This window comes from Panthera leo, chromosome E1 (genome assembly GCF_018350215.1).
Source record: "Panthera leo isolate Ple1 chromosome E1, P.leo_Ple1_pat1.1, whole genome shotgun sequence".
In the NCBI taxonomy this organism is placed as follows: Eukaryota; Metazoa; Chordata; class Mammalia; order Carnivora; family Felidae; genus Panthera; species Panthera leo.
In genome coordinates this window covers 44,434,408-44,506,105 of record NC_056692.1, presented here as the reverse complement: position 1 = coordinate 44,506,105, position 71,698 = coordinate 44,434,408, and the positions used below count along the sequence as shown (strand labels likewise).

Genomic DNA, 71,698 nt, shown 5'->3' with positions numbered 1-71,698 from the left:
CTCGAGTCTTTCAATCCTATGATACATATATGAACTTGCAAGGACAAACCAAGAGAAATGAACTTGTATTTCTCTTGTCCAATCTATCCGTTCGTCTCTCCATCCATGAATTCAACACATATATACTGCATGCTTACTATGTACTAAGCTCTCCTCCAGGCTGAAAACAGAGACAACAGGGATATAGCAGTGAAAAAACAGGAAAAAATAAATCCTGTTTATTTATTCGGCTCCTCATGGAGCTTACATCCTAGTCAAGGAGTATGTTATCTGTGATAAGTACTAAAGGGGAAAAAAATGTAAAGTAGGGAAAAAAGTGAAGTACGATGTTAAGGAAGAGAAGCAGGGAACAGATAGGGTAGCCAAGAAAGACCTTACTGAGAGGGAGACTTGTGCATACAGATCTGAAGGAATGAAAGTAGGAAGCCAATGAATATCTTAGGGGACAGCACTTCAGCCAGAGAAAAGCAAGTACCTAGGCTCAGAAGTAAGAAGCAGCTTCATTGTTCAAGGAACAGTGGGAAAGCCCATAAAGCTGAAGCAGAAAAAGCAAAGTGAAAGAAGTGGGAATCAGAGGGGTCAAGGAAGGGGGGCAGAAATAGAGGGCCCTTAAATCATTGTAAAAACTTTGGTTTGTGCTCTGAGATGGGAAGCCATGAGAGCGTTTTGAGAAGGGAGATGACATGATGTAAAGTCCTTTCTGAAAGGATCACTCTAGTCGTCACAAAGAGGAAAATCAGCTGGGGCTAGATTCCTAAAAGCCAAGTGGAAAAAAGTACTCCAAAAGAAGAATGAGTAATTGCCTGGGTGGCTCAGTTGGTTAAGGGTCTGACTCTTGATTTCAGCTCAGGTCATGATCTCAAGGTTCATGAGGTCCAGCCCCTCATCAGGCTCTGCACTGACAGTGCAGAGCCTGCTTGGGATTCTCTCTTTCCCTCTCTCTCTGCCCCTACCCTGCCCGCGCTCTCTCTCTCTCTCTCTCTCAAAATAAATTTCAAAAAAAAGAAGAATGAGTAATCAGCTGTGACAAATGCTGCCAACAGGTGAAGTGAGAGGAGTACTGAATGGCTGATTAGGTTTTCCAACATGGAGGACACCAACGACCCTAAGAGGAGCCATTTGGGTAGTATGGTAAGGAAATAATGTCCTTGGAGTGAGTTCAAGAGAGAACGGAGGAGAGAAAACAGAGACAAACAGAAGAGAGGACTCTTTCAAAGAGTATGCTTTAAAGGGGAAAAGAAATGAGGTAGCAGCTCAGGGGCAAAGGGGTTACGAGGGTTGAAGATGGGGGAAAATAAAGGCATGTTCATATGCTGATTAGAATAATCTAGTAGAGAAGCAAAAATTGATCACACTGGAGGGGAGAATTACTGAAACAATATTCTCAAGTAGGATAAAGGAGATGAGATTTAGGGCACAAGGGCAGGGTCTGTCCTTAGCTGAGAATATACTTACAATGATAGGAGACATGACAGAGTAATTGGGCTTAATTACATGAAGACCAAGTAAGTAGATGTGGTTGTAGAGGCTTGTGAAAATCATCTGATTGCTGTGAGTTTTCTTTTATTATTTAATATCTATATTATATATATAAACTTTTATTTTAAGATGGAAATCATCTGATTGCTGAGTTCTCTTTTATTATTTGATATATAGATAAGCTTTTATTATTTCATATATATATATATATATATATATATATATATATATATGCTTTTAAGTAGGCTCCACAACCCTGCAATCAAGACTCATATGCTTTACTGACTGAGCCAGCCAGCTGCTCTCGATTGCTTTAGTTTTCTTAGTGAAGCAGGAAGCAGCATACTCAACTGAGAACAAGGATGTGAGAGAAGATGCTAGAGGTTTGAGGACAAAGGTATTGTTATAGAACAGTCATCTAGGAGAATGGGAGAATTAATAGCCCAGGGGTACCTGATAAAGTTGTTGGGCAGCCTCAAGGGTCCCTTGAGGAAAGGACAGTGAATTTAAAGTGAAACCAGGAAGCATGGTTGTGGTTTTTTTCTCTAGCTGTGTTCAATGCAGAGATCTAGATTTAATCTAAGATTATGATTTAGCCAAGAAAGTAAAATGAACTGAAAATGTGATAAGGAAACTGGGGGGAAATGCAAGGGAATGGTTTTAATTATCGACCATGTAACAAACGGAGTAGGTGGGTGGGAAATAAGTATGAGAGACGGTGAGTGACCATCTAAAAAAAAAAAAAAAAAAAAGGTAGACTGAAGATCCTGGTGGGGTCCAAGGATTATTAGAGTCAGAGTGAGCCTGAAAGACAGGAATGTGATGGTTGGAGAATGGCACACACAGTATTCCCCCACCTTATGCATGGAGACCTGTTCACAGACCCCCGATGGAAGCCTCAAACTACAGAGTACCAAACCCAGTATATATTGTTTTTACCTAAACACAAATGCCTACAATAAAGTTTAATTTCCAAATAAGGCACAGTAAGAAATTAGCAATAATTAATAAATTAATTGAGAATTAATTTTTCATACTGAGAATACGAAAAAGGGAACAAGTGACTGAGGAAAGGTTAAATAATTGTAGGAAGACAGGAACTGAGAGATCAGAGTACTGGAAGGATCATCTACATGAATGCTAAAGTCACAAGAATCATGACAGGAGTACAGTTAGAGCAGCAGAAAGCCAGGAGCTGAAACTTAACTAAAGCAACAAGGAGTGGCAGTGGGTGGTATAATCTGATAACGCGAGATGCAAAACTGAGCATTTTGAAAATGGAACGAAGAAATGTCTGGAAGCACCTATGAGAATCAAGAAGGGGTCATCTACTCACCCTCTAGTCCCGGTAGTACTAGGAGAGCGAGAGAGAAAACCACCACCACCAGCCATACGTATGTTCTGCCCACCACATTCCCAGATACACAGTCTTTCCTCATTTTCCCTTACATCTTGGTGGTCACTATCTGATTCATCAAAAACTCCCAAAAAGAAGGAAATTCAAAACCGTCTGATACATCACAAGTATTTTTTAAAGTATCATGACTGATTCAGTCCCCATGTAGATCAAGCTATCATATTATTATTAAAGGGTTTTCCATTCCTTGGCAGAGTATAGAATTTTCAAAATTTTATAATTTAATACATACATTAAAATTAGGGGAGGAAGACATACAGATGGCCAACAGACACATGAAAAGATGCTCAACATCACTCATCATCAGGGAAATACAGATCAAAAGCACAATGAGCTATCACATCACACCTGTCAGAATGGCTAAATTCAAAAACACAAGAAACAAATGTTAGTGAGGATATAGAGAAAAAGGAATCATTGTGCACTGTTGGTGGGAATGCAAGTTGGCGCAGCCACGATGGAAAACAGTATGGAGGTTCCTTAAGAAGTTAAAAATAGAATTACTATATGATCCAGTATCAGACGATTGGATATTTACCGAAAGAATACAAAAACAGTAATTCAAAAAGATATATGGGGGTACCTGGGCGGCTCAGTCAGTTAAGCAACCAATTTGGTTCAGGTCATGGTCTCGTGGTTTGTGGGTTCAAGCTCCACATTGATTGGTCTCTGTACTGACAGCTCAGACCCTGGAGCCTGCTTCAGATTCTGTGTCTCCCTTTCTCTCTGCCCCTCCCCTGCTTGTGCTCAGTCTCTGTCTCTCAAAAATAAACATTAAATTTTTTTAAAAACTATATGCACCCCTATGTTTACTGCAGCATTATCTACAATAGCCGAATTTTGGAAGCAGCTCAAGTGTTAGCAGCCCATCTATCCATTGATAGATGAATGGATAAAGAGGTGGTATACATATACACACACACACAAGCACACACACTGGAATATTACTCAGCCATAAAAAAGAATGAATAATCTTGCCATTTGCAACAGCACGGATGGAGCCAGACAGTATAATGCTAAGTGAAATGTGTCAGAAAAGACAAATACCACAAGATTTCACTCATATGTTATGAAACAAAGGGAAAAAAAGGGACAAACCAAGAAACACTCTTAACTATAGAAAATAAACTAATGGTTACAAGAGGGGAGGTGGGTGGAGAATGGGTCAAATAGCTGAAGGGATTAAGAGTACACTTATGATGAGCACTAAGTAATGTATACAATTGCTGAATATTGTACACCTAAAACTAACACTTTATGTTAACTATATTGAAATTTAAATAAACAAACTTTAAAAGCCGTAAATGAAGTCGGGGAGGAGTGCTTATTGTTACATGAAATCATAGAATCCACAACAGAGCTAGGATGATTTCAGAAATCTTTCTGGTCAGGGGTGCCTGAGTGGCTCAGTGGGTTAAGCTTCTGACTTCAGCTCAGCTCATGATCTTACGGGGCGGGGGGTTTCGAGCCCCACATCGGGCTCTGTGCTGACAATTCAGAGTCTGGGGGCTGCTGCAGATTCTGTGTCTTCCTCTCTCTCTGCCCCTGCCGCACTTGTACTCTCTCTCTCAAAAATAAACATTTAAAAAAAAAGAAATCTTTCTGGTCCAATACCTTAGTTATATATAAGGAAGCTGATACACAGAAAGATTGTGATTTGCTCACACAACGTACACAAAATAGTAGCAAAATTCAGGTCCCTGACTCCCAAATCCAGGGATACTTTCACTAAATTTACACTGCTGCTTAGTAAACCCAGAGGCACAGCTAGGCAGAAATATGGAGAATCTAACTTTATTTTGTTTTTAGCGCTCTGATGTTTGCACTGCGCTTTCACAACTGCACTTTCTCACTTGCTGAGTTACCACCACCTCCACATCTGCTTCCCTCCCATCACCCACCACTTCTGCAAAGTACTTTCTACTCTTTCCATTTGGGTTCCCTTCCAAACCGCCCCTCACTTCCTCCCTCACTTCCCTTGCAGCGATGACCGCAAACGTCCATTAACAGCAACTGCAGACACCTCTTCACCGCACCTGTTGCCCTTAACGTTCACACATGACCGGCACCACCCCCAACTACCACCTTTAACAATACTGACTGAACTTCCACTTCATGGAAGAACCTGTGCTGTGGAACATTCCAACAGGCCCTGCTCGTTTAGCCTTCTGGCGAAGAAAGTGAGTAGACCTGTGAACACGTTAAACCACTCACCAGATGAAAACAAGTGCTCTACTAGAGGTCTGAGGGTTTGCTCAAGAAGCAGGGAAGCGTCCCAGCCACCATGACCTCCACCCTTCTAGAACCACCACCATTTCCGAGGCACCACGGGATCCAGCCGCGTCTGCCCCTTTAGTGCCCGGCCCGCCCAGTCACATCGCTGCCCCTTCTGGAACCTTCGTCCATCTCCGTAATTGTTCTACTTTGTCCCTCGCACCGGGTGGCACGCTCCTCGGCAAGTCTTGCCTCTCCACCTGTGTCCCCCCGGGGGGGGGGGGGGGGGCTCCCAAGGGTGTCCCCGTCCTCCCGCCTCACGGGCCGAGGCCCTAGCCCAACGGGATCCGAAGGTCCTAGCTGCAGGCCGCTCAGCCCCCCGCGTGGCCCGGCGCTCTCGCTGCGCCGCCTTCCCGGGCTCCCACGCGACGAAGCCCCGCCCCCAGGTCACCTGACCGAGGCCGACGCTCCGCCCACTGAGAGGCCCGCGCTGGAAGAGCGCGGGACCCAGGGCACGGCCACCGCCACCGCCTCCGCCACCGCGCAGGGGCTCCGGGGCAGCCGGGAGCGGCTGAGCTCGCCGCCGCCTCCGCGCCGACTGGACGGCGCTGCGGCCCCGCGGCTCCACCCCACCTCACAAGGGCCTGCGACCTCACCTGGCCCCGCTCGGCGGCCCAGACGCGAGCTCCTCCCCGCGCGCTGTCCTCCCGGCACCTGGATTTCGCCGTCCATCCCGCACTCCCTACCCTTCCTGCAGCTGTCTTCGTTCCCTGGTGCAGTGTCCCGCCCCAGTCTGACATCTTTTCAGGATTATCCTGTATCCATCCTTTGAATACTTCCCGCCCTGCCTTCGAAAACATTCCATCCTTCTTGGTTTCTACCGCTCTGTACCGGACAACAGCGCAGAGCTCTTTGTCCCGACACTTTGCTGAAATCTGTTCCAGGCTGCCCTTCAGAGGACTAACGCTCTCTTTGGCAAGAGATGCTTTGTGTTTCTTCGAAGATCAATTTCTTGTGTGTGTGCGTGCTGCAGATGAAATGTTACTGGTAAAAGACAACAAAGCGATTTTTCACGGCTTGCCCCAAATATTATGTCGCTAAAACGTTGTACGAATCCAAGACAGTGAAATTAATCATTTTTAAGGTTTTTGCTACACTAGAGTCGTAATGTTCTGTCAAGCGGAGAGCGTTTTGCAAATATTTTCCCTCTAAAGCTCATGATTTGAGGTGTAAAGGTAAATTTTCAAAAAGGTAAAATTCACATTGATTGAGCCAACCTGAGCTCTCCGTTGTTAACATTGTGGTGAGCAGCGTGGGCTTTAGAGCTGGATCTATGCAAATTCAATTATTGAGTCAATTATCCTAATTATTTACTGTATGCAGTGGGGCAAACTAAGCTCTCTAAGCCTCAGTTTTCTCATTCGTTCAGAATTGTGATAATTCAAAAATGTTTATGCAGTGCTCAAAAAATGTTAAAACATTTAATTACTTCAGAGATACTTGTGCCCATTTATATCTCAAATCCTGTTGTGTAGGCATTCTTTAGTATTCTTTAGTATTTTTAGTATTCTTTAGTATTTTAACATGTATGTGTTTTATCTCCCTAAACAGTCTGTAAGTAATGAGTGCTGAGACCATGTCTTTTATTTTTGTAAACACCCCACCCTCCATTCCCTACTTCCCCACCTACCCACACACACTGTTTACAGTCCACCTCTATTAATGAGCTGAGCCCATTTTCCATCTATTCATAAGACATCAACTTCTAACGTGTAAGGATTATAATGGTTTCAGTCTGTCTGATCACCAGATTGTGGACGCTTCACAATCTTGAGCACTTGTAGTTTGTTAGTACTGAGTCTATTGATGAGTTAGTTACTGTATTAGTCAGTTTCAGAGACGCTCACCAAATAGCACCAAGAGTATAGTAGTTAGGATTAGATTCTTTCACCTAACAGAAAATCCCTAAATAACAGTGGCCTAAGCAAGATAGAATTTTATTTCTCACATTCAAGAGGTTCAGAGATGGTCACTCAAGGGTGAATATTGCTAACCATAGTTGCAAGGACACAGTCTTCTATTTTACTGCTCCACTGGCATTTTTTCCAGTGGTGGCTTAAGGGAGATATCACAGGCAAAAAAGACTCTCAAAAGATTTTAAGGTTATGCTTCTTGGATCCTCTCATTCAAATAATATGGCTTCTAAGAAGCTTAAGGCTTTTGTCCTTCTGCAGAAGCCCGAGGTAGCAAAAGATTTAGCTCAAAGATATTTATGGGTAGGGCTTTTATTTTATGGGACTGAAACCCAATTAAGATTTGCAGGAGATTCATAATTTTTTTAAAAGAGTATTGTAATTGTCAGAAACACTGCCAGCTTGGGCTGAAGGAGTCAGAGCATGAAAAGGAAAGAGGTCTTTGGACCCTCAAGCTCTATAAGCAGGAAGCAGGCTGAGAAAACTATTTCCATGTAAATATATGCTACCTTTAATGGAATAAAGATGGCTTAAAGGGTAAAACCAAAAGCCTAGAAGATAGAATGAAAATCCATGGAGAATTATTCCCAGGCCTTTCATATGGAACTGCCAGCCTATACCCAAGTGACTTTCAGAACTGCTATGGACTGGGGGCTTCTGCAAACCTGTTTTCTGCCCCTTGAAACTGGAATGTCTATAACAGTTACCCTATCTGTCCTGCCATTTTAATTGGTTGTTGCAGGAAGAGAGCATTATAGCTTTTTCCTTTAGTTCACAGGACTTCAGATTAAGAGGCACTATACTCAAGTAGCCAAATGTAAGGAACTATATCCAAGAAGACTCCTCTGCCCCAGGACCTATTTAGAGGACAAGACTCTGGACTTTGAGTGAATGCTATAATGAGATAAGACCCGGGGTCCTTGGGAAGGGGGAGCACTTGTTGCAAGTGAGGGAACTAGGAATAAGTAGTGACCAGAGGGTGGACTGTGGCAGTTTTGAACTATGTCCACAAGTTCTTTGGTGTATTAGTTTCTTGTTACTGTAACAACTTACCACAAACTTCAACAACAATGTATTACATTTCTGGAGGTCAGAAGTCCAAAATTGGCCTTACAAAGGCTGCATTTCTGGAGGCTCTAAAGGAAAATCTACTCCTTCCCTTTTCCCGCTTCTAGAGGCTTCTGCATCCCTTGACTCGTGGCAACCTCACACTGACCTGTTTCCATCATTACATTTCCTATTCTCACTCTGACCCCCTTATGATTGTATTAAGGCTATCCACATAATCCATGAAATTTCCCTGTTTCTGCCCTTAATTACATCAGCAAAATTCTTCATTCCATGCCAGGTAACATATCCGCTGGTTCTGGGGATTAGAACATGGGTGCCTTTGGGAGAGGGGGATGGGCAGGGGCAACAATTTTATCTACCAGGGCGCTCATACCTTCAAGAAGTGGCATCTAGGTTCATGAGTTCTAGCCCCGCGTCAGGCTCTGTGCTGACAGCTCAGAGCCTGGAGCCTGCTTCAGATTCTGTGTCTCCCTCTCTCTCTTTCTGCCCCTTCCCCACTCATACTCTGTCTCTGTCTCTCTCTCTCTCAAAGCGTAAACATTTAAAACAATTAAAAAAAAAAAAGTGGCATCTGGTCCACGCTTCTTGCATGTGGACTAGTTGTAGCGGGCTGCTTAACAACGAATAGAGTATGGTGGAAATGCTGACGTGACACGTACAAAACTACGTCACAAGAGATATTGCAGCTTCCTCCTGGCTCTCTCTTGGCTTCCGCACTTTGGGAGAAGCCAGCTAACATGCCGCAAAAACTGCAAGATCGCGTTTGTGGTTTTAAGCTGCTAAATCGTGGGGTAATTTATTATGCAGCAATAGATAACTACCACAATCCCTCAGGTCCCATCCTGTTCCGTGAGGTCTGCTTAAGTTCTAGCTATTGTCTCTACAGTCGGCCTACCTGAAGGAGGAAGGGGAGAGGGGAGGCATGCTCCCTTCTTAAATGGCACGCGATGGAAGTGGTATGAACCTCTTCCATTCACATCTGTCTACAAGATGGACAGGGCAGCCTAGGAGAAGCTTGGAGACATAGTATCTATTCCAGGCAGCCATGTGTCCAACGGGAAATTAGGAGTTCTGACTATGTGAGAAGAGGAAAACACATATGGGGGCACAATTAGCAACCTCTGTCACAATGGGGGATTATAAGGGTCAGGAGAAGCAAAGTTGAGCATAGATCCATTAACATTTTTCCTAACCAATCTCTTCATTGGCCACCGAATGATATTTACACACCCAGCACTGTGATCTCTCCAAAGAAATCATGCCAATTGTATGAGTCACAGGAAAACCCAACTAATAGAAAAAAAAAAAAAAACAACCCACAATGAATTGCGAAATTTTTTTTTCTTACAAAGCTCTTTTCAGGGACACTGATAAAGAATTTACTGTGGAGATTTTGCCTGAAGGCTGTTAAATCTCCTAAATGTTGCTTTCTAAATGCTTCTATTCTGTGAGCATTCTCCCGTGTATTGTCAGAAAATACACAGCTGATGGAAAATGTCTTCTCTGTGCAAAAGTTTAGAGAGACAGCACTATGGCAGCAATCGCAAGGAACACAATCATGTTAACTGACCTATAATTTTCTTTTCACATGCTAACTATTCTTGGATAGTCTCATTAAGTGGATTTTTAAAAAAAATTTTTAAGTTTATTTTTGTGAAAGAGACAGAGCAAGTGGGGGAGGGGCAGAGAGAGGGAGAGAGAGAGAATCCCAAGCAGGCTCTGCACCATCAGCACAGAGCCCAATGTGGGGCTCAAACTCACAAACTGTGAGATCATGACCTAAGCCAAAACCGAGTCGGACACTTAACCGACTGGGCCATCCAGGCGCCCCTTAAAATTTAACAATATAGATAACCCCAATCACAAGCATTTAAAACTGCCTGTGTGCTTTAGTCAAACTACAAACTATCAGAAATAGATATTTCAAGAAATATGTTACAAAACCAAATAGAAATTATTTTTCAACAAGCATTAAATGGTTTTCTTGCACAGCATATGTTACTGTTTCCTTACATCAGTGTGAAAAATGAAAATTATAGTTGCACTATAATTCCAAGGCAACTTGCTTGTAATTGATCCCAGTGGTCATTACATGGCTGTCACTATAGAGTTCAGACTACACAGGCCAAGAGTTAGGGGATTACAAATATGATTTGATATATAGCTTTTCATTTCATTTTCACATAAAGTCCTCCATTTTACCCAGATATGTAGTCATCAGTTACCATGAAGTAAATAAAACACAGTGTACCTACAAAATTTCACCATAAAAGGTCTCAGTGTGTGTTCACATAATCCTTTTATGACGTCATGCACCGTCATGTTTTTTAAAAATGCACGTTATTTAAGGAATGGAAGACCCAAAGGCAAAGATGATGAGTGTGCCATAAAGTACTTCAACCCCACACTGTCAATGCTCAATACATTTTAAATAGCAAAAAGTGAAGTTGCAAATTCTAGAGTCTTACCCTATAAAGTGATAATGCTAATAATTTCGATATTCATCCCATCTCCTGTGAATTAAAGGTTTTCTTAGATGCCTGCCAAGTATCCTGTTAGTTGGGTTTCTTTCCCTGTGATTTTGATCTAGTACTTCTTTTAGTTTTTCATGGGAATTTGTGGCTGTGAGGGAACCAGAAGCCTCTGATCACTTAATTGGGAAAATGGATCAAAAGTGGATTTTCATTTTGTGTGGGTAGATATTTGGTTCTCTTAATATACCCGCCAAGCTGTATTCATAATCTTTTAGTAACTGAGATGATTTAACTGCAAACTTAGTAAGCCAGAAGGACAGGTAAGTGACTTCTTAAGTCAGTGGTTCTCAAACTTGAGTAAGCAGCAGAATCACAGGGAGGGCTTTGCTGACACAGAACACCGGGCCCGGCCCCATCTCAGATTTTCTGAGTTAGTAGCCCTGGGGCGTGGCCTGTGCATTTTTATTCCTAACAACTTCCCAGGTGATATGGAGGCTGCTGGTCCTCAAACCACATTTTGAGACCCAATTCCTTAAATAAAAGTTGGGCATTTTTCCCCCTAAAGCTGGGCATTTAAATGATCCTGTCAATAATCTGCCATCAAGCCTTTATTGTACTGATTTATGCCTCCTGCAAACAAAACCTAGGCCAAACTGACAGTCTGTTCTATTGAGATTGCACAAGTTCCTAAAAAATCCCCAATTAAAAGACAAAAAACTCCAACTCTTAGAACAGCAATAACCTACTCAGTTTGAAAACATTATGAAAGTCTAAAGAAACGCTCTGGGTTCTGGAGTAAACTTCAGTCCCCGTGGTGGTCATCATTTGGTTACATTTGGAAACAGGCTTGTTCTAAAATAATCATTTTTGAGGCGATGACATTTACTCTTTTCACCCAAAGAAAACAGAAATAACAACACAGGAAGAACTGGGCAGCCTTAGGTCAATTCTTTTTGGAAAGCACATTTAATTTACTGTTGCACAATTCAAACAGAGGGGGTGGTTAGGAAGTCAGGAAGGCACTTAAGTCATTTCAACCAGGAATACCTAACAAAGAGAGGGATCTTGAAATCATGGATGGTCTAGGAATATCTGAGAGAGAAAGAAGGGATTCGTTATGTGACAACTTGTCAGGAGCATCCCAAGCTTCCCATTACTATCCACACACCCTGAGACTGAACATAAATTCTCTCCAGATGAGCTGAGCACAAATAAATAACTTCTTTGGGCTGTGCTGATACCAAAATACTATTTAGATGTTCACCCTACGTGATGCCCAAACTGACTGCCATTTGCTGTCTTGCGAACGCAGCTACAGGTTCTCCCCGCATACAAAGAGTATTGGTCTTTTTTTTTTTTTTAATCTTTATTTATTTTTGAGAGAGCGTGAACAGAGAAGGAACAGAGAGAGAGGGAGACACAGAATCCGAAGCAGGCTCCAGGCTCTGAGCTGTCAGCACAGAGACTGATGTGGGGCTGGAACTCACGAAATGTGAGTTCATGACCTCAGCCAAAGTCAAACACCTAACTGAACCACCCGGCGCCTTTTTAAAGCCTAGGAGTCTCTTTCCAGAAGCTCAAAGAGTCCTACTGATTTTTTCATCCTTTAAATATATGTTCTTCCTCCTTTGATATAGTGTCTTCATATAAACCATCTTATCTAAAGAAAAGGTCCAACTACTGCTTTAATGGACTCTTGTCTCAGTAGCCAAAGGGTATAGTTAGGTTCTAAACTTCTTGGATTCATTATCGACCCTCCCCTCCCCCATTTACCCCTCTACTGTACTACCATCCCTTTCAGTAAAGAGTAATCCATGGGTGAGACAAGGCTCAGTCATTTGCCCTACTCCTAATTCCAAGGCTTATTCTCAGTGTTAACACACGAATACAGAATACACATTTCAGCTACTTCTTAATGGATTCCTCTCCCTTATATGTGGATGCAAACGTGTGCAAAGTGAGCTAAGGAATAATAAACTAAGTGGAGCTTAAGTGCTACATTAGGAAATGTGACTGCTAACAAACATTGGAGAAGGGGCTCTAAGAGAGGACAGAATGAGGCTTTTTCATTGAGAAAGGTGATGTGGAATGACATCTGCTCTTGCAAAAGCTGGTCTCTCAGATCTCCCAACTTAACAAAAAAAGTAGTATCAACATCTCATGGAATCTTGACTGTATGTCTGATGCCACAGTAAATCCCAGCATCTCAGATTATCAATATTGAAAGACACCTTCCAGACTGGCTGGTCCAAACTATCATTTTTCAAACTAGAAAACTGAGCCCCGAAGGGAAGGAAGAGAGGCTTGCCTTAATTAAGGGTAAAACTTCCTCAGCTGCAACAATGAGGCCAGGACTTACATTTTCTGATCGTCAGACCACTGTCTATAGCTCTTTCCTTTTTCTTGATGAATGGGGGGTGAGGGTGGTTGTTAATGTTTAGACCAATGTGAACACCAAGGAAGCAACTGCTAGGAGAAAAGAACCACTTGTACCCCTCCTGCTCAGAATGGCCCAGCATGCCCGTGGGGCCATCCCCACAGGCTCCCAGGATGAGAGAGCCCCTACAGATCCAGCAAATGGGCAGCAACTCCCTATGAATGATGCCAAGTGGGAGGGTCTGTATCCATCCCAAGTCTATGTGGGGTTGTTTGTTTGTTTTTAAATATGCTCCTTCCTCCTCAAATAAAACTACAAAATATAATGCAAATGTGTTTCTGTACATGTTCCTTTAGATTAAGCAAGCCTCATCATGGTTTCAGGTGACCCAATGAGAAAAATAAAATAAAATTGCACTTGTGGCCTCTCAGATTAAAGACTGAGTTAAAATGAGGTTGCCCAGCCCGTAGGAGAATAGGCCACACACGCTGATACAACTGGCCCATCATTCTAAATGTGGCACATATGCCCAGCAGACTCAGAGACCCATGGGAATGATTCCTTCACAAGACAGCCAAGAGGTAGATAAGTGCAATCAGCCCCATGGATGGATGTAGCACACAGAAGCACCAGATTGGGTGTAGGGGCGGGGGGGTGCCTTGGACAAGGGGCAGAGGGCCTGAAGGGTGGGGCCAGATCTCTGGCTCTCATCACAGCACTCTCCCTGGGAGGAAAAGCGTCCGGTCATGAAAGAAATTCCCAGTATGTAGCAAATGTCTACAGCAGTGAGAGTGTAGACGTAGCAGGTAAAGAGGTGATGCTGGTCTAAGGGTAACACGCGTCCTCCAATCGAACTTCTAGGGTGGGGTGCCAAGGAGACAAATGTGAAGGGTGATGATTATGAACTGGGGGACTCTGGCACATTCATCCAGGCCATGCATGACCCCTGAGTGGCCTTCCCATCCTCACTCCCAACAGAATTGCTGGCAAGGGCTCCCCTTGTGAGAGAACCATACTGGATTGAGGGGACAGCAAAAGACATAGGCAACTCCGATGGCTGCTCTTGCTTCTGATTTCTCCGTCAGCCTGAGGGAAGGCAAAGGAGATCAAAGTCCAGATGACACGACAAGGCTGCGGAGCCCAGCATTTGCTATCAGAGCTGCTGAGCGTCGGACCCAAGAACCGTCAACTCAAGGCAGAGTCAAGGCCCCTTCCTCTGGAACGAGAGGCTCAGCCCTGCCCTTCTCTTCGGGAGAAATGGCCGGAAAAGGAAAGCTGGCTTCTCAGTGAGGTAATGAACAGTACCTGCTCAGCTACGTGGGTCACCCTAAGGTTAAGCAGGAAGGATCCCTGAAGGAGGCATTCTGCGGACAAAGGCTGAGGAGCTCCACGTGTCTGGACACACCTCAAGTTTTAAATTACACACTCCCCCACATGCAGCACACTCACGCGCACACACGCACAGAGACCCACACCTCCACATACTGACATTCTTGTAACCCACCCCACTCCCAGCCCCCGATCCTGCCCCACGGATTTCGTTCCCTGTAAACATGACAGCAGATGTGTCCACAATTCTGGGACAGCCTGACAGTGAACTGAGGATGACTGCTTGTCATTAAGTGCCCCGGTAGGTGATGTTGGTGAAGGTGGATGTGGCCTCTTTATACAGTGGGTTGTTGGCCTGCGGAGAGAACAGAAATGTGTCTTACAGTGAATTCCTCAATTCTTCCCTGCCCTCAATGATTACATTTCGCCTGAAGAGTTTACCCAAGACACCTTTCTCCGGGCTACACCATCCATGAATCGCTTAATGCTCATTGTAACCCCATATTCGCTCCTGAGATGGGAGTGGGTAGGAAATAAGAGGAGAGAGAAAGTGGAATGCCATTGTGCTGCTGTTTCGAAGGGGTTGAATTCAACCCATTACTTTTTGGTGATCCCCAAACACCTCAGTACCACTTGTAGCCAGTATCTATTTCCTGCTTCTCTCCTGAACTCTCTCTTTTGCCCTTCTCCAATTTTTTTTTCTTTTGTTGTGACTATGCTGGCGGATGCGGGCAGAGACGAGAAATGTAGCAGGTGGTAGCTGAAACAGAGAGGATAGCTTTCACTCAAAATAATTTTAATTTGTTCTCATCTCATCCTTCCAAGCGCTACCCACTGTCATGTTAGCAGGAAAAAATAAGACCCTCACTGGGTTGCCCAAATTATTTTCTAACAAAAAGTGATAAATCCCATAAGATCTGGCCGTCTTTAGGAGTCCCATTTCAAGAAATACAACACATTCTCATGTGCCGCTGAGATTCCAGATTTCTACACTGTACGAACAGAAACATCTCAAGTTTCTTGGGACCCTTGAGTACCAAGGCCTGAGGTGACCATCAAATGAGAACAAACTTTCAGCCTCCCGCTTGACATTCATGGACTCAAACAGCCATTTTGGAAGGTCCAGAAAAAAAAGTCAGAATGTGGAAGATGAGCCAAAGGAGAACAGAGCAAAATTAAGTATATAGAAAGTTCTCAATAGATGCTTGATTGAATGCAATCAGAATAAATTGCAGAGAGGATATGTTTTAAGAGGCTGGCCCAAAGAGTCATTTCTATCATAACTTGATTCTCTCCCACAATTGGGCAAGCTGTTGAACGTCTCTGTGCTCAGTTTTCTTATCTACAAACTGGCAATAATAACGTTCCCCACCCCCCATCATTTGTCCTGTCTTCCTCAATTAGAGAATATGTTTCCTTTTGATTATGTCAGTGTCCAGAGCAGAGCTGGGCCCTACCTGTACTCAGTCAGTTCTCACCTATGGGACCTATGGTCACTGTGTGGCAGTGAGAGACTCAGGTGGTTTTCAGGAATAATAAAGACAACAGGACCATCTCCCAATTTCCACAACAGAGACTAACTGGGAAATTATGGTGCTGGCTGAACCTGGCTCCCCTAAGTACCTACTATTTCCAGTTGAGGCTCTCAAACCAATGACTTAAGAAAATGCCCAGCCCCGACTCTTACTGTGTCCCATTTTGCTCTGGCTCGCTCTTCCTCAAATTTAGCAAACTCCTTCCGGTCATGGATGGTGATGAGGAGCTTCCAGATGAGCAGAGTAGCAAGGCCGATGAGCAAAATGGCCCCCATCACTGAGAGTAGGACCACCAGGATGTCAGGACCCTTGGGACACTCTGTCAGGAGAGAGCACAGAGCAGGGACGTTGTAAAGGCAACCTGACCAAGTAAGAAATTACTAGAAATCTCTCTGAGGGAAACAGGGCTTACAAAATAAATCAAAATTTTTAAAGGGGGGGGGAGCACCAATATTTAAGACAGCAATAATCTGTCCTGAGTAGTTTAAATTAGAGGTCATAAGCAGGTCACCCCCGGTAGAATCTAACCTACTCAAGTGTTTATTAAAAAGTTGATTTTATGTTAACTCTACTGGATTTAAAACAAAAGCTTGACTAAATTTTTATTTTGTTGGCAGCATGGAATAATCAGGAGATTATCCCCCTAAAACTTCAGATTCTTCTTCTTCCCTTTAAAAACATGAATAAATAGAGGCGCCTGGGTGGCTCAGTCGGTTGAGCGTCTGACTTCGGCTCAGGTCATGATCTCACACTTTGTGGGTTCGAGCCCCGCATCAGGCTCTGTGCTGACTGCTTGCTCAGAGGCTGGAGCCTGCTTCAGATTCTGTGTCTCCTTCTCTCTCTGCCCCTCCCCTGCTCACGCTTTGTCTCACTCTGTTTCTCAAAAATAAATAAAAGTGAAAAAAAATTTTTTAAACATAAATAAAAAGGTCTGGAAACACTGCACCCACAGGGCAGCTCTGGTTAGATGTGAGTAGCTGCTGTCCCCTTTAGATGGGACACATTTTCTAGTTTGCCAGACTTGTCACCACCCTCTTTTCTCCACTAAACAGAGGCAACATGTTAACTTGTCATGGAGGCTGTGCTACTGTGGGTTCTGGAGCTAGACCGCCAGGGTTCGAATCCTGGCTGACAACTTACTTTGCTATGTGACCTTTGATAAACTATTTAACCTTTCTGGGTGTCTGTTTCCTATCTCTCCATGTTTAAAATGGAGAAAGTAATAGCACTGAATTCCAAAACTTATGAAGCATAGTTAAGTTAAATATATACTTTTAAAAATTGTTTTTAACGTTTATTTATTTTTGAGAGAGACAGAGCATGTATGGGGGAGGGGCAGAGAGACAGGGAGACACAGAATCCGAAGCAGGCTCCGGACTCCGAGCTGCCAGCACAGAGCCCAACGCGGGGCTCGATCTCACGAACTGTGAGATCATGACCTGAGCTGAAGTCGAACACCCACTGCGCCACCCAGGCACCCCAACTTATTTATTTTTTTAAGGATTATTTCTTTTTTAGAGAGAGAGAGAGAGAGTGCGCATGAGTGGGGGAGGAGCAGAGAGAGAGGGAGACACAGAATTTGAAGCAGGATCCAGGCTCTGAGCTGTCAGCACAGAGCCCAATAGGGGCTTGAACCCACGAACTGCAAGGTCGTGAGCTGAGCTGAAGTAGGACGCCTAACCAACTGAGCCACCCAGGCATCGGGCTCCATGCTGATCATGAAGCCTGCTTGGGATTCTCTCTCCCTCTCTCTCTGCCCCTCTCCCCAACTCGTGCATTCCCTCTCTCTCTCTCTCTCTCTCTCTCTCTCTCTCTCTCTCCCACAAAATAAATATTTAAAAAAAAAGAAACCTGTAAAAATAAACAAATAAGTTAAATATATTTAAAGAACTCAGAACACTGCCTAGCACAGACTCAGTGCTCAATAACTATCAGCTACCATTATTACTCGTGTTCTTGTTACACCTGTTTTCACTAATTTATTTACCTAGCTCCTTAGGCATTTGTATTTGTTTCTCTGGTTTGGATATGTACATCTCTGAGGGCTGGGAACCTAATGTCCTTGTTAGCACAGAGACCAGGAAGCCTGCCAACCCAGACAATATTTTGGGTTCCTTCCCAAAATATTTCGTCATCTTTAATCCTAACCCTATTGAAAGCCGACTTCCTGTTCAACCCTAGTCAACAACCAACACAGACAGAGGTGCATCACCCCTCTGAAGACCAAGCTGACTGTGCTCTGCAGAGCTCTGCTTCCCATAAACCACAGGTGTCTGATGGGTGACCTCACTCCAGTAACTTCTCAGGTGTTATGTAATTAGGTGTTTGAATATACGGGTATTGATGGGTCTGGAGAGGTGGTCATGCCTACTTTCCACACTGTCTCCCACCTTCTTCTCTAAACATACACCCTATGCTCACCACACATGACCCAAAAACAACCACCGATGCAGACCCAAGCTGGCTATTTCCCAAGCTACCAAATTATAACCTGTCTATAATTAAAGGAGCATCTGGAGAGAGGCTGTGAGGTTCCAGTGTCTGAGTTCCCAGGAGTGAAGGGCACCAGCTCTTCCGGGAACAACAATTATGAATTCTTGGGAAGAGAGGGCTGACCCTCAAACCTCAGAGTGAAATCTCTTCAATTCTGCATGTCAGTATGGGCAGGACAAGTAGAATGTCAAGAGGTCTTCAGGCAAAAACATCTATTAAGCATTTGTCCTGAAAGGAGTAGATGGCAGGATTCCCGGAAGAAGATGATGAGATCAGCTAGTCTCTAGAGAGCTCTCTCAGCCACGGTGATGAGGACCCATCGTGGAGACCCAAGGTCAGGAAAGACTGGGCAGGGCTGGCAGGTTTGACAAAAGCACAGGAAATCCAGTTAAACTTGAATTTCAGATAAACAATAATTTTTCAGCCTAAGTAGGTACTAAATGTTGAATGGGACATATTGTATTCGACGAGGCAACTCTATCTGGGAGTGATAAGGACCCAGCTCAGCGGAGCCCACTCCACATAGTAGGCTGAACACCACCCAGTCAAGGCCAAGCCCTTTGGCAGTGCTGTCTCTACTGCCTTGCAGTGGCCCAGCCCTTCAGGGAGACCATCCGCAAAGGCATGAGTTGGGGAAGAGAATGAGAATAATCCCCTCCTATGCTCTGGGACCTCAGATGACACATTCTGCACAAAGCCAGAACCCCTGAAAATAGTTGGGGGCGGTAGGTGAGAAGAGAGGTCAAATTCAGAATTCCAGGGCAACAAGATAGGGAATATGGGTCTGGGGTCCCATCTCCTCATGTGGAGGATGGAATCTACATCGGAAAAGCTACTCCACCCCCCACCCTGGGGGGTTATTTGTACCAGCTCAGGTTATCACCATCTTTCTGCCCCATAATTCCAAGTAGTGGATTCCATCTAAGAATATCAAGCCAAAAGATTTTGGTGTTACAGCAGAAGCACCTGCAAGGATTGTTATAGCAGAGATGAAGTAACGTTAAACCCCAAAGCAAGAACGTACTGCCCTTCAAAAATGAGAAAGCACAAAGGTGCAAATAGGGCGGGTGTGGAAAAATCCATGAAACGTGTTAACACAGGTGGGCGGGAAAGTGTGAGGGGTCATGGCCAAATAATCCACATGTGCTCCCCCACAGATACATACCCAGACTCTGCCCTCTCCCCTTCCCATGTCAGCTTTCCCTTGAGTCGCTAAATAAAATTAAGGTCATACCCTTTCCTTTACCTTCCTTCTCCCTTCTGAAGGGTGAGAGCCCTGGGAAAGGCAGGTGAACAATATCACGGTAGGGGGCGCCATGCTCTCCGGTACCCATGCAGCCAGCAACACCCTGGCTGACCCGGATGTAGTAGAGCTTCTTTCCACTGTCACCCGCTTCCTTCTCCAAGCAGCCAAAGTTCTCCGAGCAGGTTATCAACATGTATGCAAGCCTGCCTGTCAACTCGAATAATCAGTCCTAGTAACTCATTCAAAACCCGTTTACTAAGTATCTTCTCTGTAGATGACTGAGCCAAGTATGGAGATATAACGATAGATAAGACAGATGGTTCGTGTGTTCGTGGGGCACGTGATCTACTGAGGGAGATGGGTGATTAAAGAAGCAAGTTAATGGTGGAATGAAGGCCCATCTAAGGGAAACACAGCTGCTCTGGGACTCAAACAGGAGCACCCAACCGAATCAGAAGAAAGGATGATGGAGGAGGTCTGAGAAGGCTCACTAGGGGAAGTGATGTGTCCAAAGCAGAGGCACTCAAATATTGGGGCGTCTCACAACTGCCAGGAGCACTATTCAAGAACACAGAGGCTGGGGACACCTGGGTGGCTCAGTCGGTTAAGTGTCTGACTTTGGCTCAGGTCATGATCTCACAGTTCATGGGTTCGAGCCCTGCGTTGGGCTCAGAGCCTGGAGCCTGCTTCGGATTCTGTGTCTCCCTCTCCCTCTGCCCCTCCCATCTTTCTCTCGACTCGTGCTCCATCTTTCTCTCAAAAAATGAATAAACATTTAAAAATGTAATAAAAAATCAAATAAAAAGAACATAGAGGCTCATGGAAGCAGCATGGGGCTCAGGACTCTCGATTTTTTAGCAAGGGGAACATAGAAAAGTTTGAGACCCACTTTCCTAAAGCAGGGGCCAGCAAGCTATTGTCTGGGAGCCCAATGTGGCTTGCCACCTGTCTTTCTAAATATACTTAGGCTTGTGCATTAAATATAGACTATGGCTGCCTTCCTGTTACAATGGCAGAGTAGTCATGGCAGAGACCACAAGGCCCACAAAGCCTAAAATATTTATTTTGAGAGAGAGAAAGCACGAGTGGGTGAGGGGCAGAGAGAGAGAGAGAGAGAGAGAGAGAGAGAGAATCCCAAGCAGGCTCCACACTGTCAGTGCGGAGCACAATGTGGGGCTCAAACCGATGAACCATGAGATCATGACCTGAGCTGAAATCAGGAGTCACACACCTAACCAACTGAGCCGCCCAGGTGCCGCCAAAGCCTAAAATATTTAACCCCTGGCCCTGAACAGAAAGTGTTTGCTGGACCCTGGTCTGAAGGAGGATTTGAAGAAATTTCTACAGCTGTAGGAATCAACTGACGAGCAACCAACTGACTTAGTCTCTGCCTTCAGACATTGTTCCTTCACTCATAGAAGCTCCTGTCTACCCCCCGCCTTGGCACAGCCCTTGTCCCTCAGCAGTATCACTATCAATTTACATGTCCCTCTCCCCCTGGCCTGTGAGTGCCACATCTGCTTGATTTATTGTTATATTCCCAGCACCTAGTCTACTGGCTGATATACAATAAGTACTCGAAAATATTTTGTAGTGATTCATCGCTTCGTCTGTTGTGTAAGAGAAAGGAAGGAGACGGGGGTGGTAAGGGGAAGAGAGCTAATCTACTACACTGGATGGCGACAAACCTGTGGTTGGTCTGTGTATGACGGATGAGCTCCTCCTGCTTCCAGAAGGCTGTGAGAGCAAGCACTATCTTTTCAGTGCTCAGAACACCTTGGCTTGGTGCCTCAAAGCCAGTACTGTGTCTCATGGTGACCCTGGTAAGGTCAACACCTCAAAGCATCAGGCCTTCCTCTGAAGCAGCGAACAGGTTGCCCTTGGCAACCACCTGACCTTAAGTGGAGCGGATGCTGAAGAGTCCCAGACTTTAAATTCCTCACTTCTTAATACTGTCACCTCAAAAAAATGCCAGGATGTATTTTGTCCCTTCGTGGGATCCATATCTACCTTCTTCCTTTCCTTACTCACCTTCTTTTTCTGCCTCCTCAATTAGCAAGTCACTTTCTCACAAAGATTGGTATTTAAATATCTCCCACCCCCAGATGACAGGCCCTAACTTACCACTTGTAAGGTAGTCTTAACTTGGCTGTTCTGTGTAAGAGGCGCAATGGGTGGAAATTGCTGCCTAACGTGGCTCTCCCTCTCCCTATAGGTGCAGTGTCAGGGGCCCTGGCGGTTCACGTACCTGGCTCCTCTACCACATAGAGAATGGACTTTCCACTGGAGTCTTCATAGTACTGGAATCTGACAACACAGTCATCTTCATTCTTGTACGTGCAGTTCGCTGCATCCTTGCCAGTATCCTCTGAGGAAGGGGAAAATATGGGAGAGTGAAAAACAAGGCAATTCCTGGAAGACGGGGCCATCCCCAAACCCCAGTCATGGGACTTCTGAGAAAGTATGCAACAGGAAACCCTATGCCTGACATTAGGCAAGATGCCTAGACTTGAGATGGCTGTTGTGCCTGGCAATTGCCTCTAGATGACCCTCGCTGCTGAATTTTGTCCCTCCCAGACCCTTTTTGGTTCGTATTCCTTCCCTTGGAAGGGACATGACAGAACACATGACACAGTGTGATTCAAAGCCTGGCTCTACCACCTGTCAGCTGCGTAATATTGGGGAAGTTACTTGACCTCATTGGCTCTTTCTTCATCTATGAAAGGAAAAGGATAACCCACCTCACAACACTGGTAGAGAACTAAATGATGTCAAGTGAACAGTACCTAATAGAGAAGGGTGTTCCCTTCCCTCTCTTTCCTTTCCCTCCTGGCTCAACTATTCTCAATAGTTTGTTGGCAAAGCCCTTACATTTCTTCCGTTTCTGCGTCTGATCCAGTGTTCCTCTCCAGAGCCAGCCTCTCTTCTCTGACTCCCATCACTTTTTTGTAGGCTTCACCCCTTCTAATTCTGAAGCCTCTTATTCTGACAGGGAAACTATAGGTGCCCCTCTATCATTTGCACCACGTCCTATAGTGATGCAACCAGACAGGTAAAACTGACACACGATGATGTTAAGCAAATGCACCAAGATCACAACACAAGTACGTGATGGAACAGAACTAAAACAGGAGTCTCAGAGCACACCAGACTTGAACTCAATGATTGTTTCTCGGCCTTTTGGCTAAGATCAAGTGTAGTATCAGACTTGAACTCAATGAGCCGCCCGAAAACTAGTGGTATAAGAGTACAGTGGAAAGAGTAAGGATTTCCAGATTCATTCTAAGCTTAACTTGTTCGGGCAAGTTATGTAGCTTTCCTGAGATTCAGTTTCCTCATCTGCAAAATGAAGATAACAACAGTACCACAGTTCTACTCTACTAGGTGGCTGAGAAAAAGACAAGATCATGTGTATGAAAAGATACTTGCCTAACTTTTATAAGTTACACAATTCCATACAAACAAGCATGTATCTTTATGATTATCATGGCACGGGGGTGGGGGTAAGAGAAATACTTTCAACTAACCTGAGATTCCCCTCTGGTCTAGGTAATAAAAACATCTCACATCTCTCTCAGCAGTCTTGCCCGCCTGAGCTAATCACAGCATACCGATTCTCCTCAGGAGGAAAAGCCGTCTCTTCAAACTCAATCCCCAAATCATGCCCCTCACCCCCCCCCCCCACCAGCCCCACTTCTGATATTAGCCAAAGGATCCAGAGAGCTGACCCTTTTCTGTAACACCCCAAGCCAGAAGCCGACTGACTGGCTGTGTCTCACTGTGGCTCTCACTGAAAACATGTTTCCTGCCTTCGTGAGAGACAGCTATCTCAGGAGAGATTGCCATCTCCCTAGACCAACCAATGCCTAGCTGACCCAGATAACATCAGATGTGCTGACAGCAACAAAGATTATCCCCTTTTTGGTCAAGGTGAAATTCAAACTACAATGACTGCAGGCAAGAGTTTTGCTCACCACTGTATTTTTATCTGTCTTATTCTAGGAAGGGCTCCAGAGAGCCAAAAAAGGCTACAGCATTATGATTTTAGCTAAAATCCATAAGGGTGAAGGTTTCCCTCCAAACCAGCAGAGCAGTATGCCTGGGCATTGCTGAACACTCTCAGTTAAGTAAACTCAGTAAATGGTTACTAGCCTCCTAAACTGACATCACCTAGCCTAGGTTTCTTCATCCGTAAAATGGGATGCATTGTCTTCCTCTCCCTGGGGAGGTCAAGTTAGGGTTGATTTCTACATACTTTAAAAGTTATCTGTAGGGTCTTGCTGAGTCTGTGGGTGCCGGGAAGCAGCAGAATGGGGAGGGACTGTGGAACAAATTAGCAGAGGGCACAAGAGGACTCAGGGAAGCTGGCCTTTATTAAGTGCCTAGTGTGCATCAGGTCTGTACAACATGCCTTTGAGGCAGGGATTACTCTTCCATTTTACTGATGAGACATAGACACGTTTTGGGATCAACTGAAAACTTCAGCAGCCGCATATGTGCACAATTCTAAGACATGCTGAACTTACTGAGCTCCTTCACAGGCTCAATCTCATCACGACAGTAACGGCTGCAGGTATTTTCTTTATGTAGGTCTCCTCGGTCAAATTTCTTACACTCCACACACTTCCTAAAAGAGAGACGACACAGAGATTAAGACAAGGGAGGAGAGGGACGCCTGGGTGGCTCAGTCAGTTAAGCATCCGACTTCGGCTCAGGTCATGATCTCGCCGTCTTCGAGTTCGAGCCCTGTGAGTTTGAGCCCTGCGTCAGGCTCTGCGCTGACAGCTCAGAGTCTGGAGTCTGTTTGAGATTCTATGTGTCCCTCTCTCTGCCCCTCCCCAATTGCACTCTGTCTCTCTCTCTCTCTCTCAAAAATAAACAAACAAAAAAGACGAGAGAGGAGCAAACCTACGTGTGTGTCAGTCCAGCTCTGACATCCACACACCAGAAAGCTGCCCCACCTTGGAAAACAAACACCGAAACAAAAACCCCTGTAAGACAATTCTGGGGGACCCAGAGGGTCGGGTCTGGAGTTCAGGGGTGGGAGTTCCTCCTCACCCAGAGGCAGGGCCTGGCAGGCAGAAGGCCCCAGTCCCCTCATTAAACTTCTTCATGTCCCATCCGAGAGTGTGACAGGAGGTAAGGCGTGTGCCACTTCGAGGAGCCTTAAAGGCAGAACCGGTCATGTAATCTGGGGACCCAGCACAAAAGAAGATGTCAGGCCCCTTGTTCAAAAATCCCTAAGCATTACAAGACAGTGCCAGCAGAGCGGTAAACCAAGCATGGGGCCCTTCTAAGCACAGGGCTCTGTACAAATGCACAGGTTGCATGCCTATGAGCCCAGCCCTGCTGAAAGTGGCAAGAGAAATGGCAGGAGCTTCCCCTGACCCCAGATGAGTGGAGTTTGTACTAGCGAACATCTCCTGTTTCACAGAATCCTTCATAACTCCAGCCCAACTCTCCCACACGATCGGAACATGAGAACGTTCCCCAGAAGTTCCCTGGTTTAGCCTTCCTCCCAACTCAGGGATTCAGGATGCCATCCCAGGAGAGGGGTTTCTCCAACTGGAGTCCAGCGGGTGCTACTTTGGCCCCTGCATGGTTGGCTCTCCCTCCCTCTTTGCCCAAACTTTTCCGTGGGAAGAGGAAAGCTAGCCTCTTAGCTGCAGCGGACGCCTCCTCCTGAAGCTTTGGTGAGTAAGAACCTGGAGGGTTGGGGATTCTAGCCTGGGGGACCCCCTCCCTCCTTCTAGCACCCGACTGGCTCCAACTCACTTCTCTGCCCACTCACTTCTTAAAGGTGCAGGCGTCAGGGCAGGTGGGGCACTTCTCACAGGTGTCCCCGTAGGAGCCGGGCTGGATGCACTTGCAGCTGCCGCACTTACACTCGCCCCGGCCGCTGCACAGCAGCCCGTTGCTGGACATGCAGGTGTCGGTGCGCGCGGTGCAGTTGCAGTAGAAGCCGGTCCAGTCGGAGTCACACAGACAGTCCCCACAGCTGCACTGGCCGTGACCTGAAAGCACACAGCCCGAGGGGGCGGGCAGCAGGTGAGGGGCCCCAACCCGTGGCTCAGCCTGCTCTCCAGCTTTACCCTCATCCACCCTCCTCCCACGGCCACTCATTAACACCCCACGGAAGCGTCACCACCTTCTATCCTTCTAGCCTCACGCTGCTAGCTCTGCCTTGACGCCCTTTCGTCCTGTGATCGCTACCAAACTCCCACTTACCTTTCGAAGCTCAACTCAAAAGTTCCTTCCCCTCCATAACCTTTTCTGACCTCCCCGGAGCAAATTGTCTACTACGTGTTCTCCCAGCACTTACATATGCCTCTATTTTAACCCTCATGACCAGCCCATTTGCTTGCCTATCTGTTTCTCTTTCTAGATTTTGAGCTCCACAGTGAGAGAGGACATATCAATTTGTCCGTCGGCAGGGATTAGCGTAACGTCTGAAATACAGTAGGCATGCAATTAATGTTTCTTTATCCATTTATGCAACAAATATTTATTGAGCTCACACTGGGCACTGGAGATTCGGCAGTGAATGAGACAGGAAAGGTCCCTATTACCGTGGAGCTTATGTCCTAGTTAAGTTCCTGGGTAGGGTGCCTGGTGGCTCAGTTGGTTAAGCATCTGACTCTTGATTTCAGCTCAGGTCATGATCTCACGGTTTGGTTAGTGAGGTCAAGCCCTGCATCAGGCTCTGGGCTGACAGCCTGGAGCCTGCTTGGGATTCTCTCTCTCCCTCTCTCTCTCTCTCACACACAAAATAAGTAAATAAACATTAAAAAAGAAAAAAAAATCCTGGGAACCACACACACATTCACCAGCATGTGCCCTGTGTTGTATCATCACAGTACTGCAGAGAGCCATCAGCCCTAGTAGGAAAGACCTACTCACTTTACTGCATGAATGTAGGAATGGGAAAGAGAGATTGGGGTAGGGGGTAGATTGGTTAAATGCAGGTGTTAACTCTCAGTGCTACATCCCCCTAATCACTTAACAAGGCTTGAAAACTTGGCTCTCCCAAACTCAGAAGAAAGGGTGACTCATTCTCAAGGATTCCGAATCAGGAAGAAGTGGATGAATAATAAAAATCTGACTGTTAATCAGAGGAAAGGCAGGGAGCCAAGGGGAAGTAACCTCAACGGGTCTCAAAATCATGTCACTGTGTGAGCGGATGGGCCCCAAGATGGTGGAGGAGAGCGAGGTGCATAGGCTCAAACAGACACTAGCTGGCATCTTCTGCTCCCCAGGGACCCCAGTGGGTCTGACTAGAGGCCCTTGGTCAATGAGTCTCTCTGCCAGTGATCCTAGCACCATCCTCTATTCAAGACTCAGACACACCTTTGCTGCCTTGGAAAGAGATGTCTGCTTCTTTCTGGATGGCAAACATAAGGTCAGCTGCCCCAGCTCCAAATATCTGGAGAGTAGAGCCCGCTCCACCCGGAGGCAAAGGGAATGGTCTTGTGTAACCTTTGTCCACCAGTCATTGGCCCAGGTCTGAGGGCAAGACAGCTCCTGTCAGCTGAAGATAATTCCAAGGAAGGGGCAGCTGTGAGCCATTATCAGCAGCCCTAACAGCAGCTGGAGGGGCCCCACAGTGTCTACTACAAGCAGCTTTCAGTGATGGCTCCCGAACAGGGAAAGGCAGACGCCACAGAGGTCTGGCAGCACCCGGAGGCCTCCGCCTCCTCAGAAACCCTTGTCCCATAGTGTTTCCTTTGTGAGGCCAAACAAAGTAACCTTTGAGAAGATGGTCTGCCAGGCCAGCCACGGAGCGAGGCTGGAAGTAGAGTGGCGGGCCGGAGCCGGCAGGCCGAGCCCGAGCCCTGGCAGGGTCAGCCCTCAGAAGGAAGCTACAGTGCGGTAATGTCACAGGACTGGCATCCCTCCAGCAAAAGGGTGGCTGAGCCTGGGTTCACAGCAAAGTCAGAGGAGGAGGGTGAGAAATGAAGAGAGAGTGTAAGAAAGAGGAGGGAAATAGAAACGAAGGCAGCAGGGGAGGGGTGGAGATGAGGGAGGGGGAGGGGTAAGGGAGGAGCAAGTATTTTAGGTCAGAGGGAATGACCTCTCCCTATAGAGCGTGACTCCCAGGCCGATGTCAGCCCCACTCCTCCCTGCCTTATGAGCCGACCCTTTGTCTGACATCCTACTTCCTCCATGAAGCCACCCAGGCCTCCTCTGTTCACACTGGGTCTCTCTCCAGGAGACTCCTATAACATTCCCCAGGGACAACTCACTTCTTTTCTTTAATTTTTTAAAAATGTTTTATTTATTTTTGAGAGACAGAGTGAGAGTGGGTGGAGGGGCAGAGAGAGGGGAAGACACAGAATCGGAAGCAGGCTCCAGGCTCTGAGCTGTCAACACAGAGCCCAACGCGGGGCTCAAACTCACAAACCACGAGATCATGACCTGAGCCGAAGTTGGACGCTTAACCAACTGAGCCACCGAGGCGCCCCAAGGACGCCTCACTTCTAAGATCTGGCACGTTCTGCCTCATGTTGTGAATTATCCTCAGGTAAGTTAATTAAGGGCAAAACTGTCTTATTCATGCCTCCCTATCCCACAACACTACAGCACAGAACCTGGCTCAGGGGTGTCTGATCAATCTATGCTCATGGATGTCCCTCGGGGAGAAGGATGAGTCCCTCGGGGAGTCCCTCGGGGAGAAGGATGCACTCCCTGATGTTGCCGAAGGAAGTGCTGATAACAGATGACCACAAAAGACCATGCCTCCAGCGGGGAGGGGGAAGGCCAGAGGCTGGGGAAATGGCTAAGTCATAGCATGCCCCCCTCGTGAGCCACTGCTTGCAGCAAAGAACAGACCAGGCCAGCAGCCCAGGGAAGAGACAATGGTGAACTGGTCTACAAACTGAGTGGTCAGGAATCACGCATGCCCCCTGTTCACCCGTGTGGACTGAGCGCCTGGCACAGAACAGGTGCTCAATAAGTGTGTGTCCCTGAGCATCCGTCACTGGGGAGTGTGACGGCAGCACCACAGGATCCAGACCTGCAGCCAGTAGGCACACAACACCCGGGCTGGCAGTGGGGGAGGGAGGCCTCTGAGCTGCTGCCTGGGGTTCCCTCCTGAATTGGGTGGAGCGCATTGCTGACGAGCTGTGCTTGCACCAGTGAGAGGCAGGAAGCAGGCTGCTGAACCCGATGGCTTTGTTTCGCAGCATCGGTGGGGCCAGCAGCTGAAGGAAACACACTCTGCCCGCGGTCCCTCCCACCCTGCCTCATACCAGACCAGGAACCAGGAGGCTTGGAGGAGAAGTGGCCCTCCCTCTGTCCCTGGTGCCCCCAAGGGGCTATCTGTAGGCCTCACGTAGGACAACCCTCTTCCCCTCAGCCCCACCCTACTCCCCGTGGTCTCCCACATCAAACTTACCATTCCTTTTGGTACTCTGAATATGATGTAAGTACTATTCACTAGTAAAATGAGCTGAAATGCCTCCCTCACCCTCTAATTCAAACTGCTGTTGGGGGGTCCGTGCCTGATCTCTTTCTCCCCTAATCTCCCTGCTACCATTTTTTTCCAATCTCTGTCAAATTTTGCTGACATGAATAAAGGAAACAATGTTGTAGATAATAAAAAGAAGTCTTTTTTATGTGACTTGGGCATGTTTTAGAATGACATAGATTTATGGGGCACCTGGGTGGCTCAGTCAGTTAAGCCTCCGACTTCAGCTCAGGTCATGATCTTAAGGTTTGTGAGTTCGAGCCCCATGTCGGGCTCTGTGCTGACAGCTTAGAACCTGGAGCCCACTTCGGATTCTGTGTCTCCCTCTCTCTCTCTCTCTCTCTGCCCCTCCCTCACTCATGCTCTGTCTCTGTCTCTCTCTCTCTCTCTCTCTCTCTCTCAAGAATAAATAAACATTAAAAAAAATTTTTTAAGTTTTTTTAGAATCAAATTGTTTTTTTAACATTTCTTATTGAGAGACAGAGACAGAGCATGGGCACAGGAGGAGCAAAGAGAGAGGGAGACACAGAATCTGAAGCAGGCTCCAGGCTCTGAGCAGTCAGCACAGAGCCTGACGCAGGGCTGAAACTCACAAACTGCAAGATCATGACCCGAGCTGAAGTAGGATGCTTAACCAACTGAGCCACCAGGTGCCCCCTTTTTAATTTTTTTTTAAAAGAATGACATAGATTTACCTTTCTAATCAAGTTTTCATATACATATATATATATACATATATATATACATATATAAATTTTAAAGTTTATTTATTTGAGAGAGAGAGCGAGCTCAAGCAGGAGAGGGGCAGAGAGAGAGGGAGAGAGAATCCTAAGCAAGCTCCACAGGGTCAGGGAGGAGCCCATCGTGGGGCTTAAACTCACAAACCCTGAGATTGTGACCTGAGCCGAAATCAAGAGTCAGTTAACCATCTGAACCACACTGGCAGCCCTTTCTAATCAAGCTTTCTTAAAGGCAGATGTTAAAGTGAACATCTGGTTGGATTAGTTCGGCTCCTTTAAGCCCCATTGCAAAGGAAGCCAATCTCCGCCATAGATTTGATCACCAAAGAAGCCAATTATAATCTGTGTTAATTAACCACACAATACACCCATAAACCAATCCTAAACAACTTGCAAATGTCTTTGATCTCTCTGTCACAAGAGGAATCAAGCCTCAGAGACCATAATCCAGCGAAAACCTATCCCCAGTGCCCCAGGAACTACTCAGGCTGCCTAGTTGCCTCTGCAAGCATTGTCAGCACATACAGACGACATTCACATTCGTTCCACTTGGTCTAGCTGGGGAAGTAGCCTAGGAGCAGTCTTTAGGGCAAGGAAAGACCAGGTTGAGATTTTCCGTGGGCCTCAAGACTTTACTGAATTTTGTAATGAGAAGGACAAAAAGTATCCTGCAGGTAGAAGGAGCCAAAATCGTAACCCCCAGTTTGCAGGCTGGGCCTCTCAATGGCAATCCTTTCCCATGTCTGTGCTGTCCAGCATGCCACGAGCCACGTGGAGCTCCTGAGCAACAGAGGAAATGAATTTTTCATTTTTCATTTATTTTTTAAATTTTTTTAAGTTCATTTGAGAGAGAGGAAAAAAAAAAAAACCTCCAATGGGGGAGGGGCAGAGAGAGAGAGAGAATCCCAAGCGGGCTCTATGCAGTCAACACCCTGGCAGTGCAGTCAGAGCTTTAACCTACTGAGCCACCCAAGCGCCCCTCATTTTTCATTTAACTTAAATTTATTTAAATTTTATTTAAGTTATAATTCAATGTGACTAATTTACAAATAAATAGCCACACGGGGCTACTATATCTGACAGCACAGATCTAGAATCCAAAACGTTATAGTGCCAATAGCGATAACAAAATAGTGCCAGCGTGTAAAAAGAGCTTATGATTTTCCACTCATTGTTCCGAGTGTATTGGCTGTTAAACGTGCTCCATTGCCTTGCTTTTTTACTATTTTCCAAGTCTTGTCATGAAAAGACAAATTCATGTAAAATAATTACTACCAACTTTACTACGCATTCTGATACCATGCAGTTTCCGAATCTGTAACTACTAAACATCTAATTACCAGCAGCCAGAGATTTTTTTTTTTAACCTAAAAAGGGAGTTGTTCCGCATCCTTGAAATGATCAAGAGCCAGTGATTTAAAGTATTAGCAGGATGGCAGGTGGAAGAAAAGAAAATAACGGTCTTCACCTTCAGGCTCCCCCACTCGTTCCCATGCTCCAGGAGAGCAGAGGCTCCCTTCCGCTGTGTACCCCAGGAGCAAGGACGCGGGGAGCAGAGCGGAATTACAGAGAACCTCCTTCCTGTCTTCTGCCGTTGGAGTGGAAGGACCATCCCCTCGGCTCTGCCTGCTGGGCCTTCCTGTGCCCACCTAAGCCCCGGCCTAAGTTTCCAGAGGCTGTGGATGTGCGAGCGAGCGTGCGCGGGTACAGGGGCGGGAGGGTGTGCAGTTTCACTCACCTGAGCACATCTCCCCCTTATAGCGGACGCAGGAGAAGTCATCACACTCGCAGTACTTGCCCGTGATCTTGCCAAAGTCACTGCTGTGGCAGACGCACTGGCCACACAGGCACTCGCCCCGCTGGCTGCAGGCGGGCTGGCCCTCCCGGGGGCTGCACTCTTCCCGCTGCGAGGGGCGGTAGTCCTCTTCGGAGCACTCGCACTGGGACCCCAGCCACCCGGGCCCGCAGCGGCACACCCCACACTCAAAGGTCCCGTTGCCATTGTTGCAGCGGCGGCTGTAAGGCTCAGCATGGGCCTGGCACGCACAGTCACAGTCGAAGGTGACCTGAACGGTGAGGCTGTCTTTGAAGCCTACAGGCTTGATGGTGAAGGACTTCTCCCTCTCCTGCGGGCAGCCTCGCACCTTGGCCTCAATGCTGAAGCTCACCTGGGTGGAAAGGAAGACCGCATTCAAACACAGGCGCACCCTGTTATCACTCCAGCCCTGGAGGGAAAGAAGCCCCGCCCTGCCCCGCCCTGCCCCGCCCTGCCCCGCCCTGCCCCGCCCGGGAATATCCAAACTGGGTGTCTCATCCCCCAGCAACCTGGAGTTCCTCAGCCTCCAAATGACCAAGGTCTGCAAAGCAAAAAGAAAAGCCTGGGGACAGTTGTCCAGTTGTATCTGGTTGGGTGCACAGACATAATTTACAGTCAGGAGAGAGGTTGGTTTTGGTTTTTTTTATATATATATCTATTTTTTGGGAGACTGCAAGTGGGGGAAGGGCAGAGAGAAGGACAGAGGATCTGAAGCAGGCTCTGCGCTGACAGACTGACAGCAGTGAGCCTGAGGTGGGGCTCGAACTCACGAACTACAAGATTATGACCTGAGCTGAAGTTGGATGCTCAACCAACTGAGCCACCCAGGTGCCCCTGGATATGTGTGTGTGTGTGTGTGTGTGTGTGTTTTTAATTCCACCTGTGAAATAAGCCAGCTCAAGCAGAACAGAACCTGTGATCTTATAAAAAATTCTTCTCTGGCCAATGAAGCCAGCTGGACTGATTATACACAAGGTCAGTCAGCCAGACACACAAAGCACTATATGGCACCACACGATGCCACACAGTGACCAAAGGCTCAGGATCTACTGTTTAATTTCCATATAGTACATCATCACTTGTGCAGTCAAACACCTTTCCGGCCAATATTTCTTAGACAGGATATGTGCACATGTTCTAGAATATAGATAGGTGTACGGACAGATGGATGGACCTAGATACAGAAATGATAGAGATACAGATGATACCGGTGATAGAGATATAGCTATCCCCCTTTCTGCTTCCCTCCCTCTTCACCAACCCCTCCCCCCATCGGCAGAAGCAGAAGAGAACCAGTAAGGAAAGAAAGCCATAGAGGCCACAGAGGGACCTGAGAGGCAAAATGAACATTTGCGTTCTGGAAGTCTATGACAGTGGGTATTTGGTATTTTTGCCTGTTCCATTTGCTGTTGAATCTCCAGCAGCGAATGATGCCTGGCACAAAGTTGGCGCTCAGCAACTATCGGTAGATGTGACTGCCATTTCACATTGTAGAGGAAAGACAGGTATTACCTTAGGGGAGGCTGGAGACTGGGCCAAAGGTAAGAAATATTTTCATTTGCAATCAGCTGTGCATAAACAAACAGAGGTAAGCTAAACGCAAGTTTTTTAAAAATCTCCACGTAGCGGAGAAGTTTAGACAACAGGAGTCAGAGGAAAAGGTTGGCAGCTCCGTTATATCCAACTTGTAATGACCTTCGGGAAGAAGGTGCAGGGGAGGAATGGAAGGGTGCCCACAGACGCTCAGGGGCAAAGGCCAGGGTCAGAGCTGAAGCTTCAGCCCCTGCCCAGCCCAGCCCACCTCACCGTGTCTCCAATCTTGAGTCCGACACAAGACTTGAGCCCAGGGATGACCTCGTTGTTGAGACAGGTGGCGTTGAAGGATAGAGACAGCTCCTCGGGGAGGTCCCGCACTTCCAGCTCTACTTTAGAGCGGATTTTCTGAGCAGAAAGGGGGCAAAAGAAGGTTAAGGAGATGAGCCGAGAGGAAGTAGACAGGAACCAATTCCACCCCAAGTAAAATACCAGGTGGCCATGGACTCACCGCGGCAGTGCTGGGTGCTGGGGTTTGCTTAGAAGCTGCCAGAGGAGAGCATCCTTAGGAGCCTATTTCTTACAATATTTCCTGCCCAAGGTCTGCTCCTCTCTCTCTCTCTGTGCCCCCTGGTGTCTAGTTGAATCTGGGTAAAATCTAAACCAGCCACACCCTCCTGCAAGCCTCAGAGACATGCAAAAAGGGAGGGCTAGCACTGGTCACCTTGGATAGTAGCTTTTTTTACCTAATTTTTAACCAACCTCATCTTCCCCTTGGCTCAGCTCCCTCTTCTCTCTATTGTTGGAGCCCTATCCCTCACCCTGTCCTTCCTCATCACCACCCCCAACCTCTCTTTCCTTTCCACCTTCTCTAAGCTCTTCCACCCACTGCTCCTGACACTCCCTGGCAATTCTTTCTGAGCCATTTCCCTCTCAGAAGGCTGCATTCCTCCCAGTGCTGGCCATCAGCCAGCCTCTAGAAGAATAAGAGGAAGGCAGTGAAGGCTGCATCGTGGACTCACATCCAGGACTCCAAAATCTGCGTTCCCTCCTGGGGAATGCCGAGTGAGGTGGATTCTTAGCAGACCCAACCCCAGTGCGAGACACTTACCCCATAAGCATCAACAATGAGCTGAAGGACGTTGCTGGAATTGGCAGACAGAACCCCCACTGTCGTCCCTGGGATGAGCTCGCTATAGTTCTAGAAGGTAAGACAGAGAGATGTGCAAGGCTGACTAAATGAAGAGGGTGATCTCAAAAGCCCTCCCCAAATCAGAATGAGGGTCTTGAAACGAAGATTGAGGGAAGGATGGGATATTTTACTTGTCACTTCCAGGAACAAACCTAGCAGTTTTGCAGCCCTGAGAAAAATTATAAAGAACTTCTCACACCCCTCTCCCCCAATAAATTACTCCCCTCCAGCACCACAAACACCAACACACCCATCCCGTGAGGTTCAAGGTTGGAGGAGAGAGACCATAAAAAGGAACCATTTGCCCCTGGGAATAGGCTGGAGGAGGGGCTTTCCCGGTTGGGAAGCATGGCCCGTGCTAGTGTGCCTGGGTTCCCAGAGACGGCTCCACCCAATACAGACCCCACTCCCGAAATCCCTGAAGGCACAGTCACCTGGTAGAGACTGACTACATTTTCCGTTACAGCAAAGATCAAATTGATGTTTTTCTGGGATAGCTTCTCGGTCATCAGCCCCAGAGAGGGATAATCCTGTAAAACGGGAGGATGTGGAAGTCAGTTAAGAATTCACCTGAATTCTACACCTTAGAACTTGGCTGATTTGGGCTGTGGCCCAGACGGTGGTGGTGCTGAAACCTTTTCACGCCATGATCAGTGTGAGGCAATGGACTAAGTGGCAACACAAACCCAGTTGTGAACTCCAGGGACAGATGAAGAGGCAAAGGCTGGTCAAAGCCAAGCATCTCAGGGCACCTGGCTGGCTCAGTTGGTTGAGTGTCTGACTCTTGATTTTGGCTTAGGTCATGATCTCACAGTTCATGAGACTGATCCCCGCATCAGGCTCTGCACTGACAGCGTGGAGCCTACTTGGGATTCTCGCTCCCTCCCTCCCTCTCTGCCCCTCCCTGCACACTGCGTGTGCTCTCTCTTTCTCTCAAAATAAATAAATAAACATTAAAGAGAACCCAGGCAGCTCAGTTGGTTGACGGGGTCATGATCTCACGGTTTGTGAGTTGAAGGCCCTCATCAGGCTTGCTGCTGTCTGCACAGAGCCCACTTCTGATCCTCTGTCTCCGTCTTTCTCCCCTACCCCACCCATGCATGCGCACGTGCGCGCTCTCTCTCCCTCTCTCTCTCAAAAATAAATAAAACGTTTAAAATAAATAAGCATAGGGGTGCCTGGGTGGCTCAGTCGGTTGAGCATCCGACTTCGGCTCAGGTCATGATCTCACGGTCCGTGAGTTCGAGCCCCGCGTCGGGCTCTGTGCTGACGGCTCAGAGCCTGGAGCCTGCTTCCGATTCTGTCTCTCTCTCTCTCTCTCTGCTCCTCCCCCGCTCACACTGTCTCTCTCTCCTTCAAAAATAAATAAACATTAAAAAAAAAATTTTTTTTTTTCAACGTTTTTTATTTATTTTTGGAACAGAGAGAGAGAGACAGAGCATGAACGGGGGAGGGGCAGAGAGAGAGGGAGACACAGAATCGGAAACAGGCTCCAGGCTCCGAGCCATCAGCCCAGAGCCCGACGCGGGGCTCGAACTCACGGACCGCGAGATCGTGACCTGGCTGAAGTCGGACGCTTAACCGACTGCGCCACCCAGGCGCCCCTAAAAAAAATTTTTTTAAATAAAATAAATAAGCATAGAAAGAAAGAAAGGAAGAAAGGAAACCAAGCATCTTTCTTCCTACTGGACTTTGATGCATTCACACCAGTTAGTTGTCAGGCCTCGTTTTTTCCCCCCACTAATTCGCTTAACAAACATTTATTGAGTGATACACATATTACAGTCTCTGCTGCCAAGGAGCTCAGAGTCTAGTGCCGAAGCCAGGTACATACGACACAAAGCGAAGTGCAGAGAGGGGCATCGCAAGGGAATGTTGGGGCTCCGAGGAGAGAGGGGCGGGTGACGAGCGGGAAGGAAGGAGGGAGCTGCAAGGCAGAACTCCGAGTCTCCCTACTCTCCATCCAGCATGTGTCAAGCCCCATTTTGAAGCTTCTTCTTGTTTTGCAACTACTGACAAACGCCTCAGCCTGGCGTGTGTAATCCTCCCCAACGTGGTCTCAGCCTTCTGGTCCACACGGCATACACCTCTCTCCCTCTTCCGCTGACCACTGAGCTGCCCCCCCCCTCCCCGCCATGGACTGGCCTTCTTTCTGGTAACCCTCCTCCTTCCTTAGGACCCAGCTCAGGTCCCACCTTCTCTGGGAGTCCTTCCTTGACTATCCCAGTTCATGATGAGCTTTCCCCCTTTGAATACCTAAAGCCCTTATTGAGCGTGCTACCCCACTGCACACTAATCAATCATGCATCTTGTATTCTTGGTAGCACGTCTCCTCAACTAAACCAAAAAGGGTAGGACCTTACGTAGTCCCTTTATCCCCCTCAGCCCCTGGTAAGGTGCCTTGCGTACATTAGGTGTCAATGATTACTGACTCACCCAGTGCCCGGTCCTGCCCACTTGGACATGGCTGACACCAAAGAACCCAAGCCACAATGGGGATGCTGGTGAACTGCGAACATGTCCCTGGGATCCTAGACCTTGCAGAGAACTCATGAGATCATCCAGCTTGGGGGCGGGGGCGGGGGGGGGGGGGCGAGGAACTCCCGCCTTTACACAGGTGTACCGTTAAGCCACCTAGACAAGGAGGGGCTATACTGTCTTTAAGAGACGTAGAGTTCACACCTCCCCCCAGATGCCCAGGTATCAGTATTCTGAGGGTCTTACATTTCTTCCTGGCTTACAGCCACTTAACTCCTCTCCTGTTACTTGACCTACTAAGGCCATAGAAAACAACTTAGAAGAAGTCGTCTTCTGTATCAGCTACATCATCCTTTCACCTTCTTCCTTTTTGTCCCTTTAACCTTTCCTCACAGGAACAGATCGCCATTCTTCAGATGATCTTTGTCTCTTTTTCCTCTGTCTTCTTCCAATAATCACAAGTGAGCGCGGTATTCCAAGAAGAGGCTAATCTGTGCACAGTAGACAGGAAGGCCCGCTTCCCAGCTGGACCTGCAAAAGTCCTTTGGGTCCATTCTGGATGCCATGCTGCTGCTGCTGCTGTTGCTTCTGCTGCTGGAGGCAGGGGAGGTGGTGGCGACAATGCCACAGCCAGGACCACTTATAATGGCTGTGCAGGCCGTACCGGGGGTGAGGGTGTCCAGTTGGTATGGGGGGCAGCGGGAGGACAGGCTGAAACAAGCCTTGCACCCTGCCCAGGGGAAGTGCCGCCATTTCCACATTCACACAAAGACTCTGCCTGGGTTAGGGCAGCCTTGGCCAGAGTGAATTGGGACCATAGGTGGTACCAAGAATCTCACCATGGTAGTGGAGGCAGAGTAATGGTTGTCACTGCCAACGTGGCACTGCCCATCATTGGGCTGGACAATGCCTGCCAGCCTTCCATCCAGTGCAATATGGGTCTTGGCATCAGTGGTAAACACCAGCAAGTGGGAGGCATCATTCCTCCAGCCAATCTTCTCCTGTTAAAAAAAAAAAAAAAGCAAAAGAGAGAAAGCAACTTAAGCCACATCATTGGTAGAAAACAAAGATCCAAGGACTTCCACGCGTGAAGGGCTGAACAAGTCGTCTCGAAGAGGGGCCTCAGTCCCAGTCCTCAGAACACAAGCCAGAGCTTTTCCAAGTTGAAGGTTTCTGTCTCTTAGGAAAAGAGTCTCAGCTGATTAGTTCAGGCAGCTGAAAGACACCTACTTCAACTCCAAATATAACTTTTCCAGTGATAATCACATGGCCCATCTAGAAAGCCACCGGCAAGTACGAGCCCGGGCTGGGCTAGAGAAATCCCAACTGAACACCTGCCCGCTTTGCTAAGGTTCATCCAGCCTTGACTCTGACACCCTTCTAGAAAAGGTGGGAAGATGCTCTTCCCAGAAAACATCTGGGATCACTGAGGTTCAGAAAAACGTCTGCTCTGGCCAGGGAACGATACAAACAAAGGCTGCATAACAGGAGAAATGTGCTGCTCATACTATACAAAACTCTTTGTTCCTCTCTCTTATTTCGCACAGAAACCCCCACAGTTGGACCACCTTCTTCCCCATTTTAATCTACGCCAACCACACCCGCCACTCCCTGCCGTCCAAACTCACATCACAGACTGTAGCCTGCATGATGGCATCAAAGCCACCCTCTGGGGCATCTCGGTTCCGCGGCACACTCTGCTTCTTCACTTCCTCATTGAAGCGGGTCACCTGGTCAGTTAGTGTCAGCACATGTTTGTAGCCAAACATAGGCAAGCAGGTGTTCTTCATACTGGTGGAGGGAGGGAGATAATTGAAGCAGAAACCCTAACTGGAAAAGGCTGCATGAGGAGTAAGAGGGAGAAAGGGGGAGACAAGCATGGGTAGCACAAGGCCCAGGCCGATTCCATACAACCGCCACTACCCAGACTGTTCAGACTCCAAACCCCTCTAATGACCCAAGTCATCATGGTGGCTTTGCCTCCAGCTGGCCTCCAAGATAAGATAGTGAGCTATGGAACCAGTCTGCCTGGGTTCAAGTCCCAGCTCCTCCACTTACTAGCCATGAGACTGTCATATGATAGGTCAAAATGAGAGGGTCAAAATGATAGGTCATATCTCCTAAGAGTTATTGTGAGGCTTCCATGAGTTGACTCATGGAAAGCGCTTATATCAGAGTGAGGCTCCAGTTGTTACCATCACCTTGGACTTAACACCTCTCCAAGGTAACACTGACACAACAATAAAGCAAAAGCTCATCAACAACTTCATATCCGTGAACCACCAACAAATTGATAGATCTGCAGCAGACTAAACCAACCAACAGTTTAACTGATGGCTGACATCTTTACTGGGGAACTTAACAACCCAGACAGAAAGTCAAAAGGGTACCTCGTATAACTCTGAAAACGAAAAGGTAAATTCATCCATTGTCTGGCTCAGTAACCATCCTTTGAAATGATTACACTCCATGGATGTTCAGGGTCTTTACCAATTAAATAAGCCATTCAGTTATAAGCCAAAGTGTCAACAGAAACACACATATCAATTTTCAGACTATTAGAGAGGTCAGTAAATATCATTTCCACTCTTTTTATATTCCTCCAGGACTTAATCCCCCTTGCATATTAACTCTGTAGTACTCATAACCTTGATGATGAGGAGACAATGGAATCAATCCTTCCGAAATTATAATTCCTCTATTTATTCATCCATAAATGTCTCTCTACTTTTTTATCTCCTTTCCCTCTCGTTTTCTCTTGTCTCCTACTTCTTTGTAACAAGACCAAGAAGCTGATGAGTTTTCTTTCTGGAAATTCTCCACCCTTTCTTTTTTTTTTTTTTTTTTGAATTTTTTTTAATGTTTTATTTTTGAGAGAGAGAGAGAGACAGAGTGCGAGCCGGGGAGGGGCAGAGAGAGAGGGAGACACAGAATCCGTAGCAGGCTCCAGGCCCTGAGCTATCAGCACAGAGCCCGACACAGGACTCAGACCCACAAACTGTGAGATCATGACCTGAGCCAAAGTCGGACACTCAACCGACTGAGCCACCCAGGCGCCCCAATTCTCCACCCTTTCTAAATGCCCATCTGTCTAATCCTCTTCCCAAGAGTCACAAAGATTTTGGCAGTTACTACACTCCAAACAGCCTTGGATTCTACTGCCACAATGCTCCGGATCAACAGGCCAGCTCACTTGCCAGACAGGAAGACCAAGGTAGAAAACAGACAGGATTTGGCCAGACGGCAGCCAACGAATCTACCCCAGAGCTAGAAACAGGCAACAGGACTTGCACCTGCCTGAGACAATGGCAAGTGATGCTGCCCTGGCTTCTCGGAGAGGGACTTACTCATAGCAGGGGTTTTTGAGGGCCTCTGGTGGGGAGATATACATGTACGGTGACACAGGCTTGTCCACAAAAGCCCCAAAGCCAATCCGCAAGTTACTGGTGAGCTTGCGCATCTGGGAGGCCAGCTTGGTGCCCAGGTTCTGGATGCTCCACAGATCATCCTTCATGGAGTAAGACAGGTCCATCAAGTAGTAGATGTCCACAGGGTAATCCTCCACCTGCCGGACTTGGACGGAGAAAATCTTCGAATCATCTGGAAGGCAAGAGGATGTTTGTTTTTCTCCTTTTCCCGCTCTAAGACTTAATAAGTGGATTTGGACACAGTTGGGATTGAGTAACTTCTTGATCAAACCAGACTGGAAAGCCCTGGTCCTTTCTCTTCTCCCCCTAATTCTATTCCTCTTACAATTCTTGATCCTCTTATTTTATTAATTAATTAATTAATTTATTTATTTATTTATTTATTTAGAGAATGAGCAGGGGAGGGGCAGAGGGAGAGAGAAAGAGAGAGAGAGTGAGCGAGAGAGAGAGAGACCCAAGCAGGCTCCATGTTTCACGCTGAGCCAAACACGGGGCTTGATCCCACAACCGTGAGATCATGAGCTGTGCCAAAATCAAGAGTGGGATCCTTAACCAACTGAGCCACCCAGGCACCCCAATCCTCTTATTTTAACCTCTTTTTTTTTTTTCCACCTAAAATTCTCCACCCTTTCTAAATGCCCATCTGTCTAACCCTCTAGGTCCCAAGGGTCACAGAGGTTTTGGCAGTCACAACACTTTCAACTCTGTAAAAGGCACGAACTATGTCCCACCCTCCTCTGAACCCCCTAGCACCTAACACATGCCTTGCATGAAGAGGGTATTTGGTAAAATTCTTCTTGATGTAATTGGAGAGTCTAAATCAATGCTTCAAAAAGCCTGTCTCAGCCTAATCCTTGTCCCCCGAAAGTCTCCTGCCCCTATTTTATCTGCTGCCATGCCTTTGCCCTAATCTTACCTGGAAAGGGGGCTTACAATTACAGATTACTTTCTCATTTTGTATCTCATCGGAGCCTCAACACAAAGCTATAAGTTAGGTAAAACAAGCATTGGGAAAAGAAGAAATAAACATTTTTTCCAGTTCCTACTATCTTAGAAGAGTTAAGTAACTTGCGCAAGGTCAGATAGCTAATATATGGGGCAGTCAAGATTCAAACTCAGATCTTTCTGATTTGAAGTCCCAATACCTTTCATTTTCTTCTGTTCTCCTGCCCATACCACCCCCAACATCCTTCTCTTCCCACCCCATTTCCATTGTGAGCTACATCCCCAAGGTTCAGGCCTCCACCTTGTACCCTGTGCCCATCTGTCCGGGATCTCTCCCCAGAAAGAGCCCCATCCCTACCTGGCCGGAGCCGGAGCGCAATCCTCTGGGGGCTGACTTGAGTAATCTGGGAGCTGTCTCCAGAGCCCTTGTCGCTGAGGGGCCTGGCCTCTAAGATGCGGGCCTCACTGACGGGGAACTCGATGGACTCCAACGCACAGTCATCCTTCAGCAGATTCTCTTTCAGGTTACAGCGGGGCGAGCCCAGAGGGAGGGCCTGTAAGACAAGAGCCCAAGGTGAGGCCCTGTGGTCAGAGCCATGTGGCTCTCTGCGTCCTCCAGGCTTTGCCAACTCCCAACAGCCTAGAGTTTACCCAGCACTCCGGAGCTAAACCAGCATAAATGAACTCGGGTGGTCCCTCCTAAGAGAGCCCATTGTACAGAAGGGGAAAATTGAGGTACCGGAAATGCTGGGTGAGCGCCTGTTGGTGGATTGATAGCTAGGAAGAGGGCCAGTAGAGTAGGATGCCTGCTAGACCAGCAGTTTTCAAACAGAAATGCAACCCGCACGTGAGTCCCAGAAATCAATGTAGAGGATCTCAACCATCAATGTATTAAATAAAGTACAGAGCACAGGAGTAGACTGGCAGAGACTCTTCAGCACTGCCTCTTACTAGCTGGCTCCGAGGGCGAGTCACGGAAGCTCTCCATGCCTCGATTCCTCAGCTGTCATGTGAAGATGATAATAGCGCCCCACACAGGGATGTTATGCAGGACTAAATAAGACAATGCACATGAAACACAGAGTATAGTGCCTGCCTGAGGATAAGTGCTCAATAAAAGGTAGCTATTGTTATGAGATGCTCTATAAATAGTTCCTGGATAAGTCGGTTATAAATAAACTCCACAAGCTGGGGCGAATCCCATGATGCCAGGCACTGACCAGAGCCTCCCCTATCACTTTAAGCTTCCTCCCTTACCCTGGACACAGGGCATTGAGCGCCCTTCCAAAAACCCTGGCGTATATCCCACAGCCCTTGGAAGCTCTGTGTGTGTCTACACTGGAGTACTGAGTGGGGGGCATGCTGCACTGGAAAGAAATCAGGAAACAGGCTCAATGCTAGGTCTACCACTAATGAGCACGTGACCCCAGATAAGTCATTTCACGCCTTTGAGCCTCAGTTTCCTCACCTGTGGGACGAGGGGGTCAGGTGACATGGTGTTTTCAGTTCCTTCCTGCTCTGACGTCCAGCACATTTAGCCAGCACTAAATGTGGGCACAGATCCAGGAGGGCTCCTTGCCAGGTTGGGAGAACTGGCCGGAAAGCCGGAAAGCCCTTCCCTGGACCTATTTCACAATATTTAGGCCTTCAGGCCCTCGATCCTCACCCCCATCCCTACCCACTCCCTCTCACAACCATTTCCAGAAGTCAGCTGAACAGCCCGCACCAATATCCCAGAAAAACTGGTGTTAACATTTACTGAGAACTCACCGCATATCCCGCACAGCGACACGCACTTTATGTGGACACAGCTCTGGTTACAGTTCCCTCGTGCTGGAACTGTTGTTATTTTCTAAGTGAAAAACCTGAGGCCCGGAGGCTTCACAAATGAGGAACCCGATCTTGCAGGAAAGACATCTAAGGCTTGGAGAAGTTAAGTAACTTGCCCAAAGTTACAGAGCTAAGAATGGCAGAAGAGAGGTCTAACTAGATTATCTGACTGTAATTATCCTCTTAAAGTGATAGTTTGTATTAAATTCTGTATAGAGTGAGGAACAAGGCAGAGAAACAGGAGTGTGGAAGCGACGGTCCTGGGAAGAGTCACACATGAGAAGGCCCGGGTAGGGAACAGAATGCAGGATGGGGATGTGGCTGGTGTGGGAAGGATAGATAATGTTCTGCCTCCTTAGCCCCTGCAGGTGACTAGTAGCCATATTGCCAAGGGAGGGATGTGGCCACAAGGAACCATCCATACTCAAAAAATCAGGACTCTGTAGCCTAAAACTCCTCCTGATGCTTGAAGTCTCTCTCCCTCTCATGCCCAGCCCTTGCCTGATAGACTGAAAGTCTTCCCCATGTGGAGGGAAACATGAAACCAATAATGCTATAGACTGAATGCCTGTATCCCCCCCAGAACTCACATGTTAAACCCTAACCCCCAAGGTATTAGGAGGTTGGGCCTTGAGAGGTGATTAGGTCTTGAGGTGGAGCCCTCATGATGGGAGTAGTACCCTTAGAAAAAAGGCCCCATGGGGCACCTGGGTGGCTCTGTCAGTTAAGCATCTGACTTCGGCTCAGGTCATGGTCTCACGGTTCGTGAGTTCGAGCCCCGTGTCGGGCTCTGTGCTGACAGCTCAGAGCCTAGAGCCTGCTTCGGATTCTGTGTCTCCCTCTCTCTGTGCCCCACACACACTCTCTCTCTCTCTCAAAAATAAATAAAACATTAAAAAAAATTTTTTTTAAGAAAAAAGGTCCCAGAGAGCTCCCTGGCCCCTTCTGCCATGTCATAGCAAAAAGACAGCCACTATGGCACAAAATTTGCTGGTACCTTGATCTTGGACTTCTCAGCCTCCAGAATTATGGGAAATAAATGTTCTCAAGCCATCCAGCCTGTGGTATTTTAAGTTTATTTATTTATTTCGAGAGAGAAAGAAAGAGTTAGCATGGGGTGGGGGGCAGAGGAGCAGAGAAAGAGAGAGAGAGCCCTGATGCAGGGCTCGATCTCACAAACCGTGAGATCGTGACCTGAGCCAAAACCAAGGGACGCTTAACCGACTGAGCCACCCAGGCCCCCTATGGTATTTTTGTTATAGCTGCCTGAATAGACTAAGAGAAACGGAATGAGGACCATCCTGGCCCAGGCAAAAAGTGGAAAAAGCTTCTGGAAGTTGGCAGCTTCCTTCTTTCCCTCTCAGCTTCATGAGTATGAGGTGATTAAATGACATCAGCAGTGGGAAACAGTGCAAAGGACTTAACCTTCTTGGCCCAAAAGATTCCAACGGGGACATCACAGATCCTCCAAATCTCTGGGATAGATGAAAATGTCCTCTCCGCTCCCAGCCCTGGCCAAGGACAGATGGCGGAGTGAACTTAGGGGCACTTGGAGTTTTTGTGCCCAATCTTCTCTGGCTGCCCCTGCACATCTCTCCCAACCCCTCTCCCCCAGGAAACATCTTCCTGCTCACAGTGCTCCCTACCTTATCTCTGAGCCCAGCTACCCACAAAGCCCCAGGGAGAAAACCTTCCAAAAAAGGCAATGACTGGAGAGACCAAGATGCACGGAGGAGCTGACCCTTTCCAGTACTAAGACATTTGCCAAAGGAGAGAGCAAAGGGGAGACCAGGGAACTGAAGGAGAGCAGCAAGGCCTTCGTGGGTCTTTAAGCTACACCCTTGAAGGCGGGGTTTCTTGAGTGCCCATTTCCCAATATGACAGTGCTTATTATGAGAAGGTTTGAAGTACTAAGCCCTGCTGATAGTCCTTATGGTTTGTTATGAATTTCCTTAGAAATAGAAACACTGACAAACAAAAACTGTCTCCCTCCCTCCTTCTGCGGTCACTGACATCAGAGGTCAGGAATATAACAGGCGGGCCCTTCAGCCACGCTCTCCCAGAGAGCCTCCTGTCCCGGGAGGATACCAAGGTGGTGACCTCAACACACTTGGGCAACATTCCCTTTCTTAATAACCCAGATTAGGAAGGTAGAAGGAACGTCTCTAGGTTACTCAGAGAAAAAAACTGAAAGGAGGGAGGACGAAGGTTAAAGTTCCAGTTCCTGGTGATACCGGATGTGACACAAAAAGGACAGAAATAACCAAGACCCAGGGGAAGATCCTGAGCACAGGGGTGGGAGGTTCCAGCCCACATGCTGTGTGAGCTGAATCCCCTCCCTCTCCTGGGAGACTGATGCATGCTATTAGTCCTATTCTCCATTCATCCTGATTTGGAAACTGCAAAAGTACAGCATGAATAACTCTCATTATCCTACCTCTCTCACAGGCTTGGTCAGGGGATAAAATAAGACTGTGAGCACGAAATGCTTTCAAAATATGAAAAATCTCAACAGAAGTCAAATATACTCAAACTCTTTTGATATGATATAAACCAATAAATGCAAATAGAAGGTGACTGTTTGGGGGGCACCTGGGCGGCTCAGTTGGTTAAGCATCCAACTCTCGGCTCTGGCTCAGATCATGATCTCATAGTTTCACGAGTTTAAGCCCCACGTCAGGCTCTGCGTTGGCAGAGCAGAGCTTGCTTGGGATTTTCTCGCTCCCTACCCCTCCCCTACGCACAATGTCTCTCTCGCTCTCTTTCTCTCTCTCAAATAAAGTTAAAAAAAAAAAAAAAGAGGGTGACTCTTTTCTACCAAATGCCTCCAACCCAAATAAATTAACATTGTTTTCTTGATTGACATCCAGTGAGGACAAGAAATCGCTTGACCATACAGTGACAAAAGTGTGGAAGGGACAGAAAGAAGGAGAGGAAAAGAAAAGCACTTTAGTTTATGATTATTGGTATCCATACCCCATTGTTTATGGGAAGGGGAACACTTTCAATATTATACCTTTTATTTTTACAATAACACATTTAGCAAAACTCTCAAGATGAACATTTACCCTCCAGATTAAAAGAAAACTAGAAAGAAAAAGCAGCAGAGAAGTGAGAACAAAATTATAATGCGACTGAAAAAGAATTCAATAGTAGCCTCAAACCTTTCCCCGATAGATGCAGAGAAGAAAATAAGTCACCTCTACTGGAGTCTTCTACTTAGCTAAACCCAAACCCATTCCTCTTCTTTCATCCTCGGTTGTCAGGCTGAGTGTCAGCTGGTCCACCTTCTGATGCAAACTCAGGACTACAGAAGAATTTCTAGTACCTCCCCTCTACTTAGAGTTGCCAAATGTAGCAAATATCTGGGACATACTTACATTAAAAATTATTTGTTATTTAATTCTAATTTTACTGGGTGTCTTGAATTTTAGCTGGCTGCCTTAACTCCACCTCCACCGACCATGACCCCAGTGATCAGCCCCTTTGATCAGGAGTATTTGCCAAACTTGCTACTATAAGAACCCATGCTGGTGCAAAAGGTCCAGGATCCATCCGGGGAACCTTGATATTTAAAAAGCACCCCAGGTGGTTCTTACAGCGAGGCAAGTTTGGAAGGTTCTAGATTCCAACATGGCGCCACGGAGGCCGAGACCATGAGTTGAATCTCTGGGGGAGCTTGGCCTCTTTGTTACATTCACATCCCAGAGACAGTACACCGCCCCCACCCGTATCAGTATCCAATCCTCCAGGAACACACCCTGTGCAGATGGACCCAAAACTGCACTCATCCACTTTGGCTATGTTTTCCTATTACCCGGCCAAACACTTGTGATACACACCCAGAGCTGCTGTCCTCTAGGACCAAGGGAAAGCTGAGCCCAACCAGTTGTTTTTCCAGGCACTGCCAACCCTTCCTGCAATGGCTAAGGTAAGGGAGGCAGAGGCAGAGGGCCCTCTAGGGTCAATTATTCAACAAGTCACATACAAAATGGCCCAGATGGTTCACTTCTGGGTTTTTAAGCCGACAGCCAAGACACTTTCAGCAGTTAAACTTGGCCTGTGTAGGGGAAGCCCTCGGACAAAAAAAAAAAAAAAAAAACAAAAAAACAACCACCACCAGCAGTCATGTTCAGGTTACAGGCTGGGATTCCCACCCCCCCACTCCTCCCTGGCTGACACACTTTGCCTCATACTGGGCTCCTCCGCTATCTCTCCTCCCCTCCTCCCCCTTTCTCAGAGATAGTTGTAGTCATTCTCTAACCCCTTGGCCTCCCCCACTTTCCTGTTTATATTCCATTCTCCCAGAGAATATCTTATTGGACCTTCTACTTCTACTCATTAGTTTTCTTTGGTCCTTGATACACTCATTTCCTCTCTGACTCACCCCATCCCCCCCCACCACCACCACCATTCCTAGGCAGGTCCTACCTTACGCTTTGATCCTACCCTCACCTTCCCGCTCCCCCCATCCTCCCCTGGTCTGCCCCAGGAGACAAAATTCACCACGGTCATCCATAAATATTCTGCACTTGCATTTCCAAAATCTGGTCACATGACCTACGGGCTTTGTCTGGTTCGGCCTCAACATACCTCAGCTACAGGGCATGTCCTTATGCAGAGCAAAAGGGGTGACGGACACTCCAAGAATATGTTTTCTTTTTCCCCAGATGCCTCTTGGCCACAGTTGCCTGCATTTTCTCTCACTTTGGGTTGAAAAGGAGGGAAAGGGGATGGGAGCATCCTTTGAGTGACACTAGGGCTTCTCCCCTGGCTACCCATCTGCTCCAGCCAGCTTCAGGCCATCCAATCCAAGAAGGAGGCATCCGCCCCATCCAGCTCTCCCTTCTTCTGTTGCAGAATTCCAACTTCCTTACAAGAGCGGCTGAGTGATATTATGATGGCAACCAAGGGAAGGAGGACATGGCAAAGGACAAGGGAGGAGGCCCCATCACACTGGAGCAGCCAGCTCAGCCCAGAGGGGTGGAGAACCTATGGGGGTGGGGGGAGGGAGGATGGATTCACCCGCCCCCTCCCCACCTCTCCCTCCCAGCCCCAGGGAATGTTTCGTTTGCTAAATGAAGTCAACGTGGCCCAGATGTTGGGCAGCTGCCTCTGGAAGCAGTTCCTGTGCTGAACTGTACAGAGGCAAAGTAGTGTGTTGGGCTGGCCCCCGCAGCTCTGGCAGTCCTCCTGTCTAAGGATAAACACAGCCTCCCAGCTCCCACTCTCTCTCCCCACACCCCCACCAGCCTGCCAGGGAGGTTGCCTTTTTAGGAAACTCAGCAGATCAGGAAGAGAAGCAAAGGGACGAGGAGGCTGGGTTAGAGCAGTCAGAAAACTGCAGAGGGCAGAGAGGTGCTGTGGTGACAGAGAGGGCGCCTCAGGTAGTGGGGAAGCAGCCAGGCCAGGAGTTCAGGTAAACACCTGCCGGGGGCCAGGCCAATGACTCAGTCTCGGTCTGTAATCACTGGACTCCCTCCAGCCACACTCACCCCCCAGCTCTCACCAGCTCCAAATTCCCGTCCCAGCCACAAACATAGCCATTCCCTCAGACACACTCATTCCCTAGGGCCCCAGACACAACAAACCCTCTGCCTAGACACAGCTAACCCTTTCCTGTCACCCTCGTATCCTCACCAAATGGGCCCAGCGCCTTCCCTCATTGACACCTAAGCGAGGGAAGGAAGGAGGAAAATAAGAGAGAGAGGAGCAGGTAAAGCTGTGGGGGTCCAGACATCACAGAGGAAAAGGGAAGAGAAAAGATCTTCTGACTGAACGTCCCCCACCCCTGCCATGTTAAGTGTAAGATTCTTCTTTTACCGGTCTTTTAAAAACTCTAGGATGTTTGTATGCAGGCATCCCCTCTATACCAATAACCCTCTGCTGCCTCTCTTTTTGATACCCTGCTTTCCCGGGGTGCTCCACCCCAACAAAAAAGCAATCAAAGTGTGGCAAAGGGAGACAATGGCTACAGTGACGCCAGGAGCCTAACCACATTGGCTCGTGCTGGGGGTCACACCGCAGAGTCTGGACGGCGTTCCCGGCAACAACCCCATGACAGCTCACGTTGACATCTACCAATTTGAAGGCTTCCTTCTAGTTCTGCTCAGAAGGGACACGGGGGCTTGTGTATTTAGCAGGGAGGAGATAACCCTATGGGTCCATTCCTGCACAAAAGCAGCGAAGCCTGGGTTAAGAAGGAAGGTCAGATGTCCTCTCCTTACCTCATCTGAGCACCAGGCACACGCAGGACTCACAGCCAGACACTCCTGGCAGGAGTGGATGCCTCGTGTGGTACAGATGTTGGACACTGCAAAGGAGACAAAGGCGTTAGCAACCGACTTGGCCTGACAGGGTAACTGGCCTGCCCCATCCTTCCCAACTTCCCCAAATGCTCAGATGTATAGCTCTCAGATGCACACAGCAGGTCTGACCATACCATAGACCTTCACCAAACACAGGCTGTTTCGTAAGGAGGAAAGAGAACGAGAAAGGTCAGGAGAAACTCACCGCCACCCTCACTGATGAGGCCCCAGTGATGACAAGCTTTGGAGCAAGATGGACCCACAGTGTCAGATCATAACAGATGGAAAGGCTTTCATTAACAACTGGTCTGACACCCACATTGTGCACAGGAAAATCTGAGGCCCAGAGCAATGCAGTGTGCCCTCTCTCCAATTATTCGTGCGACGGATTCACAGCCACTACGTGGGGATCCCAGGCCCTGATGCACTAACATTAACACACAGCCTAAATATGGTGGGGGGCAGTGGTGGGGGTCACTGCCAGGCAGTGTTCCACTGGCCTTCCAGGACAAAGCAAATCTTCTGAAGCCCTCTCAAGACTCCCAATACATATATCAAGGTGTCAGGGTGTAGAATGGTCCAGGGAGAATGCCAGAAATGTCAGAAAAGGCTGAGTGAGATAAGCTGGAAGAGCAGGAATTGGAGTTGGAAGGCCTGTATTTGAATTATTTTTTAATTTTTAAGTTTTCATATTCAGGGGCACCTGGGTGGCTCAGTCGGCTGAGCATCCGACTTCAGCTCAGGTCGTGATCTCCCACTCTGTGGGTTCGAGCCCTGAATCAGGCTCTGTGCTGACAGCTCAGAGCCTGGAGCCTGCTTTGGATTCTGTGTCTCCCTCTCTCTCCACCCCTCCCGCGCTTGTGCTCTGTCTCTCTCACTCTCCTTCAAAATAAATAAATAAACAAACAAACAAACAAACAAACGTATAAAAAAAGTTTTTATGTATTTATCTTGAAAGAGAGAGAGAGACAGACAGCAGGGGAGGGGCAAAGAGAAAGGGAGAGAGAGAAACCCAAGCAGGGAGAGCCCGATGTCAGAGCTGTCAGAGCAGAGCCCGATGTGGGGCTTGAACCCATGAACCACGAGATCATGACCTGAGCCGAAATCAAGAGTCGGACACTTAACCGACTGAGCAACCCAGGCACCCCTGTATTTGAATTCTGAATGCTCCTTTTACTAGCTGTACCAGGACTAACTGAGCTGCTCAGTTAACCTTTATGAAATGGTAACACCCACCTCACAGGATTTGTGCAAAGAATTCAGGGAGGTGAAGGAGAAGCACTCAGCACATGACAAAAGGCCATTCGAATGTGAACAGTTTTCACATTGTCATGGGACAGAGAAAAGCCTGGGGTGTGGGGAGGGAGGGGGAAGAGCAGAGGCCACCACAGAGATCGAAATAACCCAGAGAAGCCTAGCCAGGAAGCAAACCGCAGGCATTGGCTTGGGCGGAAGCTCTCATCCTCCCTGCTTCCCCTAGTTCAGCCTTTCTGGGCTCAGCCAGGTAAACCTCCTCCCTTCCGCAGTGGTCCCCAGGAAGGCTTTTTCCAATGTAAGGAACATACTGAGGAAGATACATTCCTCTCCATGACCCAGGTCCTTCATCCAATTTCCTAAAGTAGTCCCTTTGCTCCCGGCTGGTAAGACCAGCAAATCTATTTTTAGGGAAATCAGCCTGATCAAAAAAAGATTGTTTTCCCAATGCCCCCAAAACTTCCTATCAAGCTGCAAGTCTCAAGTCTATTTTATTATAACGTGTGTGAACTCCCTTCCAACACCTAGACAAAACATACCCAGAAAATGTGTGTATACACACACATACACACACACACACACACACACACACACACACACACACAGAATATTGTCAAGAAAAATTATCCATTTTTATCTGTTGTATCCAGTGTTGACAAGTAGACCCACCATACTTAGGGATTATCTGATTTTCTAGGAGTGCATACCTTTGTTTGACTTCTATTGATTAGGACATTTTAGAACTCTATAAAAGTAGAGGTTAACTTGTAGAAAACCAGTAACAATAGAAATGATTCTTGGGGTGCCCGGGTAGCTCAGTCGGTTAAGTGTCTGACTCTTGATTTCAGCTCAGGTCACGATCTCATGGTTTGTGAGTTCAAGCCCCGCACGGGGCACTGCGCTGACAGCATGGAGCCTGCTTGGGATTCTGTCTCCTTCTCTTTCTGCCCCTCCCCTGCTTGCTCTCTGTATCTTTCCCAAAATAAATAAAAATAAACAAACAAAAAGAAATGATTCTTGATAATAACAGTGTATATGGTTCTTATCCAACAGCGATGCAAATGATTTCTGTCTGGTTTTATTGCCTTTAACCAATTTTGAAAATATTAGGTAACTGATTTCAGCGTTCCTTTCAACTACCAACTATAAATCTCCCTTCCCTGAATTTTCTAAAGATTGTTTTAAATTATTTTTAATTAATCTCTCCACCCAACGTGGGGTTTGAACTTACAACCCTGAGATCAAGAGTCGCATGTCCTATGCCCTATGCCCTGAGCCAGCCAGGCGCCCCTCCCTTCCCTGAATTTTCTTTTGACTTAACCTGACTCCCTCATTAATTAAGCTGAATAAAATCTTTGGCACATGTGCGTGTTACACTTGTATGGTAACGTACTTTTACCTCTTTAAAAAATTACGTTTTACCGATATCCATCTCAGGGCCTCACCAGGGGGTGGAGGGAGCTAACAGAAGAGGGAAGCGTGCAATCAGTGGACTGCGGTCCTCGTTGAGTCACCACTGCTAACGTGGCCTTGGGAGAGTATGCATCTCCTCTTAGCCTGTTTCTTCACTCGTAACTCCTAACGTTACAATTGTTCATCTATCTATCTTAACAACACTGCCACCCAATAGATTTTAATAAGCCTCTTGAGGCTTGCCCCGTCCAGCCCCATCCAGTCCCATCCAGCCCCGTCCAGCCCCAACCAGCCCCATCCAGCCCCAGTCCTTGCTCACAGGAGATGCTCCATAGATATACAGTGGAACACATTGAAAGGCACTGGCCTGGATCAGTTATATTTTGTGTTTTTAAGCAACCGAGCTCACGTCTCCAAATTATGCATTGAGTTCCATTATAAAACATGCAAATGCATTGAAACAGTGCCTGTGACAATTTAAACTTCCACTGTTCTCCTAAAAACACCAGCATCACATGTGGAATCCCGGAAGCCCCAGACTTCCTCAGAGCTCGAGTCTAACTTTCAAAGGCTTTTCCCAAATCCACAGTTCCCCAAGTGGGGTGCCGCTACCAGCCCATGAGGAACCTCTGGGCCCCAGGCTCTGACTTGACTGACACTCTCACCGAGCGAGCGCGAGGACCGTGTCGTGGGAATCACAGCAGTGGCTCCCGGCCTGGCCCTGAGCTACCAAGGCCACCTCTGAGTTGGGGCAGCCCTCAGCCACGCATTGTCTATAATGGAAGGAAGGTAGCCAGGAGCTGCTGGCCTCAGAGGACCTCACAGTTCAGAATCCACGAGGCAACCAGGAGGCCTCCCCTTGCGAGGACTGCCTGGCCATGTCTCAGCTCGTGGTGGCTCTTTCCCTGGCCAGATGTGAGCACACACCCCCCGCCGCCCCCCCCCCCCCCCACCTTTACTGCCTTACTGGAAGCATAGCTCAAAATGTTTTAGGTCTCTGTCTCCCTCCTCAAAGTTTCCATGGGAATCAGCATCGAGGGGGGTAATTCCAGACATAAATGCCATCGGTTTTCACTGGGGTTGGGGGGAAGAGGCAGGGGGAGACCTCGGGAAGAGTGAGACTAGAGAAGAGGACCATGGGAGGTGTGGGCACCTCCAATTATTTTTGAAAACTCTCCCCAGGCTATCCATTTTTCCACCCATTCACTCTCAAATTAGCATGTATTTGCCTAGGAGCCCTTGACTCTCGTAGCCACAATAGAAAGCCTTGCCAGATGGGAAATAAATAACAGCAGGCCCCCTCCCGGTGAATGGGCAGCCCATGACCCCAGAGGATGAGACAAGCCGCTGGGATCTGTTCTTTAGGAAGTCATGCCCGGGGAGTCATGAGAGCCCGTTCCCCTTTCCTCTCTTAGTGAATCATAGGTTGATTTCATGAGAACCAGTGATTCCCCCCACAATACCCCCCACCAAGACCTACCACCAAAGGCAGGTTCCCCGGATCGGATCGCCGTGGCTAAAAGTGACTGACTCATCAGAAGTTTCTGCGCCTGGGCCACGCTGATTCAATGAGCTTCAGCTCTGAGACCACCCCTCCCTCCTGAACATGTGGAAGGAGTTTGGGCCTCTGTTTCCAGCCATTCATAAGGCCTGTGTTCTTGCTCAGCCTCAAGGGCCCAGACTCAGCCCTGCCAGAGAAGTGGCAATCTTCATCAGAACTTTGTCGCTGAAAACAATCAGCAACCCCACCACCCATTTCCTCTGATGGTTTAGCCAGAGCAAGCAAACAGGGCCCTGGTCCTCACAGGGTGGCTATAAGGATTAAATGAAACAAGTCCCTGTCAAACTCTGAGCACAAAGGGCTGGCACACAGGAAGCACTCCCTAAAGGCTGCTGCTGCTGCTACAGTGGCTGTCGTTTTTGTCCTTGCTGTTTTCATCCTGAGTCCCAAGCTGTTTGAGGCAGGTGAATGTTTTACTTTCTTCTTACTTTTTCCCTGAAGCCACTCTTCTACACGACACTAGACACACTGCTGAGCATGCCCTGAACAGGGGGGTGGTGGGAGCACAGAGCCAGAAAGCATCAGACTACAGTAAAACGATCAGTTGTCAGATCTAACTTCTAAATGGAGTCAGGAATATTAGTGTTTGAAAATCCAGTCCAGGAGGGATGGCCAAGAGGAGAAGGCCAAGTAGAAAATAGAGAGAGGGGCGCCTGGGTGGCTCAGCCGGTGAAGCGTCCAACTCTTGACTTCAGCTCAGGTCATGATCTCACCGTTCGTGAGATCGAGCCCCACGTCATGCTCTGTGCTGGTGGCTTGGAGCCTGCTTAGGATTCAATCTCTCTCTCTCTCTCTCTCTCTCTCTCTCTCTCTCTAAGTAAATAAACATTAAAAAAGAAAGAAAAGAAAATATAGACAAGACCGCCAAGAAATTTGCCTGAAAAGCAGTGGAAGGAAAGGCTGTGGTTTGGCACGTCAGCCCAATTCACAAAACCAGAAGAGAGACAAAGGATGGGGAAAATGGGGGAAAAAAGAGGAACTAGGAAGGGAGTTGGAACAAGTGGAAGTCATAATGCGTCAATGAGAGCTATTTTGAGGACACACTGTCCAATGAGCCAGGATGCCAGAATGCAGGAATGGGCCACCCTAGTGAAGCCAGGGTGCTTCAGGAAAGGGCTAAGTCAAAAGGAGAGGTGTTTAGTGGGAAGGGAGGGTGATCCACACTGCATACACCACGGACTGTCTTGCTATCTGCCAGAAAGGAGGTCTGGCCTGGCTCTCCAGCCCTGCCACTGACCTTTGACTAGTCACTTCCCAATTAGGTCCACGGGGACACCGGCTGACTTGGCGGGGCCTGATCTTCCATTGCAGTCACCTGGCTGAGTGAGTCATCCAAGAACAAAACATCTCATGCTAACTGCCATATGGATCCACAAGTTTCTCTAGAGCTTTCTTAGAGCAATCTGCTAAGAAAGTTTATTTTATTTTTGTTCCTTCATTACATGTAGCAGCAGCTCAGTAATCTAAGGAAGGGGAAGGGGAAGGGAAAAGTGAAGTTCAAGGTAACACGCACCTCTGAGCATAAAGCTCCAGGAAGCATCACCCAAAATGGCAGGAAATCCAAATTTCCACGTTTCACCATATCTAAGACTATGGATGTAGGATGTACCATAATTTCAGAGATTTAAAAAAGTGCATCACAGTTCGTTAAATATGGCATGTGACATCAGAAGGCATTTGTGTATAATTTGCCTCTACCAATATTAAAATGTGTTATGGGTTGAATTCTGTGCCCCCAGAAAAATATGCTGACGTCCTAACCCCCAGTGCCTACCACTGTGACCTTATTTGGAAACAAGATCTTTGCAGATATAATCAAGATAAGGTCCTTAGGGGAGGCCTAACCCAGCCTGACTGATATCCTTGCAGGGGAAAAACACCATGTGAAGACAAACATACAGAGAAAATGCCATGTGATGACAGAGGCAGAGATCGGAGTGATCCAACTGGAAGGGAAGGAATGCCAGAGTACCAACAACCACCAGGAGACAGGAAGCATCAGGGAAGGATTCTATCCAGAGTCTCTGAGAAAGCAGGGCCCTGCTGATACCTTGCCTCCAGTTTTCTAGCCTCCAGGGAGACTAGAATAAAGTTCATTGCGTTAAGCCCCACAGTTGTAGCACCCCTAAGAAGATAATACAAAAAGGTTTTGCATTTCTATAGCATATATGACACGATTTCGAGAAACACTGCCCTTAAATACTTTATGTGATTGAGAAAAAAAAAAGCCATTCTGGAATGAAAATTTTGCTATGGCTAATCCATCTATAGATAATAGGAACATGGCCACTTCAGCTTTATACTTTTATACTAATATACATCAGTGGTGTTGGTGTTCATTCATTCATTTACTCAACAACTATTCATGAAGCACCTACCTATGCCTGGCGCTCTCCTAGGCACTGGAGACATATTGTGGAACGAAACAAGCCCCCTAGTCTTGTGGAGCTCAAATTTTAGTGCAAAAACAAAAACAAAAACTTACAACAAAAATGGACAATTTCAACCAGTGGCAAATGCTTTTAAAAAAAACAAAAGGAGAATAAAAGAATAACATCAATGAGGGGAAGAAGTCTCTTCTAGAGAACATGGTCAAGAAAGGCTTCTCTGAACCTGAATAAGCATTTTTCCAGAGACCTACAGATGGCCAACAGACACATGAAAAGGTGCTCAACATCACTCATTATCACGGAAATGCAAATCAAAACTACAATAAGATATCACCTCACACCTGTCAGAATGGCTAAAATCAAAAAGACAAGAAATAACACGTGTTGATGAGGATGTGGAGAAAAAGGAACCCTCATTCACTGTTGGTAGGAATGTAAGTTGGTGCAGCCACTATGGAAAACAGTAGGGAGGTTCCTCAAAAATTAAGAACAGAAACATCATATGATCCAATAATTCCACTACTGGGTATTTACCCAAAGAAAACAAAAACACTAATTCAAAAAGATACATGCACCCCTATGTTTACTGAAGCATTATCTACAATACCCAACTTTGGAAGCAACTTAAGTGTCCATCAATAGATAAGTGGATAAAGAAGATGTAATACACACACACACACACACACACACACGCACACACACACACACTAGAATATTGCACAGCCATAAAAAAGGATGAGATCTTGCCATTGGTGATAACATGGATGGACCCAGAGGGTATTATGCTAAGTGAAATAAGTCAGACTGAGAAAGACAAATACTATATGATTCACTTATATGTGGAATCTTGAAAACAAATTAATGAACGAACAAAAAGCAGAATCAGACCTATAAATACAGAGAACAAACAATGTTTGCCAGAGGGAAAAGGGGATAAGTGGATGGGCAAAATGGGTGAAGGGGACTGGGAGATAGAGGCTTCCAGCATTGGGATGAGTAAGTCATGGGAATAGGGAATACAGTCGATGGTATTACAATGGCGTCGCATGGGGACAATGGGCGGCTACACTCGGGAATGTAGCATAATGTATAGAGATGTTGAATCACTACGTTGCACACCTGAAACTAATGTAACATGTATGTCAAGTGTACTCAAATAAAAAAAACAATTAAGAAAAGGGGGAAAAAAGAGAAAAAGAAAGGCCTCTCTGAGTTGACATTTCAAAATGATACAAGTGGGTCATGAGAAGATCTAGGGGACAAGCATTCCAGAAAGAATCCACAAGTGCGAGATGGACTTCAGCCTGTTAAAGAAGTAGCAGGAAGAGAGAGGGAGGAGGAAAGAGGCAGAGAAGTGGCTGGAGAAGCAGTCAGGGACCAAAACGCTAGAAAGCTACAACCATGGTAAGGAGTATGGCTTTCATTCTCCATATGATGGAAAGCCACGAGAGGAATTTGAGCAAACGTGAGTAGAGAAAAGGTCCTCCTGGCCACTGAAAGGAAGGCAGACCTAAGGGGAACAAGATGAAAAGAAACCAGTTAGGAAGCTATTACAATAATTCAGGCAACAGACGGCAGGGATTTGGATCGGGATAGTAATGGTGTTAACAGTGTGGTCAGACCCTAGACATGTTCCAAGGACTTACTGCCGGATGGCATGTGGGGCACGGTAGAAAGACAGGTTTGCTCCCTAGCAAGTGGACCTGCTTGGACAAAGTTCGAATGTTTTCACCACCGGCCATACCCTTTCACTGACTCTTCAGCCAGTAGGCCCTGCCCTCGTAAGTAAAGCCAGATCATGCCTGGTTTGCATCTCCAACTGGGTTAATGAGGTAGCCGTGTGCAGAACACTGCAGAAGGCCCCTCCTCGGACCGAGTCCTACCTTCTGTATGGTTGTCATATAACATTAACACCCAGACCCTGAGCAACACCATAGGGCAGCCGTGGTAAAATCAATGATCATTATTATTGCGTAACAGTGAACGTGGTGGGGAAAACAAGCAGAACTGTAGGCAGGGGATCTCAGGTCCAAAGCCACTTCTTTGCCATTCGGCCGGCTAGGTAGCCTCCAGCAGGCCCATTCGTCTCCCTGGGGCTCCGACAACAGTGACTCTTGTAGTCTCTACTCAAGGACTCGTAATTGCTCATTGGTATTTAAAGGGCCTGATGCAGCCACATCGGCCAAACACGGGAGACCCCAAATGGCTGCTTCCTTTCCCCATGCTCCCAAATATGGACATAGTACTTATCTCAGGCGTTGTTTGGATTAAATGAGATAATTTATGTGGAAGAACCACCTGTGGTGGATGCTCAGTAAATGTTGGCTTCCTTCCTCCTCACCTTCCCTCTAACTGCTTCCTGCGTTAGGAATGCCATCCCCACCGCTGCCCCAGCCCTGCCCCAGGGTCAGACTCACAGGACCCTCTGCCTCTAAAAGGATATGCTGAAGAAATCGCTGGCCTGGAGACAAGAGCCCCCAGGGCTAGAGCCTACCAATGCCACTAAACGAGCTGTATGACCTTGGGAGGGTCCCTTCAACGCTCAGGGTCTCCCTTTCTCCTTCTCTGTAAAGCAAACAGTGTTGGGTTAGAAGATCTTCAAGGTTCCGCCAGTCCTGGACGTCTATATTCCAGCCAGAAAGCATCACGAGTGACTCCCAGTCTAGGAGGCCTAGCATCCCTGGGCCCAAGACCACTCACACAATGCACAAACGCCCATTTCTTCTTAACAGCTTGACAGACATTTGATTCAAATGCTGCATCTCAAGCTCTGGAAAATGTTATCAGCACAGGCCCCACCTCCCAAGTGACACACTCAGCACAGAGAAGAAGCGAGCTGGTACCAAGCTCTGTTTGAGGCCCAGCCCAGCGGTGCCCTGTTGGTGACCTCCTTGGCATGCAGCTGTCCAGTTCTGCTACTCCTCCTCCTCCTCCAGCTCACGTCTGGTGGGTACGGACAGCAGGCAATGGTCCTCACGGTCCCCACCCCCTCCCCTCCCCACCCTGTCTTGGTAGGAAGGCAAATTACTCCCACCGTTTTGGAAAACAACTCAGCAAAACCTATTACAATTTAGATGTAAAACATTCATGTCCTTTGACCCAGCAGCTTCGGTTCAAGAAATTGAACCTGCAGAAACACTTGAACAAAGGTGCAGACAATGAACAAGGAGACTCCCTGCCGCTTTATTTGTAGTAGCAAATACATGGGAATGATCCCAAAGTCCGCCAGCAGGGAATCCATTAAGTAAATTCTGCTACATCCATATAACAGTATGCCTTCTGGCAAGAATTATATCTCTTAGGATAAATAATGGAAAGATATAAACTGACATAAAACATGCTTCGAGGGGCGCCTGGGTGGCTCAGTCGGTTAAGCGTCTTGACTTCGGCTCATGTCACGATCTCACAGTTCACGAGTTCGAGCGCCGGGTCGGTCTCTGTGCCGACAGCTCAGAGCCTGGAGCCTGCTTTGGATTCTACGCCTCCCTCTCTCTCTGCCCCTGCACAGCTTGTACTGTCTCTCTCTCAAAACAGGTTTTAAAATTTTTTTAAAAGAAATAACAATAAGAATAAATAACTGCATATGGTGACACACATGGGGGAAAAAAACTGGAGTAACTATTAACAGTGGGTATCTTTAAGGACAAGACTACAAAGGACTTGGTACTTTGCATTATCCTACTTCTGCACTGCTTCAACTTTTTTTTTTTTTTTTTACAAGCGGAATTACTTTTATAAGCTAAAAAAAAAAAATTAGAGCTAATTCTGAATGTCCTCAGTCCTGTCTCATTTTGTACACTGGCATTCACCTACATGTAGGCTCCCCAGAGCATGCCAGGCTTCCGACAAGCCGGGACATCTGCAGCATCAGCACCCGTTAGCCTCTTTGAATCTGAAATCCAGCGGGAACTCAGGAATAGACTTTGGCCCACTCCCTTCAGGAACCGCCCGGGAGAGAGCAGGGTATGGTCTGTTCTCAATATGTAGCAGTCCCAGATCGCTCATCAGTCTCAATATGTAGCCACGTTCCCCTCATCTCAGAGAGGTGGTCACACCCGCCCTCCCGCAGCTCCAGCAGAGGTTTAACCGGGAGGAGCTTACCTCGTGTAGTGGCTAAAGCAAGGGTTTGAAACCACGGGTGGATCTCACAGGCCCGGGGTTTCTCGACCCAGGAATCCCATTTAGCACAGAGATTTAGGTTAACTACGGGGACTTTTTTTTTTTTTTTTTTAATTTTTTTTTTCAACGTTTTTTATTTATTTTTGGGACAGAGAGAGACAGAGCATGAACGGGGGAGGGGCAGAGAGAGAGGGAGACACAGAATCGGAAACAGGCTCCAGGCTCCGAGCCATCAGCCCAGAGCCTGACGCGGGGCTCGAACTCACAGACCGCGAGATCATGACCTGGCTGAAGTCGGACGCTTAACCGACTGCGCCACCCAGGCGCCCCATAACTACGGGGACTTCTTAAAGTGGCTACTGAATGTGCCTTTTGCCAAACCTCTGGAGCTCTCTTCTGGTGCGAAATTTTTCAAGCCTGTTTTTAACTGTAGATCTCCCCCTTCCCTGCCCCCCACCCCCCACAAAGAAATCTTTACATGGAGTTCCATGATATGAATTAGTTAAAGGAAAAGCTTCTCCAGTTGAAGGTGAGGAGGGGCAGGTGTGAACCAAAGTCTCTCCCTCCATCTCCTTCCATTTTGCAGCCCCTGAGACACCAAGAGCCCGACCAGGTTCAGGGGGAAGATGGCTTGTGCAAAGTCACCCAGCAAACGGATGAAAAAGCTTGCACAGCTGGGAATCGAATATAGGTTTCTCAGTTTCCGACCCGCAGATCTTTTCACACTGACTTTTTTTTTTTTTTTCCTGCATGAAAGGAGGTGTTTTTTGTAAGCTTAAAAAAAGAAATAGCACAAGTTTAGGTAGAGGCATAGGAACACACATGAGAATTATTATATATACATGGAGGAAAATCTGAATCGAGCACACCACCTGGGGGCACTGGGGCGGATCAGTCGGTTAAGCGTCTGACTCTTGATTTCTGCTCAGGTCATGATCTCACACAGTTCATGAATCCGAGCCCTGCATTGGGGCTGTGTGCTGACCCTGCAGAGCCTGCCTGAGATTCTCTCTCTCCCTCTCTCTCTCTCTCTCGCCCTCTCTCTGTCCCTTCCCCCAGTTGTGATCGAGCACGCGTGCTCTATCTCAAAATAAATAAACATTAAAAAAAATAGAACACACCATCTATTTAATATTGAACGTTATGGGAGAACAGAATTAAAGGGAAACTAGCCATTTTACTCTCCAATGTTTGACTTTCTTAAAATGAGCACATATCACCTCATTCTCTCCTTGAATGTCTGAATGTGTTCACCAATTGAGCTAAGAAATGCTGGGTGGGGGGGGCGGGGAAGGAGACTAGTCTTTTTGTGGGAATATGACTAAAAACCAGAAGGAAGACTTATTATTTTCAGATATGCTATCAAAAATTTTAATTAAACATTTTTAAAAAATTTTTAAATTTTTTTTTAATTTATTTTTAAGAAAGAAAAAGTGTGAATGGGGGAGGGGCAGAGAGAGAGAGAGGGAGACACAGAATCCGAAGCAGGCTCCAGGCTGTGAGCTGCCAGCACAGAGCCCAACGCAGGGCTCCAACCCACGAACCACAAGATCATGACCTGAGGTGAAGACCAACGCTTAACCAATTGAGCCACTCAGGTGCCCCCCACCCCCGCAAAAAAATTTTAAAAGGTAGAATAGCTCCAGGTTTACTTAACAAGGATTGTGATGTACCATATTTGGCCACAAAATACGCATTCCTTTCCAGACTAATAATAAAAGTGCTGGTTGAATAAATAAAAAAGTGCTGGTTGCTGCAAAGTCCTCTCCAATATCCTGAAGAGATCACTACTTAGCACTGGGGAAATCAAATGGGTTATACATGGCTCAAAGGCATTGATCCCGTTAGAAAATTTAGAAATGGAAAGTTGCATCTGGGTTTCATTCACATGGTCCCCTGCTTTCTTTTCTTTTTTAATTTTTTTAATGTTTTTATTTATTTTTGAGACAGAGACGGAGTCCGACGCAGTCTCCAGGCTCTGAGCTGTCAGCACAGAGCCTGACGCAGGGCTCGAACTCATGGACTGTGAGATCATGACCTGAGCTGAAGTCGGACGCTTAACAGACTGAGCCACCCAGGAACCCCATCAGGGTAACCGCCTCAGCACCTGAGGAAGATGAAGTAGACCTAGATAACCCCTGGGCTTTCTGGGGTTCTCCACAACATGGATGAATCTCAGATGTGTCACGCTATGTGAAAGAAGGCAGACTTAATGGGCTATGACTTCATTTATATGACGTTCCATTAAAGGTAGGACTGTAAGGACGGGAAACAGATCAGAGGTTGCCAGGAACTAAAGGTGGGGATAGGGTACTGATGACAAAGGAGTTCAAGGGAACCTTTTGGGATGATGGAAATATTCTGTATCTTGATCATGGTGATGGATACTTGATTAAACGTGTGTCACAATTCAAAAAACCATATACCTAAAAAGGATGGATTTTATTGCATGTAAATTACCCTCCAGTAAACCTCACTTTAAAAAGAGTGTTCCGGGGCGCCTGGGTGGCGCAGTCGGTTAAGCGTCCGACTTCAGCCAGGTCACGATCTCGCGGTCCGTGAGCTTCGAGCGTCAGGCTCTGGGCTGATGGCTCGGAGCCTGGAGCCTGTTTCCGATTCTGTGTCATGCCCCTCCCCCGTTCATGCTCTGTCTCTCTCTGTCAAAAATTAATAATAAAAAGAGTGTTCCTGGAGGGGCATCTGGGTGGCTCAGTCAGTTAAGTGTCTGACTCTAATTTTTTTCAACGTTTTATTTGACAGAGCATGAACGGGAGACACAGAATCGGAAACAGGCTCCAGGCTCCGAGCCATCAGCCCAGAGCCCGACGCGGGCTCGAACTCACGGACCGCGAGATCGTGACCTGGCTGAAGTCGGACGCTTAACCGACTGCGCCACCCAGGCGCCCCAGTGTCTGACTCTTAATATTGGCTCAGGTTACCATCCCAAGGTTATGGGATGGAGCCCCCAGCCAAGCCCCACATTGGGCTCTGTACTGAGCGTGGAGCTTGCTTAAGACTTTCTCTCTCTCTCTCTCTCTCTCTCTCTGCCCCTTCCCTACCTCCTGCCCCCCCTCCTGCTTGTATGTGCACACTCTCTCTCTAAAAAATAAATAAATAATAAAAAGAGTGTTCCCGGAGACACTATGTACATGGGGAAAAAGGCAGATTTTACACATTTCTTTTGCTGGATAGTTTCACGTTGCAATAAACAGCAGCAGCTTACACAGGAATAGACAGTATCATTCTCCCACTCCCACCTGCATTGGCACTCAGGAACCGAGTTCCTTCAAACACAATGATCTTCCCATCTAGGAACGGGCAGAGCTCAGGGGCAAGGAGGCGAGGCGATGGGGTGAAGTAGCAGGCCAGCTCTGTGGGCAGCAGAGGGGGCTGGCTCAGGCCAAGTGGTTTATCCCTGAAGCTGCTCAGTCACTCCCCCAGTTAATTATCTGTCTGCTGATTCATGAGTTGTGGTTCCTGTGGGCATGCTTCTTGGCTATTTCTGCCAACAGAGGCAGAAGGATTCGCAGGGCTGGGAGGGGATGATAACCAGAGATCCTGAGTGTGGTGGGGAGTTACAGAGGAAGAATTTCTATTAGGAAATTCCAGAGTCATATCCATTTTCCCCCTTCTCACTGTCGCCTCCTTACCCCATCTTATGCTGTCCCCAGGAGATCTCTACCACTCACACGGTTTTGAGGGAGGTAAAGGAGAAAGCTTCCCTCCTGAGTGTCTCCTCCCAGGAGAGAGGGGAGAAAAGCAGACAATCCACAGAGGGTCCCCTGAGAACAGAGGTCTAAGGCACCATAGTGCAGAGATCCAAATGCCCAAAGAATTCATGGTCTCAGCTGTATTCTAAAAATCTCCAGAATGCCCAGATGGAACACTGGAGGCTCCTCTGTGAATCAGTGCAGATATTCAAATACTGGGTTTCTTGCAATGAGGCACATCACCTCCAGATGCCTTTTGCTAGCCTTCCCTAGGTATTTATTTTGGCTGCCAGGGTGCCAGTCACTGGGCCTACAGCACTGAACAAAACAGACATGTCCTTCTCCTCACAGCACCTGAAATCTTGTGAATGTCTTTCACTTTCCTCTTTTCCCAGAGACAGAACTTAAGGTTTTCTAGTATATAAAGCAAATGATGGGCCTCTTTTCTCCTTGGTCTCTTCTGTGGCTTCTTGCTGGGTGAGAGTGGCTGAGATATGCCACACCACCAATGGCGGAATGTCACAAGGGTATGGAATAAGGGACTCCATTGGTCTCACTCTGGGAGCCTGGGTTGCATGCCTGCATGAAGCAGTAATAGTTCTTGTCTCCAACACATGGTAGGTACCATGGATAGGAATAATGGCAATAGTAAACACCATTTGGGGTGCCTGAGTGGCTCAGTCGGTTGCACGTTTGACCCTTGATTCGGCTCAGGTCATAATCCCAGGGTCATGGGATCGAGCCCCACATCCAGACCCGTGTAGGGCTCTGTGCTGATTCTCTCTCTCCCTCTGCCCGATCCCCTACTCACATTCTCTCTCTCTAAAATAATAACTGATAATAATAATAAAATAGTAAATGCCATTTGTTGAATGCTTATTTTGTGCCTTTATCTCATTTAATTGGCATAATCATCGAAGTACTGTTTTCTCCACTTTACAGATGAGGAAACTGAGATTCCCAAGAGATGAAGTAACTTGCCCAAGGTCACACAGCCAATAAGAGGCAAAATCAAGAATTAAACACGCATCTGGCTGGTTTTAAACCATAGCTGTCCCTTTCCCCAGCCAACAAGCCTTCCTGCCATGTCTCTCCAGGCCCTGAAGGTTCCTGCAGAAGCTTCATCTGGAGAGTTTCCAGGATATAAACTCAGAAGAAGAAATTAGCACTTCAGCTCAGAACTAATCAACTTAGATGGTGACAGCAAACAAAACTAGTTATCCCTCAGGTCTCAGGTTAGAATAAAGACTTAAACTCGGGAAGCCACAAAACCCAATACCTCTTGGGTGAAGCCAGAAAGATCATCTTTGCATGTAAATTCCAAATTTCAATTCTACCCTCAAACGACCTCGCTTCTCCCCATACCAGACTCTCCTATTCTGGGACAGCCTCTCTGTGCCACCACCCAGCTCTTTCTGTGTGTCCCTTCAACACTGTGTGGACCAACAACCCTCTTCCGCTCTCATCCTAACCTCCTGCTTCCCCAGGAATCTGACAACACCTGCAACCCAGCAGCGGGGGATTCAACCCTGGGGTAGGGGATTTAAACGTAATTGAAATTGCTTTTACCAGGAGTCTATTATTTTGGAGGTCTGACTCTAGAGAGCAAGCTCTTAAATACTTCTCCACCCTGGCTCTCAGAAGGAGTCTGGGGCTGGCTCAGCACAACCCATCACAACAGCTGGAATGATCCCAATCAACGACGAATCTGTGAACAGATCTCCCAAAGGATATTTAATGCAAACTTAAGTATGTCAATGTGGTGGTATCCTATATGGATCATTACAACTCTGTAAACCAGATCTACAAAAAAGACCAGGAGGGAGGGGTGGAGGAAGAGACACCAAAATGACAGGTACACTCCTCATCTTCACTAATACTGGCACCTGCACGATGCTAGGCTCTACCTTAGGTTACTTTATTTCCTTCTAAGACTATAAGAATATAATGATTAGACTCAGAAATCATTCAGAAATTCAGAAAGCTGTAGACGTAAAAAGAAAATGTTTTAAGTTCACGGAAGCAGGCAGCCCCACTGCCCTCGTCGACACCAGGCAGCATCTGAACCGCGGCTCTAACACCTCCCAGGACACAAGGCTGGAGATGCGTATTTCTGTCCTATGGTCACCAGGCTGCTCACTGTAGGCTGAAGACATCAGCTGACATGTTTGAGCATCTATCGCATGGGAAGCTTCGGTAAAAACAGCTTAGTCCCCTATAAATGATCTGTAACTCCCCCATCATATCATTCATACAGATTGTGGGGATGGTTTCCTGGGTGTACATTTATCTACAAACTCATCAAGTCATATACATTAAATATATACAGCTTTTTGTATGTCAACCATACACTAAAGTGTTTTTTTTAATATTGTTGCCTTGTCCTGTATAATCTTTTATACACACACACACACACACACACACACACACAAGATCTTGAAGGCAGTCATCAAAGTATTTCTGAAGAGCTATCTTTGATATGGACTTATCTCTTTTAAATACCTCCTGCAGGATTTAAATGGTCTTACAAGGAGTACTACTGGTTTCATTAAGAGTACATATATGTACACATGGGTGTCCTCTGCAGAGGAACGCCCTAGCGGACCAGGAGCCAGAGTTCTCCCTGGCAAGGTCACTAGGGCTCCGGAAGGACCACGGGCAGCATCCCTAGACTGTAATCTCTGCCCCTCCACCCGCTCCCCAGGCCCAATGAGGCCGAATCGAATGCTAACCGCCTTGGCATGGTGTGTGCAACAGCAGGAGAGACAAAGCCAGGGATCGAAGCCAGTAACAGGGACCCGTGGTGTGGCTCCTCGCATATACTGGAGGGCGATCCCGGAAGCGGAGGCACTGCTGTAACCCAGGACCCAGGAGGAGGGTGGGAGCCAGAGCCCTCACCCTCCTCCGAACCGCTCCTGCCGGGAGCCACCAAGGAAAAAGAAGAAAAGAAAACTTGGGAGAAAGTGTAACCCAAGGAGAGAGAGGAATGTGCAGGAGCGGGCACACCCGCGCGCGCACACACTCTCATCCCGAGCAGCTACAACCACATCCCTCGACAGCGCGCGGGAACAGCCCCGGGAAGCCGCAGCTCGCCGCGCCCACCCGAGCCAGCCGGCCTCCGCACGCCCCAGACCACCTGCGATGCGCGCCGCCCCGAAGGTGCGCCCGCCACCCCCCGCGCGCGCGCGCGCGCCGAGGCTGCCGGGGGCAGGCGCCCGACTCCCCTAAGGGCTCCGGCGTCCTGGAGGACCCGCCCCTAGGTGGCCTCTGAGCCCTGCTACCGCGGGGTCGGGAAGCTCCCCGGCTGCGGGCTCCGGCGGCCCAGCCTGGCCCCGCGCACTCGGAGCGCAGACGCGTGGGGGCGGCCCGCGGGTTTCCCGGCTCCGAGTCCGCAGACACCGCGGCGGCAGGATGCGCGGCGCGTCCCCGCAGCGCGGGAGCCTCACCCACCTCCGACACCGACGCCCGCCAGCGCCCCCAGCACCAGCACGGCGGCCCAGAGCGGCCGCGCTCGCATCTCGTCCGCCGCCGCCGCCGCCGCCGCCGCCGCCGCCGCCGCCGCCGCCGCCGCCGCCGCGCCCGCCCCACAGCGAGTAGTGGCGCCCGCGGCCATTTTTCCCGCAGCGGGAGGGGAGGGGAGGGGAGCGGACGCGGTGGGTGGGACAAACGGGGCGGGCCGCCGACTCGCGCTTCCTCCCCTCCCGCTCTTTCCTGGACCCTGCGCCGGCAAGGGGGTGGTGGGAAACCTCGGCTCCTCTCCCCCTGCCTGGCCGGGACCCGCCTCGAGAGGCGAGGCTGGGACCGGAGCGGGGTCGTGGGCACGTTCTCCGCAGACATCCTGGTCCCGGGGTCCGCGTCCGGATCCCGGGTATGCTTAGAAAAGCCAGGAGCCTGTGGCCCGTCTCCTGACCCAGTCTCACCTCCTGAGGGCTTTCTCTTTCACCTGAACTCCCAGGCACTTTCCCTCTGTACCTTGAGTTTCATTCATGCACACTTTAATTTGTTTATTTGACAACCTTTTGAATGTTTACTCTATGCCAAGCACCGGTCTAGTCCTTCGTTATTCACTGTTTTTCCCCCTTTGGGTTACTTTGGTTTTCCAGAAAGCCTCTTGACAAGACCGCATCTCAAGCTTGTGTAAGCAATGATGTCCATAAAGGGCCTCTCTCTACAAATACTTGGCTTGCGTATGGAAAGTGATCAACAACGTAGGGCCAATACACTTCCTGCAAACGCAAACTCACAGGCTTTGCAGCTTTATCGTATTTTCCTCCAAGGTTTCCTTCCCACTCTCTGCCTGCTCCCCTCCCCTCCCCCCCCCCCCCCCCCCCCCCCCCCCCCCCCCCCCCCCCCCCCCCCCCCCCCCCGCCAATCCCTCCCCTGGGTCTCTGGGTCTTTCCCAAGACCAGAAATCAGCCGGCTCAGAGGGGCAAAACGCCGCGGATGTGAGCAGCAGACCGCCAGGGGCTGGGGCTGGTGCTCCTGACGCAATGGGTAGCTCTAATGACATAAAAACCAAACCTGATGCATCAAAGAGGATATGGAAGTCTCTCCAGCTCCTGGGCTCCCCTAAGGGCTTTCAACCTGCCCCTGGGCTTCCCTAAGCCCTCTCGAGACACGCAAGATACCTGAAACCTGGCCCTGACTCAGCTTTCCAGCCTCATCTCCCACCCTAAGCCCAGGAAATTAACTTGGCATTCTCAGACACTCCATGGCTTTCCATCTGACTGACCTTCCTGAATCTTCCACCTGGAAAATTACACTTCTCTTTCAAAATATCCCCGATGTAATCTCTTCCAGGTAGGCTTGTCTGGGCCCGTTCCTCCAGCCCCACCCTCTGCAGAGGTGGGCACTTCCTCCTCAGACCTCCTAAACATTAGGATACAGCAAAAGAGCAGCACCCATCAGCAGAAATGTCACTAGCAAGTTGAAGGGGACAGAGGAGGAGCCAGCCCACAAAGGGTAGCTGGGCTTCCTGACCCGGGGTTTGAGACACCAGCTGCACATGCCTCTCTCAGCTGGGGAAGAGTCTCTAAACCATGTTCACAGTGCTGTCCTTGCCCTGGCACACAATCCAGATCACACGGCCTGGTCACATGTCTGCCCGCGTATTTACTTATTTGCTCAATTCCCACAATTATAACCAATCTCCCAATCACCCAGGTGTCTCCTCAGCCTAGCTCTGTTGGCACCGGAGGTTCAACAAACCTGCTGTCCCACTCCCCAGCCCCTTCAGCCTGAAAAACTTCCTTTAACAAACCTTGCAGTGAAGGTCTCCTGGCAACAAATATGCTCAATATTCATTCGTTTCCTGCTCGTTTGCAACATTTCTTAGATCTCCATTTCTATGTTGACAGCGGTAGGGGAGGTGGTTTTCTTGTACTTTAAAGATGTCGTTCCACTGTTTTCTGGCCTCCACTGTTTCTTATGAGCAGTCAGCCACCCCTAACATTGTGGTTCCCCTGTCTTTTCCCTCTGGTTTTGGTTTTTGTTTATTTGTTTTGAAATCATTTACAGAAAAATGACAAAATACTAAAGACTTCTCTCCAATCCTTCACCCGGTTTCCTCTAATGTCCACATCTTATTACCAAGTCCTAATTATCGGACGCAGGAAATTAACATAGACACAATAGTATTAACGAATCGAGATACAGTATTTGGATTTTGCCAATCTTCCCACTAAGGTCCTTTTTCCAGTCCAGGATCCAACGTGACATCTTCTCAGCCTATTTCTTTCCTCACCTTGACACTTTTGTGTCAATTGTTAGGCCAGTTATTTTACAGTATGTTTCCCGGTTTGGGATGGTCTGATGTTTTCTCATGATTGTATTGAGGGATTCTAGACAGAATACCACAGTAATGATGTACTCGTGGACACGTCATATCAGGTGGTACCTGATGACAGTATGTCTTGTTACTTACAATGTTAACCTCGGTCATTGGTTAACCTCGGTCAATGTTAACCACAATGTTAACCTCGGTCACATGGTTCAGGTGGTGTGTGCCAGACTTCTTCACCATAAAGTTACTGCTTTCCTTTTTGTAATTAATAAATGTTTTATGGAAAGACACTTCAATTCTATACAAATATGTTTTTGTTCATACTTTCAATAATTTTAGCACCTGTTAATGGTTCTTGACTGCTATCGGTCCCATGGTGTTTGATTAAGAGTGATCTCTACTTCCTTTTTTTCCTTTCACTGCTAGCAATTGGAGTTCCACAATAAGGAAGAGTTGCCCCTTTTCTCTTATTTTAAAATTTCAATTATTGGGACGCCTGGGTGCTTCAGTCAGTCAAACGACCGACTTCGGCTCAGGTCATGATCTCACAGTTTGTGAGTTCGAGCTCCGCATTGGGCTTTGTGCTGACAGCTCAGAGCCTAAAGCCTGCTTTGGATTCTGTGTCTCTGTCTCTCTCTGCCCCTCTCCCACTCATGCTCTCTCTCTCTCTCAAAAATAAAGATGTTAAAAACATTTTAATAAATAAAATAAAATTTCAGTTATTTACTTATATCAGTATGAATTCGTGGATATTTATTTTATTCCACAAGTCATAATGCAGGGCCATCATTATTTTGTTGCTCAAACTGTCTCAGGATGGTCTCCAGTTGCTTTTAAGTTTTCTCTTTATCTTTGCTTTTTTTACCAGCTTGACTATAAGGCGAATAGGTGTTGTTTTCTTGGTATTTATCCTGCTTTGGGCTGATGAGTCTTTTGAATATGTAAGTGGCTTATTTTTCACCAAATATAGGAACTTTCTTAAAAATATTTTTTTTATTTTGAGAGAGAGAGACACAGAGCGTGTGCATGGGGGAGAAGGGTGGAGGGAGAGGGAGAGAGAATCCTAAGCAGGCTCCACTCTGTCAGCGCAGAGCCCGATGCAGGGCTCAATCTCACCAACCATGAGGTCATGACCTGAGCCAAAATTGAGAGTCTGATGCTTAACCAACTGAGCCACCCAGGCACTCCAATCACCAAATATAGGAACTTTTAAGCTATTATTTCTTCAAATATTTTTTCTGCTCGTTCTCTCTCCTTACCTTCTGAAATTCCAATTACACATATTTTAGATGTCATCTAAATATTTATAATTATTTATATAATTATAAATATTTAGATATTATCCCACAGACTACTGAGGCACTATTCTTTTTTTTTTAATCCCTTTTTTCTTTTTGTTTTTCAGATTAGACTATTGATCTCTCTTTAAGTCTCTCAATTCTATATTTTGCAGTCTCTAATATGCCGCTAAGCCTATCCAGGGAATTTTTCAGACATTGTGTTTTTAAGTTCGAATAATTTCCCTTCACTTCTCTTTCATAGTTTCAGTTTCTCTGCTGAGATTCACCATATCTTCAGTTATTATATCTATGGTTCCTTTTATGTCCTTAAGCATGTTTATAATCCTTTAAAAATGCCTGTCTGCTCATTCTGACTCCTCTCAGGGACTGTTCTACTTGATTGCTTTTTTTAAAAACTGTGGGTCCCAATTTCCTGCTTCTTCAAATATATAGTAATATTAGACTGCATACTACACATTGTAGATGATTCATTTTAGAGTTTATGTGATCTTCCCTTGAAGAGCGTTGAGTGTCGTCCTATTAGGCATTTAAATTACTGGCAAATAATCTTGACGCAGTCAAGCTTGGTTTTATTCGTTTACAAGACTAGTCTTTTATATATATTTTTAATTTTGAGTCGTTTTTATTTTTGACTATAGAACACGGTCCTTACTCCTAAAGCGTGTAGACCTCCTGTATCATCTAGGGACCCAAGTTGTTCAGTGAGGTCTCTGCACTCCGACTGAGCTGAAACTCCAACGTCTCTAGGCGATGTGCAACTTCTGTTCAGCTCCCAGCTGCCTTCTGCTAAGACTTCCAGAACCTCACCGTGTACATGTGCTGCT

The 71,698-nt window shown here is 47.4% G+C and overlaps 1 protein-coding gene and 1 pseudogene across 1 annotated transcript; one reads left to right on the top strand and one right to left on the bottom strand.

The window, feature by feature from the left end:
* Positions 1–12,939: 12,939 nt before the first annotated feature.
* On the bottom strand, positions 12,940–67,419 carry ITGB3 (integrin subunit beta 3). The gene is made up of 15 exons (XM_042917170.1): positions 67,242–67,419; positions 49,264–49,349; positions 41,565–41,760; positions 40,181–40,433; positions 38,462–38,624; positions 37,673–37,834; positions 34,790–34,885; positions 34,275–34,364; positions 33,437–33,571; positions 31,553–31,982; positions 25,400–25,622; positions 24,135–24,235; positions 21,857–21,976; positions 16,022–16,188; positions 12,940–14,689 (listed from the first exon to the last, which is right to left on the bottom strand). The coding sequence occupies exons 1-15, from the start codon at positions 67,402–67,404 to the stop codon at positions 14,624–14,626; spliced, it is 2,451 nt and encodes an 816-aa protein (XP_042773104.1). The 5' UTR covers positions 67,405–67,419; the 3' UTR covers positions 12,940–14,623.
* Positions 22,773–22,927, top strand: LOC122207509 (annotated as a pseudogene).
* Positions 67,420–71,698: the final 4,279 nt, after the last annotated feature.

What these genes read in the sequence shown, in the direction of transcription:
- ITGB3 (XM_042917170.1), bottom strand. Translation starts at nt 67,404, where the DNA reads ATGGCCGCGGGCGCCACTACTCGCTGTGGGGCGGGCGCGGCGGCGGCG. An exon ending in TAAGGGGGAGATGTGCTCAG is followed by an intron (nt 25,623 to 31,552) that starts GTGAGTGAAACT and finishes GTGTGCTTTCAG; the next exon opens with GTCACGGCCAGTGCAGCTGT. An exon ending in GACGCCTGCACCTTTAAGAA is followed by an intron (nt 24,236 to 25,399) that starts GTGAGTGGGCAG and finishes TCTCTCTTTTAG; the next exon opens with GAAGTGTGTGGAGTGTAAGA.